This window comes from Symphalangus syndactylus, chromosome 8 (assembly GCF_028878055.3).
Source record: "Symphalangus syndactylus isolate Jambi chromosome 8, NHGRI_mSymSyn1-v2.1_pri, whole genome shotgun sequence".
NCBI classification, from domain to species: Eukaryota; Metazoa; Chordata; class Mammalia; order Primates; family Hylobatidae; genus Symphalangus; species Symphalangus syndactylus.
The window spans coordinates 33,770,413-33,842,501 of NC_072430.2; the positions used below are offsets into that span (position 1 = coordinate 33,770,413).

At 35.6% G+C, this 72,089-nt stretch overlaps 1 long non-coding RNA gene across 1 annotated transcript; it reads left to right on the top strand.

The window, feature by feature from the left end:
• Positions 1–1,946: 1,946 nt before the first annotated feature.
• On the top strand, positions 1,947–39,887 carry LOC134737441 (uncharacterized). The gene is made up of 3 exons (XR_010122341.1): positions 1,947–2,034; positions 9,159–9,230; positions 39,322–39,887. It is a non-coding gene; the product is annotated as an uncharacterized lncRNA (long non-coding RNA).
• Positions 39,888–72,089: the final 32,202 nt, after the last annotated feature.

Sequence of the window (72,089 nt, forward strand, 5' to 3'; positions counted from 1 at the left end):
TCTCTGCTAAACTTAATAAAACCTGATACTCAGGCAAGTCTTCCAGCCTCACAGGGTCATCTTACCTTCAGACTTTACATAAACATTTGATTTTGACTATTTCATCTACCTCATATAAGTGGATTTATGAATCTTTACCTCCGATTGGCTTATTTCACTCAGCCTAATATCCTTCGGTTTATCCATAGTGTTGTCTATGGCAAGATTTTCTTCTTTTAAAGGTTGAATGCTATGTCATTGTGTGTATACACCGTATTTTCTTTTATCTAATTATCTATCAAAGGTAGAATGATGGTTTTCAGGGCCTCGGGAAAGGAAGAAATGGGAGGTTGCTGATCAATAGGTATAAAGTTTCAGTTATATAAGAGGAATGAATTCTGGCTTTTGCTACACCATTGTGCACATATTCAACAATATTGTATTGTTCACTTAGAAATTTGTTAAAAGGGGGAAAAAAGGGTTTGAGCTCCCAATAAATGATTAATGGTATGGTTTGGGTGTTCACATTTTCCCTTATGGCATATCCACCTTCCACTGAACTCCTGATCCTGTCTCTGTCTTCAGAACATATCATGTGCTTTTCATACAACATCATTATCAATCTGTTTACTCTCTGGAGAACCACAGCACACTTTTATTTAACCATCTGGGTAAATGAGGCACGTGTTACATTAATAAATTACAATGCAAAACTTAGATATTAGTAATACAGATCTTTCAAGTCATTGATACCAAAGATTAAACCATACACAGCTCCATATTCTTACCATCTTGCTAAACTCTGCTTGCTCTCTGTCCACCCACAGACCTTCTGAAATTGCTCTCAGCACCATAGCATTGTACTTACTTTATTATTTAGAGTCGATCAGTTCTCTATGGCATCATACCTTTCTCATCGCATGGGCAGCCTTATGACACATGCACCAAATAAGGTCTGTTACCTATATTACTGCAGTCAGCAGAGCGCTCTGCTCCTTGCTGGGTGCACAAAATCCTCCCAACATCAAAAGTAGTGCTTTTCTGCACCACAGGTTAAATCAGATTCTTAGTCAGGGTCTTCCCAGTCTACCCTGTGTAAGCAGAAGGGAAGTAAGGATTTATGATTCTCCATTAAAAAGAATAACAGAGGAACAACTCTTCCAATTATATTTGTTAATTAATGGAAAGGTAAGCTTTGCCCCTAAGAAAAGGTGAGATTCTAAAAATAATGATGGAATAATAGTTCCTTCAGTGTGGGCTGAATTCTTCTCTGCTGAATTCTTCTCTCCTGAATTCTTCATTTAGTGGAGCTGCAACTCCCACTGTTGCAGAAAGGATTTGTTCGCCATACAAAAATAGGAATGTGGTCCTGGGAGTTTAATTATTCCTACAATAAAATTCCTGTTTTATTAAATATAAATAGGTATGCCTAGTTATGTTAGGGATTTTATAGTACTTAAATACCAATAATTATTCAAACAGATTTATTGAAAGTTAATGGCAATATTATAATAATGTCAGTATGTTTTATATGCAATAGTTGTTACACCTCATTAAACAGGTTGGTAAATGATCCATTGCTGTTTAATTAACATGCAATGACTGTGTTACTAAATCTTAAACTGTAAATTAAATCCTGATTTGAGACACTTAATTTTAAACTGTGATTGAAAACTTCTTTGGGCATGAGCCTCCAGAGCCCCTTTTATTTCTCACCGTTTCTTCCTGCCTTCCTTATATCTTACAATATATGTTTGGAACTGAAAAGTAGGCTGCTCTTAATTTGTGTGGTTGAACTTTTTCTTAATGGAGAAACGCATGCCTTTATGGGAGATGAACAAGTTTTGAAAGGAGAATAATTTTATTTCATATCTAGCTTTTTACGGATGGAAGATTACATTTTTTTTTTAATTTTTAGAAAAGGAAGTAACCTAAAGCCTTACAACATTGACTCATACTTGCATAGCAGAACACTGTGCAAGCTTGTCAAGCTTCATTCAGCTAATTCAGAATGAAACACCCATCTATTTACCCAAAGAAAAATCCATCATGCAGGTAGGTCTCTTCAAGCCTTATTGAACCAGCTCTATACAAAGAGCAACTTGATATTAAGTAGGCAGGGGTGGTTTCTCTGTATTTAATAAGGAGAATAAAATTCTGTCAAGGTTTATAAGTATTTCAAAAACATACAGAGTTGAGCTTCTCTGTGGCATACGTCGGAGTTTGTGTGATAGTGGACCAAAGAATAGCAATAAAATTTTGTTCTCCAGAAGCTATAAATTTTTACATCTTCTTTTGTGTTTTTTGGGTGCATTTTAGTGTACAAAAAACGCTTGTGTTAGGATTTGTATTTTGTGAAACTTGTCTCCATAGCTAGACTATGATCATTTTCAGTAATATCTTGGCTTCATATAATTTTTAAAATCTGAAGATTGGAAAACACTATTTTAATAATTTGAAATATTTTATATTACCTTGGCTCAGTGTGGTTATTTTCTCACAATTCTTTCAATATAAATAATGCAAGAAGATGCATACATTTTTACTTTAGAGTTTTTAAAATATTTTTGAAATATTGTCAGTGGAGCTTTTTGGATATACTTATATATAAGAATGCAGTCCTCTTCTGAATATTTGGATTAAGAAAAATAGAAGAAAATTATTACAGAATGATAGTTAGAACATTTTGTAGAGAAGCAGAGTAAAAACATTTATTTATTTATTTAGAGACAGAGTCTTGCTCTGTCGCCCAGGCTGGAGCACAATGGCATGATCTCGGCTCACTGCAACTTTTGCCTCCCGGATTCAAGCAATTCTCCTGCCTCAGCCTCCCAGGTAGCTGGAATTACAGGCACCCACCACCACGCTCACCTAATTTTTGTATTTTTGGTAGAGACAGGGTTTCACTATGTTGGACAGGCTGGTCTCGAACTCCTCACCTCAGGTTATCCACGCGCCCCTCGGTCTCCCAAAGTGTTGGGATTATAAGCGTGAGCCACCGCGCCTGGCCAAAAACCTTTTCTCATACAAAGTTTTAAACCTGAAAGCTAAAGATTTTCCAAGATTCCTTTTTCTTGAAAGTATTTGTGCATATTTGTTCATGCTGCTTAACAATTTTATATTGAAATCTTTGTGCATCCCCTCCGGCTGCCATCACTAGCCCACATTCCATCATGTCTCTCGGGTGGACATAGCTGTCTTCAAAAATGAGCTGAAGGATTGCTTACGTTTTATAGCTTTTCCTGTTCATCTATAAGAAATTAGCATCTTCCTCTTTGGGACTTCTTGCTGTCAAGATACTATACTGCTTGTGGCAACTTATGTATTTCTTTGGTTACCTTTCCCTAATTGACTCTAGTCAATTTGCAGACACAGCCTATTTTCTGTTCAGCTTGAATCATTAGCCCAAGTAGAGTGATGAACCCACAGTAAAGACTCTGGATTTTTATTGAATATTTACCACTCTGACACTACATGTAAACATTCAGAGGATTACCATGACTGCACTCTGCCTCTTAACTACTGCAGAGAATGAGGGGGTGGGCACCATATCCATGCCTCCCTCCATCTTCTTAATTAAAACCTTCTCCCAGGAGAAGGCTGCCATTGGTCTTTTTACGTTGCCATGATTCTGTAGGAGTCTCTGATACAAGGGATGTTTGACATCTCATCCATCATTATAGGGCAGGACTTTCTGCAGGTGGGCTCTGAAATCATCCCACTTGTGCCAAGAAAGGTCATAACATTGTTGAAATTAATAAATATTTATGAATCACAAATAGACTGCAATTTTGTATAAACTGAAATACATTACTTTATCAGAACATAAATAAAAGTGGTGTCAGGAAACTATGAACCCCCAAGGGTGTAATATTCAGGTAAGTATTTCTAAGGAAACTCCTTTCTGTGTATGCATTTCTCCAGCATGGAGAAATTATTACTACAGAAATGTGTTAATTTGAGTTTTCAATCATTTCAGTTTAAAATAAAACTGGGAATGGAATTTAAAAGCATAATTTTTATGTTAAAGTATAATCAAATTGCATTTATAAATGTATTTGTTTATTTTCTGTATCCACCAATAGAAGATAAGTTGAATGAGAATTAGATTTCTCATTGCTGAAACCTGTCTGCCTAGAATAACGTTTGCTCAGTAGATATATTTGGAATCCATGAAGATTTGTTTCTTTTTTTTTTATGGATTCTACTTAAAGATAAGATGTGTGTGATACTTTGCCTTTAAATAATAGGTTCACTTTATAACTTTTAATCCTACCGTGGCTCTGTATGATATGTAATTCAGATTTAATTAATCCAATTTTGCACATAGGGAAACATAAATATTAAGAAACTTGCCTAAATTAACATAAGCTATTGCTCACAGACCTAGCAATAAAGCAATGTGCTCTTACCTTCAATTCAAGGTCATCTCTATCTTACCAAGATACATAATTATAAAATTACTTATATTTGTAAAAATATGATTTGCTTATTTCTAATATCCAAATTATACAGCTTGGTGAAATTTTAGAGTTTAAACTTTAGCATAAAATTAGCTTGAGTTTAAATTTGGAGACAACAACAACAAAAAAAGATAAATTTGAGAGACACAATGAGTGTTTTCTAGACTTTCTCCTTTCCGATCCCTTAATTTATATATAAACACACACATACATATATGCACATATACATGAGTATCTATGAAGTATATATATATATATATATATATGTACACTTACCCTATTTTGTTAAATTCATTGGTTCATTAGCACTTTATTTTCTTTAAGCCATTTTTAAAGGGATGTACTGTACTTAAGGAAAGATGATATTAATTATCTACTTTCAAAGAGACTTCTTTTTTTTTTTGAGATGGAGTCTCACTCTGTCCCCCAGGCTGGAGTGCAGTGGCGCAATCTCAGCTCACTGCAAGCTCTGCCCCCCAGGTTCACACCATTCTCCCGCCTCAGCCTCTCAAGTAGCTGGGACTACAGGTGCCCGCCACCACACCCAGTTAATTTTTTTCTATTTTTAGTAGAGATGGTGTTTCACCGTGAGAGCCGGGATGGTCTCGATCTCCTGACGTCGTGATCTGCCTGCCTCGGCCTCCCAAAGTGCTGGGATTACAGGCGTGAGCCACCATGCCTCCACTCCATTAGCTCTGGATCTAGAGCACAATAAGGCATTGCAGAATCACAGTGTCTAAACTCTGTGTGGAAGAAGCAGTCACTTTAAACAAGCAGGATTTCTTTCCATCTTAGTTGTGTTGGAAATAGTCCCAAAGCTATGGAGCAGTCTAAATAATTTGCCAATATATTTACTGTGTGGATTTAATTGCATAAAATTTCACTTTAGCCAAATGGATTTTCTGAATCATAATTTAGTTTGGACTTCCTATCTTAAAAACATAGCTAGCAATTTCTGAAATTCTTAATGACTTGTCTGGTAGTCAAATTGTAAATAAAAGACATGTCTCCAGATGCTCACTCAGGTATTTGGGTAAATTGCTCCTTTCATGGAGCAACTCAAGTTGTTGAAAAGTAAAAGGCAATATTATATTTATATTGGCATAATTTCAGTACTCAGTACAACTCTCAGCCATCCAGTATATAATGCTTAGGAATTAGAGAAGAGCATAATCAATCTTACCCCAGTTCACTGGGGGATACAGAAATAGAATGTAAATATGAGGGAATAAAAACAAGAATAAATTGCTATTTGTACTTCCCTCTGTGTAACCATTAAATATCAAACTATATACAATATACTCTTTCACTCCTGACTTTTAGATTTCCGAGTCTAATAATGCTTAAGTATTTTTAAATAAGTATAACCTTAATAGCATTTTGGTAGGCTGCATAAATTATGCTTTCCTGACTCTGCCTGGCCTGCCTTGGTGGTGACTATGTTCCTGAAGCAAAAAATTAACCAAATAATATGGGTCATGTAGAACAGCATGGAGTACCAAATGGTCCCATCGCCAATCAACAGAAATAAATGCAATTTTAATTTAAAATTATTTATTTATTGCATATGAAAACAATTGATCTGATTCAATCCATTTTGTTTTTCTCATGATTGCTATCCTGTATAAATAGATTTATCGTTTCTGTTTGTTGATGAAAAGACAAGCTTATGCTGTCCATGTAACCTATATCTTACCAGTAGTAATTTCTGGACTGCCATATGTACAGGACACTTGGCTTATTTAAATTAGTTTCTCAAATAAATGCATAATATAAAATCCCAAATATTCTTATCTTTAGAAATCAATGTTTCTTTGAAAATATGAGTTTTTTCTGCATCCAGTCATTCATTATGAAAATATGATTTTATAGACTTTGGCTTCCCTAATTCTCACAATTGTTCTAGAAACATGGTTCCTTTCTTTTAGCTACACTGCTTCCAGAAGGTTTTTAAGAATAACTCAATAAACACGCAGTTTTCTTTACTTTTCCACTTTTTATACCCATCTCTAAGTCTTTCCATAATTGTAAGCACACATAAACTGTCCACACTTTAATACTAAACTGATTCATTTTCATAAAAATAGTGTCCCTTTAAGTTCATGGTTTTTCAACAAAAATAACAATAATCTTTGTTATAACACAAGGTATTTCTTTTAAAAAATCAATGTGGTTGCAAATAAAATATTAAATGCTGCAATACTGTCCCATTCTCTTTTCCCTTGTCCAAAATCACTCTTCTGGCTGCAAAGCTGTCAGCCACAGCATGACATCTGATAAAAATGAGTTCAACTCAGAATCTTGTCAGGTATAGCCCATGTTTTGTGTTCTCTAATTTCTAAAAAGAACAAACAAACCCAGAGCGTAGGAAAGTACTTAGATGGCTTCTAGGGAAGCTGTCATTTCCACTGCAGCTTTGTTCTTTACTGCGGATAGAGGCTGATACTATAAATTGCTGGAAGAACAGAGAAAAATAAAATAGCATCAGCAGCATGTTGATAAATGTCAAATGAAGGAAGAAGATACTAGACCATAAAGCAAATATGGGGGCTGATACAGAATGAGAAGATATTTGAAAATGTTAGTGAATATTCAGAGCTAAGATAAGTGTACAAATAGGGTAATGTATAGAAATGTTTCATTAAGTGAGAATTACACTTCATCATGTTTAGCACTCTGGTTATAACATTTCTAAATATTTGCCTAAAATATCTTATTTAGTCTACTGAGATAATGAAGACACAGCCAAAATATGTGTGTGAGTGTATGTGTGAGTCTCTCATTCCCTATATGGACTATGAATGGGAAAAATATATATAAAGTGTTGAATAATTTATAAGTATATATTTCCTACAAAATACTTGAGCACATATATACAAATATATGCACAAGGAATTTCATGACAATATTGCCAGTGGTATGAAAAAAATGTGTGTGTGTGTGTGTGTGTCTATGTATGTGAGTATGTATGTGTACGAGAGAGAAAGGATAACAATATCATAAATGGAAAACTGTGCAGCAATTAAAATAAATAAATTAGGTTATGATTTAGAAATATATTAATTGCATATTGTTAAATAAAATAGCAAGCTACAGAACAGTATGAAGAGTCCAGTCCCAATTTGTTAAAACATCAAAACAAAATTGTAGTTGAACATATAAGATTTATATTTCTACGCACAGAAAAGTAATTTTAAAGGATAATAAATGTAGAACTATTAAGCACGAAGAAAAGACGCAGAAGGGCTTACCCAGCTTACTATATACATATATATATATATAATTTAAATTTGTTAAACAAGCATGTTTTCTTGTTTAATTTAGACAAAAAAATTAAAAGTGCACACAGCATTCTCAGAGTAAGTGCATTGTTGGACAGTTTGGAAGTGAGAAGAATGTCAGACTTCCTAGTAGTCTATTTCATTTATATATCAGTACCTCTGGCCATTTTTAAAAGGTAATAAGTACATGGAGTTGATGGCTATAGTGACTTATTTACTCTTTTCTCTTTGCTTTGAAGTCAAGAAATATTTGTGCTCCCTTTTTCATGTGACTCCCCTCGGCCCACCCTGTTTCCACATAGTCTGTTATTAAAACAAGTTGGAATCACATAATAAAACCCTCAACAGTTGTCTCTTGACTTTCAACTCCATGATTAAAAGGAGACTGAAATTATAGTTTAGAGGAGTATCCAAAGTATGTACATGTGACATAGTTGCACAGAGTGCAGCAAAGTGTAGCTCCAAAGAAGACAGAATAAGTAAATGTTAAGTAAATTAGTTTAATCCAAGCAGATAAGAAAAAGGAATGTATTTAATTTATATTGAAGAAACAGTCAGTTGGTAGAAGGGGAAAAGGGGGTTTAGAGTATAACTGTAGAAGATTGGTTTCTACGGTGGCTCACGCTTGTAATCCCAGCACTTTGGGAGGCTGAGGTGCATGGATCACCTTAGGTCAGGAGTTCGAGACCAGCCTGGTCAACATGGTGAAACCTCATCTCTACTAAAAATACAAAAATTAGCTGGGCGTGGTGGCAGGTGCCTGTAATCCCAGCTGCTTGGGAGGCTGAGACAGGAGAATCACTTGAAGCCGGGAGGTGGAGGTTGCCATGAGCCGAGATTGCACCGCTGCACTCCAGCTGGGGCAATAGAGTGAGACTAAGTCTCAAATAAAAAAAAAAAAAGAAAGAAAAAAAAGAAAATTGGTTTCTGGATGTCTTCAGAAACTCATAAATATTGTGTCCCTTTTTCCCCCGAAATTTCCTAAATAACAAAAAGTGCAGCCATCAACAGTGCACAGGGATGTGGAACAATAATGAATGCTAGTTACTATTGTTAAGTTAAATTAAATTTGGCCTGTAACTGCCTCTGTACTTAATAAACTTTAACCTAACTTAATATGTAAACAAATAGCTACTTAACTTGGGAATATTTTCTTATAACAAGTAATTGAATTTTGGCCAATTACAGCAGCTAAGCTTTCAGCCAATCATAGGCTGCAAACTGATTGTACATGTCCAAATAATGTGAATGCAAAACATTAGCCAATTAGGCTATTTCTGTATGTCACATCCTTTTCTGTCTATAAAAGCCCGCTCGTGTTTCTGGGTGAAGCTCTCTGAAGCTTTACTGCTTCAGGGTACTGCCTAATTCATGAATTGTTTCTTTGTTCAAATAAACTCTGCTAAATTCAATTTATTGAAAATTTTTCTTTTAGATACTTGCATCAAAAATGAGTTTCAACATAGATCCTCAAGGACCCCCAGGAGCTGTGAGTGACCAAACAAAGGTACTCAAGAGGGTCCCTTGTGCCTATCGATCTCTTGCAGCAAATTCTCACTGTGGACAAGTTTTCTCTTTTATTTCAGCTCCATGGATTTGTGTTTTGAGCTGCTTGATTTTATTTAAGCATTGTTTTACTGGACTGGCTCAGGATTGAATTGGATTCGATAATTCACTGGATTAGATCCTGTTAGTGGCCTCAGGTAGCTACTTTTTGAAAATGGTTCATCCAAATCTAAGGAATCTGTGATTTTACTTAATGGGACACTTGGTAACTTAAAAAAATATATTCAAAGAGATTTATTCTGAGCTAAATGTGAAGACCATGACCCATAACACAGCCTCAGGAGGACCTCAAAAGTGCATCCAAGGTGGTTCAGTTACAGCTTGATTTTATACATTTTAGGGGGACAGAAGTTACAGGCAGACATCAATCAATACATGTGAGGTATACACTGGTTCAGTCTGGAAAGGTAGGACAATGAAGCAGGAGCTTACAGGTCATAGATGGATTCAAAGATCTGATTGGCAATTGGCTGAAAGAGTTAAGAATTTAACTCTGAAGACCTGGAAACAGTAGAAAGCAGTATAAGGGGTTGTGGAGACCAAGGTTCTTATTATGTTGACAAAGTCTCGTAGGTGGCTGCCCTTACAGGCAATAGATGGGAAATGTTTCCTATTCAGTCCTTTAAAAGGTACTAGACTCAGCTAGTCTCTTCAGGATCAGAAAAGCTCCTGGATAAAGAAGGAGATTCTCATCCAAATGTAAATTTCCCCCACAAGAGGCAGCTTTGCGGGATCATTTCAAAATAGGTCAAAGAAATATATTTTGGAGTAAAATATTTTTATTTATTTGAGAGCCTGCTGTCATTTTGTGACGTTTCTTTTTTTTTTTTTTGAACTTTTATTTTAATTTCAGGGGTACAAGTGCAGGTTCGTTACACAGGTAAACTTGTGTCATGAGGGTTTGTTGTACAGATTCTTTCATCACCCAGGTATTAAGCCTAGTACCCATTAGTTATTTTTCCTGATGCAGGTATTAAGCCTAGTACCCATTAATTATTTTTCCTGATCGTCTCCCTCATCCTGCCCTTCACTCTCTGTAAGTCTCCAATGTGTATTGTTCCAGGTGATGTATCCATGTGTTCTTATCATTTAGTTCCTAATTATGAGAACATGCAGTATTTAGTTTTCTGTCCCTGTGTTAGTTTGCTAAGGATAATGGCCTCCATCTCCATCACATGTACTTGCAAAAAACATGATCTTGTTCTTTTTTATGGCTACATAGTATTCCATGGTGTATATGTACCACGTTTTCTTTATCCAGTCTATGAGTGATGGGCATTTAGGTTGATTATGTATCTTTGCTATTAAGATACCAGTTAACCTTATGTGTTAACACAAAAATTATGGTCCTAGAATCTGTATATTTTTTGAGAAATGATTTAATCTTACTAAGAACAACTTAAATTTACAGTGGCCACAGTGGGGAAGTTTTAACCTAGATAAACCTGTTCATCTGTGAAGTGCATTAAGAAAGAAAATATCAAAAATGCCACAACATCAGTGGAATTAATTCTTTAGTTGGTACACATAGACATCTAAAAGATTAAATAAAACCGAGATTTCCTCTTTAAATAGTTTCTTAGAGAAGGCAAATTAAAAATCTTAAAAGTATTTTTTCATAAATATCAGTCAAAATCTTTAGCCATCTCGGCAGAAAATTTTGTTCCATTGGCCAGAAAAACAAGTAGAATCCAAATAGTCTTTAATAAATAATCGACCATGTGTTAATTATACCTGGTGCAGGAATACAATTTTAGAATGAGATCTGTAAGATCTTTTTCTGTCTATGTGTTTGTATATGTTTGTATGCATGATATATATGTGTAACATTTATCTCCTTAAGATATCACAAATTAGATTGTAAAATATCTGCATTTACATGGCTTTGATAAAAATAAGTACTTATAAAAATGAAGCATTCTCTTAGAACAAAAGACGACCTAATTCGAATGCTTTTCAAGTTCACATAAATTCAGTAATCTTTCGAAAGTAAGAATATTGTTGATTTGATTAAAACAGACATATCTCCAGAGTTTTTAGTATTAAATATTATACACTTGCATGGCATTTTCTACTTAGGTTCAATAGTAAAATAAGCTTAAGTTATCTCTATATTACAAAATTGGAAACCAGAAAAGTAACTTAAGATTATAGCTAGCTGTTTAATGTCTCATCTTTACATGCAATCCAAGCATAACTGTTAAAATAAGTCAGTTAAATAGATGTAAACAAGATAAAATTCCTATGTAAAAGATGTCCTTCCTACAGCAGAAGGTTTTAACATTCTTTTCATTAGAATGGAAAGATAAGGCTCAGGGAAATCTGTACAAACAAAAATCTAATTCTCAGGCCTATCCACAAAAAACAAAAAGCCTGAGTATAAAGATAAAGTTTTGATTCCTTTACAGTTTCTTATTAAAGAGATACTAAATATATTTGGTAATATTAGTAAACATGTCCTGTCCTACATTGACAAATTGTACAATGAGGAAGCACAGACTTCTGTAAAATACGATTCATAGATTTACCAATTGACAGATTGATGGTGTCACAGACAGTTCGCAATTGCTGTCTTCTTAGTGTTCACTGAAAATGAAGGTTGCTAAGAGTTAAACATTCTAATTAATATATGTAACTAAAATTGTTAGAAATAATGAGAAGCAATTCTGTGTGCAAGTATACAAAGAACGTAAGATGTGCTTTTGTTAAGAAAAAGCTATGAAGATATGAGGATGTTGTATTTTTCTTAAGAAAAAAAAAGTATTTTTTGCCCTAAAGAAAGATGAGTGGTTGCTCCGAAATAAGAAGAGAAAAAGTATAGGACAAAAACTGAATGAAAGACAAAGTTGTAGAAGATGTTTTGTAGATAAATCTTGTGAAATATGTTCCATTTGATCAAGCTGGCTAAAGATTAGAAGGGAATTGTTTATAAGATTTGTTTTCTAAAAGTTGAGAATTAATATCAAAAGTATACTACTGCAAAACTAGAATTTGGTCCTCTCTGTTAAAACAACAAAGTTTTCTTGTAGTATATTCTTAATATGAAATCATGAAAGATTTTTCTTTACCTTTTGGATAATTGGCCTGGGAAACCAAAATTTTTTGTGTTACTCAGATAATTTTCTGTGCTTCATGTTGTCTTTATTAAGTTTTGATCACATAAGAAAATGGAGTCATCTCTACTAAAAGAGCTAAAGTTTTTCTACAATGATAGAACTTTCTACTATTGCTCACAGCTGCCTGTGATGTATTTGATCAAGTGTTTTCAACATTTCGTATTTTTAACAAACTTTCCAAAATTAAGTTCTAAGTTAAATCTTTAACTTGACCCTGAATTAACTTGGGAATTTTCCAGATGGGCCCTTGGAATATCTCAAAAATATACCTCTATTTATAAAAAGAGAAATATTGAACTAATTCAGTTTACTTGATACATTAAATTAAATGTACACTATTTGAGTGTTGGATACACTAAAATCTCAGACTTCACCACTATGTAATTCATCTATGTAACCAAAAAACACTTGTACCACAAAAGCTATTGAAATTTTGTTTTAAGTAAGAAAAAGTTATATGGAAAACATTGTTAAATAAGTACTGCTAAAACCTTCTTTGAGTTGTATTTCTAAGAATGTGGGACGTGTCATTACTGCCTGTTTTATAAATTATATAAAATACATATAAATCTATTAGTCCTGGTATAACACTATCAGTGATAATTCTAGTTATATCTGAAAATAATATTCTAAGATTATTAACAGATACAAGCCATATGTCTTTGTCAATTGCATCATTATTTTAATGAACTCTCATCAGATCTTTAACCATGGCCATTTTAAGTCTTGTAATTCATGGACAGTTAATTGTTTACTCTGGTACTTTCCCAAACAACTATAAGCTGAAAGTGTTTTACCTTTAAGGATATTCATGGAAAAGACTCTCACAAGTACAGGTTTGTGATAAATTTAAGATCATACGATCTGACTAGGTAAGAATCCCCGGAACTCTAAAGAAGAAACTTACTGGTTCATAGAGCTTCTAACCTAATATTCAGCAGAACAAGAATTAATTAAATACCAAGGAAATTATTTGGCAGATTTTCATGCTGTGTCACCCAGTATTAAAATTTTTAAGAATTGCAGTTAGAATGAATTCCATTAAGATTGATCCCAGTCAAGTTACCTATAATAGCCTATTTTAACAACAGTGCAATGCACCTGATTTGTAAAAACAAATGTTGTATCTGAAATCATGTAAATTCAGTGTTAAGCATGGACTCATAGAGAGGCTGGACTGCTGCTTTTTCCTTCCTGAGTCCTTAAAGCTTCTATTATTAAAACCTATCACTCCAGGAGTCACCATGGAAGAGATAAAATAATTCACATTGTGAAAAAATATTGGTGAAGTTACTATTCCAAAACCACTAAAATGGTTTATGACCAATGTTTGGTTTGTCAAATCCATAATTCTTGTAAGAAAATAAAAACCTCAGATGATACATTTCCCGCGTCTGCTCAGTCATTTGAACAATTGCAGGTGGATTCCATTCAACTGTCACCTTTAATGTATATTTTCTGGGCGTATAAAAGCTTTCTCATGCATGAAGGTCAATACTATAACAGTAGCTATAATAAAAAGTTGTAAGAAAATGTGTTTAACTTATGGGACATTCCTGAAGAAATCTCCAGTGATAGAGGTACTTCTTCCACTGGACAAGTTGTAAACCAGTTAAATGAGGTATTACAAATGCAGTGGCACTTTACAAAGCTGACTGAACCAATTGGATTGCCTCGGTCAAAAGTATTAGCAATTGTTGGCAACCAAACTTACTCCCACTGGAAAGCACAGATTGACCCTTTATGAAATAGTTACTTCGAAGCCTATCCCTTTAGTAATAGAACCTCATGTAATTCTCACTCATAAATTTTGACATGACTCAATAGTGCGAGGCTTTGTTGCATTATACCAAAGCATAGTTTCGCCAGGTGAAATAAATCCTCTGTAACTCACCAATTGATGACAACCAGATCTTTCATGATCTAGAACCTGGAGACTGGATCTTTTGGAAAAAGCACACCAGGGAAAGACAGCCCTTGAATTCCACTGGAAGGGACCATAACAAATTCTTCTCGCAACAAAACTTCAGGGCGTCAAGTCTTGGATCCATATCTTTCAACTCTAAAGGGCCACTCCAGACTCCTGAAACTCTACATCTGTTAGAGATCTTAAGATAAAGCTGACCAAGGAAATTTTCCCCAGAAGCAGACGGCATTCAAGATGTGAACAGCTTTCCCAAGATTGCATATGAAAGCTGCTTTGCTGTCATGAAAGCCTTACCTTTTTTTAAATTTACTTTTCCTTTATTTTTTGTTGTTTGAGTCTGATATAATTTGGCGCTTTGTCCCCACCCAAATCTCATCTTGAGAGACGGTGGACTTTTAAGTTAAAGTTGAAATGAGTTAAGATTTCGGGTGACTGTTTGGAAGGCGTGATTGGTTTTGAAATGTGAGGACATGAGATTTGGCAGGGGCTAGGGGTGGAATAATATGGTTTGGTTCTGTGTCCCCACCCTAATCTCATCTTGAATTGTGCTCTCATGATTCCCATGTGTTATGGGAGAGACCCAGCAGGAGATAATTGAATCCTGGGGCTGACTTCCCTCATACTGCTCTCATGGCAGTGAGTAAATCTCATGAGCTCTGACGGTTTTATCAGGAGTTTCTGCTTTTGCATCTTCCTCATTCTCTCTGTGCCTGCTGCCATCAATGTAAGATGGGACTTGCTCCTCCTTGCCTTCTGCCATGATTGTGAGCCTTCCCCAGCCACATGGAACTGTAAGTCCAATTAGACCTTTCTTTGTAAATTGCCCAGTCTCGGGTATGTCGTTTCTGCAACATGAAAATGAATTAATACAGAGTCCTTTCCTTTTTCTTACAAAAAAATCCATGGGAAAATAATCTGCGGATTGCTATAGCAAAGGCTTATGCTCTAGCAAGAACCCAAAGAAATTATTGGGCTTATGGACTATTGCTCAGAAATCAGAAAACAACTCCGCTAATGCCAATGTGTCTCTGTGTTTCTAATATGAGTCATCCTGAAACCAAAAAGAAGAATGGAAAGTGATTCTTGATATTCTAGACATCACTACTATTTGCTTTCCTACAGGTAATGGAAATAATACCCTGACTTTTCCAATCAATAACTTAATTGCTACCAAATATAGAAAATCTATCTAAGTGATGCCTGTAAGAGGTATATTGTACTTCCAGGCATTGTTCACTCAAGGCCTTGGTACTACTTAAGTGGCTAGAATACATGTTTGTATGACGTTACTCTATTAAATACAGTAAGCTCCCTTTCCACTAAATGTGGTTATGAACCTTCACAGCATGCTTTATAAAAGAACCACACAAAAAAAGTAAATATTTCCCTGGACCTTTCTCAAGAGCTATGCAGACTTATAGGCAAACAAATTTAACTGGCTCCTGCTCAAACACAATTTGATAGCCTTATTTTCCATATCTGAGGGCCAATATGGAGTCCGTAGAGAAATTTCTACTCTATTCTGCCTCCTTCTTCATACGATTTTACTATTTGGCCTGGCTCAGTCCTGGCTTCTGAATAGCTTTCACTGAAAATTCCCAATAAGACCTCTCATAATCAGACCCCAAAGTGGTCATTGACTAAAATTAGTACCAACCTCAAAACAGATGAAGATATATTAGGTTCCACTGAAGAAAAGTTCTAGTGGCGTTCTTGGGGACCCAGTTGAGTGGTAGTGAGGTGCTTGTTGTAGCAAATTTAAAGCTAATTGGTAAAATGGGAAAAGTATTGGATTTTGTAGTTAATCAGACCCTCCAGGGGCTCAGATGGATAGAAGCCACTCTCCAAAATGTGATTGAGAATATTCATGTTCAACAAAAACACGTAATGCTTTAGAGCGCCACTGTTCCCATGTTGGGGGCTCGTGTGGTGTGGTGCTGAAGAAAATGAAATGTTGCACTTGCCTTTCCCCTAATTTCATTACCACAGAAAGCTTAATTAGAAAGGTGGCTGTTACTCCTAGTTCTCTAGGCACTGCTGTTAAATACATTAAAAAAATTTCTCAGAAAGAAGAAACATGTAATGTATTTATGAGAGCAGCTAATAGTTGGTTTGAAGGCATCCTAAATGGTGGATGGCAAGCTTGACTATTCCAAGGTTTTCTCTCCCCTACAACCCACTTAAGGTTTTCTAATCTTTATTTGTTTATTTACTTATTTATTTATCTATTTGTAGTGAGTCTCTGGGTTACTATGACTTGTATTACTAGGCTAAATACAAAAATGAATACGTAAGGCCATTTTACTACAAACTATGATCCTTAATTGCCATCATACCCTGAACAAAGACTATGACTCATTGGACTGCTGAACTATTTTTGTTGCCTGAATTTTGAACTGTTTGATTTTGGTCAGTTTGGTTTGCAGATAGTTCTGTTAAGGAATACACTTCCTTTTTGTGATATTGTCCACCTGATAGCCATCATGATAGTTTCTCTGATGTGTCATATCCCCTTAAGAGTCTTAAGTGCTTGTATACAGCCTTCCTTTGTACACCAAGTGGTCTCATTATAGTAAACATAAAACATGAAGAAAGCACTAAAATGTCATCCAACTAATTTGACATTTTTAATTAAGACATCCCTACTGAGACCAAATGAGTCTATTATGATGGTGACAGAAAGGGTGTCAGTCCTCAAAATTGAAAGGCTGACTGAAAGGGGGAAATTGTTAAGTTAAATTAAATTAGATTTGATCTAAGGAATTTCTTTTAACATTATATGGAAGAAAAATATTTAGACAAAGTTTGGCTTTGTTAAAAAGCACTTTATGTGAAAGGGTATCTGAGGCAGGTTTACCAAACTTTTAAACACACATTGGTTTTGACGTATGTGTCACAGCAGCTATTGTTTTTTTTTTTAATAAGTGTACATAGAGTTTTCCAAAAGCACCCACCTGACACTTTCAAATGTGTTTTGCAACTTTATTCATGTGCTTGGCAGATTCTGTGCAGGAATAACTTAACTTGTCACGCATTTGGCGTTCCATTACATATTGTTATATGATTACAGGAAACAAACAAGTATCCTCTATACTATTTTCAGTGTTTGTATTCAGTTCATTGGGTACAAAAAACATTAAGATGCACACAGTGATAGCATAGATTTACCTATACTGTGGTTGAAATCATGAATAGCAAATATTTGTTCACTACCTCTACTTCAATTTGAAACATTATTATCATTACTAGAAATATTGGAATAACCACATGATTCATCACTCTACATCCAGTCACTCCTGGATCCAGTATATCCTACATCTTTCACTGTCATATTAACTTTACCGTTGCCCAGTTTCGACAGATTCCAAAAGTACTTCATTTTTTCCTTCTTCCCTGCTGAATCTGCCATTTGAAGCTTTTCACTACAAAGACTTAATTTATTGTTCCTGTCTTATCTCTATTCTCCCCTTTGCAACTTCCTATTCTGTGTTTTCTTCTCAACATGCCCTGCACTTTCCTTTCTATTGTCTTTATTTTTCATTTGTTTATTTATTTTTTTGAGAAACAGTTTCACTCTTGTTGCCCTGGCTGGAGTGCAATGGCACGATCTCAGCTCACTGCAACCTCTGCCTCCCAGGTTCAAGAGATTCTCCTGTCTCAGCCTCCCAAATAGTTGGGACTACAGGCACCGTGCCCAGATAATTTTGTGTTTTTAGTAGAGATGGGGTTTCACCATGTTACTCAGGCTGGTCTCGAACTCCTGACCTCAGGTTATCCACCCACCTCGGCCTCCCAGTGTCCTGGGATTACAGGCATGAGCCACTGCACCCAGCCTCTATTGTCTTGCCACCACACCTGGCCTCTATTGTCTGGATTTTGTATCTTTCACCTGAAACCCAGACTGTCTTTCCCCACACGTGACTTTTGAAGTTTAACCAACTCTTCATTTGTGCTTGATTGACACCAGATCTGAGAGTTTCAGAATGGAGTAAGACACTGAACTGAGTCTAAATCTTCCATTTTTACAAGTCTGAGATGGGAATAAAATATCTGCATTTCAGAGCAGTTGGAGAAGGGTGCCTAAAACATAGTCAATGCTGGTTGCCTAGCTTTTCTACCAGGAGCCATTACATGATGCATTTAAACATTTTATTTTTTCACTGTTATGCTTTTTTCCCATTGCTCTCCAATATAGGTTTCTAATGGATAGGGAAATAAGAGCAGATTCTGTTTGTTTACTGTGCCTGTTCTTTGTTTGTTGTTTGTTTGCTTGTTGTTGTTGTTTGTTTTTGAGACGGAGTCTCGCTCTGTTGCCTAGGCTGGAGTGCAGTGGCACCGTGTCGGCTCACTGCAACCTCCACCTCCCGGGTTCCAGCGATTCTCCTGCCTCAACCTCCTGAGTAGCTGGGTTTACAGGTGCCCACCACCATGCTTGGCTAATTTTTTAAATATTTTTAGTAGAGACAGGGTTTCACCATGTTGGCCAGGCTGGTCTCGAACTCCTGACCTCGGGTGATCCGCCTACCTCAGCCTCCCAAAGTGCTGGGATTACAGGCATTAGCCATTGTGCCTGGCCTTGTATACATATTTCAAAACATCATGTTGTACAAAAAGGCCCTGCCTAGGTAATAAGGTTGGTGTGGAGCGGACATTGCAAACAGAAGGAAAAGAAAAAGACAAAGGCATACAGGCATGAATTAGCTGGGTAAATGCAAAGGAACTTCAAAGAATTCACACTAAGGATAAGCTAACAACATGGTGCTTAGTAAAGCCATAGAGTTAGGCATTGGCCTGGAAATAAAGGTCTTTGGAGCTTGAGAAGGTAGCTTGAAGCTTATCTTGTATGTAAAACACTGAAGAGCCTTTGGTGTGGTCTGATTTGAATTTAAGAACAATTTACATAGAATTACAGAGGATGGAAAAAAATAAATAAAGTTGCACAGCTGGAAACTTGCAATTATTTATATAAAATCATCATCACTAATATTTCCATAACATTAAGTATATGCCAGACAATTTCTAGGTGATTTACATATTAACTAATATACAAGAGGAGGATATGAAACAGATATGTACATATGTAAATGAAACATGTTTCCCATATAATATGGTAATATTAGAGAAACTCTACCAGTAGATAATGTTGCCTCCCAAGAGAATAATAAATAGGGCACATTACCGTGATAAAATCAACCAAGCTGAGAGATAATTCTTGTCCTCACCTGGACCGACGTGAATGGATAGCTACTCATAGGACCAGGGATGTCCTGATCCTTTTCTGGAAGGGCCTCAATTTCTGATGGTATTCCAATTTCAGTTCCAGTTCACAGGTATATTTATAAAAAATAAATAAATAAAGATAAACAGATGTTTTCTTAAGGTAATCTAAGCAAAACTCCAGTTACAGTCAAAATATTATATTTTGCCTCTTCTGAGTAAATCTGCATATTATTTCCCTCGTGTTTTATGTGTTGATCTTCTGGTTGAATCTCTAAAGAGTGATTTTATTTTCCTCATTTCCCAGTTCTCAGGGACACTCTTAAGTTATCTCTTCCAAGAAATGAAAGGTCTAGAAATATATCACTTGGATCTTTATAGAAGATTTTATACATCAATATGTTACACAATATTTTCTTAGAAATACAAGGACTATCATGATATTTAAAATTGTATAAAATGCAGAAATACATTTTATATATCTGATTTAATGAAAAATAATCTTTCTTGGGTGATAGTAGTAATGATGAAAGGGGAAATTACAAGTTAATGAGGTCCAAGTGGATTTTTCTGGTAATTGTTTTTGATCAATGGGTAGAATTTAAACTCTCTAGAGAAGGGACAAATCGCACGTATCAACAATGTCAGATTTTTTTGCATTTCTATGAGTGCTGGCAACTTTAAATATCTTCCCAGCAAAAGAGTGATGCAGAAACACTGAGAGTCACTTCTAAAAGAAAGTATGAGAGGCTAGAAGTTTCTTCAGCAGCATTTTCTAAGTGTCTCAATTCTTAGGCCACATGCTACTTTATTTTTCTATAATATTTTATTATGTTAAATAAATATTCCTGAAAAAATTTATTCTTCTTGAGTCAAGTCACTTAATGCTTTATTTTTCTACTTACCCTCCAAAATTATTTTCGAAGTTTCAGTCTCCATCTTTTCCTTACCCATTACTCTGTCTCATTTCAGATACCATCTCACTCACAGGCTTCATGGTCACTTCTGTTTGTATCGGTCAAAATATGCTAAGTTATGCTGTGGAAATAAACAGCTCAAAGTTGTAGTGGTCTGTAACAGCATAGATGTGTATTTTTTTTTTTTTTTTTTGAGATGGAGTCTCGCTCTGTCACCAGGCTGGAGTGCAGTGGCGCAATCTCGGCTCACTGCAACCTCCACCTCCCGGGTTCAAGTGATTCTTCTGCCTCAGCCTCCCAAGTAGCTAGGATTACAGGTGCCCGCCAACACGCCCAGCTAATTTTTGTATTTTTAGTAGAGATAGGGTTCTGCCATGTTGGCCAGGATGGTCTCAATCTCCTGACCTCGTGATCCACTCACTCACCCTCCCAAAGTGCTGGGATTACAGGCATGAGCCACCGTGCCCAGCCAACAACATAGTTTTATTCCCCTCACAGACCTTGGCCAGGAAGAGTCCACAGCAGTGGCCATTGTTGTGACAGTGGGAGTGGAGTAAGGTGGGGCAGGAAGAGGTTAGGGGCTCTCTTCCATGTAATTGTTTACACTCTACAACTCAGACCTATGCCATGGGGAATATTGCTGGTTGATGTGGAGGAGCAAATGAGCTGTGACCAGGTAAAACATGGCTCTCAAAGCACATCCCCAAAATGACATCTTACTTTCAGCTTAAGTTGCATTGCCTGTAGGTGGCCAAGCCTATTCTCAACTAGGAGGAGAAGTATGATACTTCTCAGAAACTACATAACACAATTTATCCACATTTCAATGACCCTCAAACTTCTGTTTCTATTTTCAATCTTTTTTTTCCAGCCCCAGTCCTGCCTTTCCCATTCTCAACTGGATACTTCCATTTTAATATTATATGAGTGCCTCAAACATTTATCATGTCAGAACCAGAATTCATAATCTCCTTCCAAAGCCAACTGTTCTCCAACGTCCATATACATAATAATTTCAGAATAATGTTAAACTCCTTGACCATTTCCCATTAATCACTCTTGTAAATCCTGTTGATTATGCCTTTGAAATTTTTCTTGTACTTAAAACTTTATTTTTATTTCCCCCCGATTTCCTTAGTTCAGACTTCCTGTATGGTCTGCTGTTCTACACTTAATAGTATACAATGCAGGTGAGTTGAAGTAAGTTTTCATTCTGTCATTTTCTTTGCTCAGAAGCCTTTAGTGTCTCCCATTATTTAAAAAATATTATCTAAACTCTATTTAATTTGTAATTTAAAGCTGCCTAAGGGTTACCAGCCCCAATCTATCTTCCCTCACTTCCATATATTCATAGTTCGTTCCATTCCAGTTAGAAAAGTCCTCACCCTCTGAACACAAAACATAATTCATATTTTCATATTGTTGTCTCTTACTCATCCTTATGTAATTTATACATTTTTTATTCTTCAGAGAGAGTTCTGTACATAGATGTTTCTCAATACCTGGCTAAGAGGAAGAAAAAGAACACTATATTTTTTTTATGTGAGCATTATCAACTGCCTGACATTTTGCAAAATACTTTTAAAACATAATCTCATGTATTCCTTACTTGAGTTTTATGAGATGACTACAATTATCTTCATTTATGCACGAGGAAAATTGCAGCTTTAAATAAAAAATGATTAGAAATAAGGGCCAGAATCAAAATATGGTTTATTCAGAGCCAATATGTACTTTTATATTTAATATTTGAAACTGTGTTGGATGCACGTTCATCCAGTGAGTCTGTAACTTCGACCCAATATCTTCCTTGAGTTGAAAATTTTTCTAGGTATAGAGTAAACTGATTATATTACATTGTGCTGATTGCCTTAAATCAAATTAGCTTCAGAGACAAATAGGAAGGTGGTCCTCAAACTCCTTGACTTAAATGTATGTACCTCCTTAAGTCTATTGTAAGCCTCTAAACGTAGTGTTTTCCAATCTATGTCATAGTATTCACTTATCAAACATGATGACTACCTCATAAAATTAAGACATCCTGTAATTTGCTTCTAACATTCTCTTTGTAAACATTCCCAGTAACTAAAGATTATTTGAGCTAAATAATATTTTAAAAATCAGTAAAAATTCCTCATAGTGTCTAATAAAAACAATATATAGAAATATGTATGATACATTGAGATGTTTATATGAGACATATTACTAAATATCAATATAAAAAACCTAGAATTTATCTCTCTTTCAATAATTCCATACACCCCCCAAAATATATGTATTTTAGTTGCACTGAAAAATATTCAAATAATAATTGTAATTCAGCTGTGATTCACTATTTTTCATCTCTCGGCTGCTACACATGAATTTCCACTGGAAAAAGCCAGAGTTGCGTAAGGTACCAAGAAAAGTTTTTCCAGATTTTATTATTCTTGGAAGGAAGATTAGTGTGGAAGAGGCCTAAAGGCAAATCTGCTCATATTAACCCATAAATACACAAAATGCCAAATACAAAAGTTTAGAAAGTTCTATTTCCAGAATAGATATGGTTGGTTAATTCATAAGTTAAGTATTCCTTAAAGATTTGGTGATTTTATTGGGCTGTCTTCAGTGAGAAAGTTAAACATTTCTACTTTGCTTTAGGTATTAAACAATCAGAGCTCACTCAGGAGCATTCTTTTTTTAAATCAGTTATTTTATCATTGGTAATCAATAATCAATAATCCCAAATATCCAGTCTTCTATCCCAAGATAATGTAAAAACTGATTACGACTTCCTATTTGAGAATTCTTTTACCTATGGCTAAAATATTATTCGGTCATAAGTTACTTCTTGAATTGTGACTAAGCTTTAGTATCTGTCTTAGTCTAAATCAAGAAAACCAATTTATGAAAGAAAATCAATGCTGATTACATACCTGAAATATGCAAAGGTCAGTCCTTGTTAATGTAATTTGTAATAACAGTTAAACAGAATAAAAAACAAACATTTTAATTGGGATTCTCTATTAATAAAATAGCCTGTGCACTTCAGCCCCTAATTGGCATAGTCTTCTTTATGTGTTTAATGAGTAAACTGCCTAGAGCAGAAGGAACAGGTGGTAAAAGAAATTATTTTAACAGCAGTAGAAAGAAATGAAGGAAAAAAAAATAGACCCATCTAAAGAGTGAACTATTAGTAAAAAAATGGGCCTTACTCAGTTTTACGACTGTAATATCTCTTTTAAACGTTTCACTACCCCTCAGGAATGATTGGAGTGCTTTTAACTTATTTTTAAAGCCCACACGTAACTATGGCACTACCTATTTCCTTAACTTCCCATCTCTGTGGCATCATCTAATAAACACACCTCAGAAAAGATAGCTTCTTTGCCCTTGGATTTGGAGGAAATATCTTGGGAGAGACCAAAAGGAACTGTTCTTTCTGATTTTTGATTACTTGGAGTAAGTTCTATTTTATATATTAACAAAATGTATATATTATTAACAAAAATGCACATAAAATAGGTTGCCTACAACAAAATGCTCAGTGACATAATTTTCCACAGTGAATTCAAAGCAAATGCAAATAGTACAGTATTTTACTTATGAAGCAGTTGTCCAAGTATCCTACTGTTATTTCCTTAGGTATGTAATTAATATATTTAGTGCTAGATATCAGAAAGAGAGAGAGAAAGAATTCCACAGTTCAGAGCTGTGATTTAGATACCTAATACAACCGTCATTCCTAATTTGTGATTTTACTTTCTACGGTTTCAGTTACCCACAGTCAACCGCAGTTCAAAATATTAAATGGGAAATTCCAGAAACAAACAATTCATAAGTTTTAAATTATACAGCGTTCTGAGTCATGTGATGAAATCTCATGCTGTCCTGCTCCATCTTGCCTGTCTTGAATCACTCCTTCATCCAGTGGATTCAAGCTATCTATGCTTCCCAGTACTTACTCACTTAGTAACTACCTCAGATTGACTATGGCAGTACTGCAGTGCTTGTGTTCAAGTAACCCTTACTTTACTTAATAAAAAGTGCAACAGTAGTGATGTGGGCATATTGTTATAATTATTCTGTTTGATTATTAGTTATTGATGTTAATCTCTTACTGTGCCTAAACTATAAATTAAACTTTATCATAGTTATGTATATTTTTTTTTAAAAAAGAGTATATGTAGGGTTTGGCAATACCTGCTGTTTCAGGCTTTCACAAGAAATCTTGAAACCTATCTCCCACAGATAAAAGGGGGCTCCTCTATTCCTCTGGCTCTCTTCAAGAACCAAGACAAATTGCAAAGGTGGCATTGTAAAATACCATTTTAACCTTCCATGTATTAGCTACCCATGGGAAATTCTAGACTTGCCAGAAAAAGACTGGATGGACCAACCTGCCAATAGGCACAATGAAGCCATTTCAATGTCAGTCATCCTGGTGAGAGAAATCTGGAATCTGAAAATTGATCAACAATTGTAATGTAGTTTCCAGTGTGTGCTTCATTTACCATCAACATTAAAACCACTTTAAAAAGAGGGTGCTGGAGCATGAGAAAGGGATGGAGACAGAGGCTGACTGAAAGAGTAAAGAAGAGACAAAGAGAAATCAGAGAGGCAAAACAATGTATATTAAACATGTACAAGCTCTACACCTGTGTAAATTTGTGAGGGTTCCTAGAGGAAGCTATGAAGTCAAAATTCTCCTCAGTCTTGCCCCAAAGCAAAAGAAAATTGCTTTAGCAACTATCCCCCAAGTGCACAAGGAATCCTTTTATAAATAGGTCCTTTGTGATTTGTATTAATCACCATGTATGAAAGCTTTCAGTCTGAAAAGTAAATTTCAAGGTGTTGAAGCAACTTCAGTGTGGAGCATGTTGCTTTTGGAGGAAAGCTGTCATTCTTCCGTGGGTGCTGTCAAGTACAAGCTGTCAATATGAATAAAAGACTATGGGCCACTTATAAGAGGGAGTGTTGAGGGTAAATGATGAGAGAACTTGGGGTTAAATTGCTGGGAGCCCTATTTTTTTAATTAGAAATTCCATCTAGTAGTTTCTACCCCACAGGGATTCTGAGGTCAAATCTAGAGGAATGTATTTACAAAATGACTGAAATTTGTAGGGTCAGGCTCAAATCAACATCAATAATTAAAAAAACAAAAAAACAGTTTGACTTGTTTTATTAATTGTGTACTAAAAGTTGACATCTCATGAGAATTTCTCACTCTCAAAGTTTTCCTCTGCCCTCCTACTTTGCTATTTAAAGAGTGGTTAACACATAACTGAAAAAGGCAACTGTGTTAGAAACCCGCATGACTATACTTGTTAATGGGGAATAAGGTGTTTGGTCTGTGGGTGGAATGTGCCCCTCAGACAAGCTCACACTACCCAAATGAAGCTGGTGGAGCCATCTCAGTTCATAACTTTCACACCTCTCTGTGTTTTTCTTTGGGTTCTCTTAATTCAAAGTCTGTGATCTTTGGAAATGGTTTTGTTTTCCCATGGTCTTAGTTGGGCTTCCTAGAGAGCAGTGGCTGGCAACCGCTCTCTTTCCCAGCCTCACCTGAACTCTTGGCAACAATCCACTTGCAACGATGCCAGTTCAAGGGTAGGATTAGGATATTTGTCCAGGAGACCTGGAATTTCTCAGTTTCACTTTCTGAATTTAAGAAGGGCAAATTTGCTCCTGAATTTTAGAGAAGATATTTTAATTCTCTTGTAGACCTTATGTGGAGATCCTTGAAGATAGCAAGGTAATTTTTTAAGTGCTGAAATACAGTATTACGTGAAGATTCCTGTATGTATCTCTGGATTTACTTTTCAACTTTCATCAATTCAACTTGGCCAAGATAATAACATTACATATTCAAAGCTGTGTATCTGCTATGGGAACTCAGAAATTAAAGATTCACCAACCAAATGACCAAATGACTCTACCAATCCATCTTCAGAGCAAGCAATATTTTCTAAACAATGGCATATATACGATGGAATGAATGATTAGCATCTACAGTGATAATAGAGTTCTCTGAGCAGTTTAAAAGCATACTATGACAAGCCACACAAGAGAAAATGAAATACCACGTCAACCTGGAACCTCTCCATATGGGTTCACGAATACCATGACCACCTACACACAGAAAACACTGCCACAATTTCACAGTATTCATCATCCAGGAAATCTATGCACTTAATCTGCAGAACATGAATTGATGATTGGCACCAACAAATACTTATCTATCCTTGTAGATATAAAAGCAAATTTGGTTGGCCCTTTTTCATTTGAGCACTATTTTCTACCATTTCAGTTCTCATCAGTGGAATAACAAGTGGTAATGATAATTCCATCGCTCACAATTATTATAAATTCTGTATAGCTAGTAAAATATCAAGTTCGGTTCAATGCAATTTTAGAGAAAAATGTAAGTATTTCCTCTGTTCATTACTTGTTTTACATATGAAAAATAATGATTGAAAATAATAGCTGAGTATGATGTGAGCATGAGTATGTTGTGAGAATGTTTAAATCAACTATTTAAATAATGCATATAACATGTTCACTCCACCCTAACTGATAGAAAAAAGATAATCCAAACCAGTTGCGTGTATGTGTGCATGTATATATTCTCTTTTCATCAGTGTATTGACTCTATAAACTTAGCAATGCCATATAAATGAATAGATACTGTTTACTTGTTTTGGAAAATCACCCATGAGCATCAATTAACTTTGAAGTAATCTTTACATATATCAAAATATGCATGTGACATGCATTCCATGTACAAGAAAATTATTCTATATCACAATACTTTATGCTTACATCAACCTCTATTTCCGGACTTTATCTAAAAGAGAAATCACATACATTTCTCACATATTTTAGTCAGAAATGAATGTCCCTGTGTCACAGCATGACCATACCTAGTGGTTGTTTTCCTCTTGCTTTTACAATTCATAAAATAGATATATATGTTACTTATTTAACACATGTATATAACATAATTGAAAAAAGTATTTGAAAAAATATGTGTGCTTTCCAAATTTAAAAGTCTGTACTTTACTTTCAATGATCTACTTGATTAAAATTACATGTGTGTGCATACACGTGAGGGGAAGTCTGTGTGTGTAGGGGTGTATGTGGACCTATACATTTTTGGCATACAGTGTCATGAAAGTCTGCTAATGTATACTGTCACTTTTAATAGCCATTGGCATTTATAATAGATCTTAGGAAAAGCAGTGCTGCCAGATGCCTGGTTTGGGAAATGGACCTAAAAAAAAAAATGCTGATTTTTAAGAACACAAACAAATAATTAAAAACAAACAAGTAAACTTTTTTTTTTTTTTTTACAAACTATTTTGTTACTCGTGTTTGTAGCTTTCTTGCCTTAAAAGTATTGGCATTTTGTTAAAATATTAAACCACATATTTGACAAATATTAAATGCATATAAAATTAAGTAATGTGGAAGAATTATGTGTCATTAAATTAGACCTACATATTTATTGAAAATGAATGTTAATATTTATTTTAAACTTCCTTGCAGCCACGGTAAATATCATAACATGAGAAAAATGACAACAATAACATTTAAAACATATTAAAGACACATATATTTATGCTTTTACGTGGCAAAACACTGTCTGTAAACTTCATTTGATTTCTAGTTAAAATTAAACATATTTTTCTAATCATCAAACTTATTTCTGTATTAAATCAAGGAGGAATTTGTTTTTTTATCATGCTATAGGTTGTTGAATAGACTATTCTGCAAACAACTAACATTTGCAGAGTATATGGAAACCACTCTTCATCAGATGGTCTTTAAATTATTATGGCACAAAATGAAAACGTAAGCAAAATCTTTCCTTGCTAAACCTATATGAAATATTTGTAATGATGTGCACTTCTAGCACTTAAGCCTAACAAATACAATCTCAATACAAAACACACAATGACTAAGAAGAAGGGATTTTAGCTTCATAATGTAAACACTTATGTATCAGTTTTAGTTCTACAGTTTGATTTTTTCATAGTCATTTATATTCTACAAAACATTTTGCTACTAGAAGTGGCATAATAATGAATGGATATTTGAAGTAAATATGAGGATGTATGTAGGTTACATGGCACATTGGATACATTCAATTTATGTGAATGATACATTCCTCCTAAGTAGGAAGGATATTTTTTACTATAGTAATTATAACACTTTGATCTTTTAAAATGATTAGTGGCCTAAGCACTTTTATATACATTATTTAATTTGTAGACTTATAATGCCCATATTATTTTCATTTATACCTACTTATTGAGATATAATTCACATACAACAACATTCACCCATTTTAAGTGAGGAATTGGGTGAATTTTGGTGAATTTATGCAGTTGTGTAACACCACTTTAATAAAACTTCAGGATAATACTCATCATCCTGAAAACTTCCCTTGAGTCCAGTTGAAGTCAATCTCCTCCTCCAACTTCTAGTCCCAGGCAACCACTGATATGCTTTAATAAGTATACTGTTGCAGTTTCTAATTATACATGGTGCTAAGTAAAGATAGAGCTTCTGTGTCTTATTTTTTCCCCTGCAGATTTTCAATTGCTATAGCACTATTTGTTGAAAACACTATATCTTATTGAATTACTTTAGCATTTAATTGAAAATCAATTGTCATTATATAAGTAGGTCTACATTCTATTGTGATCCAATGAGCTATGTTTCTAAGTTCATGCTAATATCACACTATTTTAATAAACGTACCTTCATTGTAAACCTTGAAAACAAGTAGTGTAAGTTTTATCAACTTCTTTTCATTTTTCAAAATTGTTTTTGTTTTTCAGATCATATGCCTTTTAACAGAAATTTTTGAATCAGCTTGTGAATTTCTTACCAAAAAATGGCTATCATAATTTTGATTTAGATTGCCCTGAATCTATAGATTAATTTGGGGAGACCTGCATAAGCATTGTATATCTTTTCATTTATTTAGAATTTTTTTCATTTTCCTTTCCAGTGGTTTGCATTTTCCATATCTTGCATATAATTTATTGGAACATTTACAAGTTTTTGCTATTTTAAGTGGATTTGCAGTTTGATTTAATGTTCTAATTGTTCACTGTTTATACCTCCCCCACTCCCCCTACCCCCAACACAATTGGCTTTTGTTATTTGTCCTTACGCCCTGAAGTCTTGGTAAATCCACAGATTAATTCTAGGAGAATTTTTTTCTTACAATTCTTTAAGACATTATATGAATGTAAACATGACGTATTAACAATGTTTTCTAGGTTCCGTATTTGATGCTTTGACATCTAGGGCTTTGATGACCTGGGAGAGACTGCCTCCAGCAGGGTTAGCTGATTCCTAGTCACTTGCCTATGAACATGCTTTTTCTCTGCAAACTAACCAATTGAAGGCCCTTACTCTCAGTGCCTCCTTTATCAGGCTCTTATACTTTGAGCCACTATGTCACTGCCCTGATCACCCCAGGAATAGGTTTAGACAAATAGGGACAGCCCCTATACAGAGGCAAGAGCCCTCTAAAATTGTGCAAACTAGCCAATCCTAAATCTATGTAGCCTACTTATCTTGTCCTGTTCATTCCCTCCAAAAAAAAAAAAAAAAAAGCATAATAAAAACTCTTGACTGCTGTTCCCTTTTGTAGCTGCCTGTGATCAGTGTTGGTGTTATTTCCCATGGCCCTCTGTATCCTGTTCTTGGGAACTGTGAGCAATAAACGATATTTCAATGGAAACTGTCACCTAATCTGACAGCCTCATCATAACCTAAATACAAATAAAATCTACGTTTTAAAACACATGGTCATGTTTTCTACAAATGAAACAGTTGCACTCCTTCCTTTCCAATGCCTTTTATTTTTTCTCTGCCTCATTTCAATATAATTTTAAATGTTAACTCGTGAGAATACACAATCATGCCTTTTTCTTAATACAAAGTAGAAGGCATTGAGTAGGATGCAAGTTCTAATTTTTTGTTGGTTTATAAATGTTGTTAATGAGATTTATAAAGTTTCTTTTCATGTAAAGTTTGCTGAGAATTTTTATCATGAATAGGAATTGAATTTTGTCAAATTCTTCTGTATTTATTAAAATGATCATATATTTTTCTTTATTTTCTTAGTTATATTGGTTGGATTTTTAGATAATTACAGCAACCTTGCATTTTCCTGATAAAATTCATTTTACAATGTGATATATTTATTGCTTTTATAGATTGCTGTGTCCCACTTGGCAAATTTTGTTAACTTCTTGGTATGTATGTTTATGAATATTATTGGTGTTTTCTATCCTTCCAATGTATTTTTAAAACATTAATAATAATAATACTAGTTTTGTAAAATAAGTGAGGGGATACTCCCATCACTCCTATTATCTGAATTACTTTGTGTGTGTGTGTGTGTGTGTGTGTGTGTGTGTGTGTGTGATTTTTCTTATTTTTTTTTCTGTTGTTCCCCAAATACATGACAGAATCACCAGCATTGACATATAATTCTGGGTTTATATTTACAGGAAAGGTTTTAATTGTAAACTTAATTTTTAAAATTTATATAGAGTTCTTTAAGTTTAAATTTATTCTTGGATTTATTTTTATACAATCCACTTTTTATGGATTTTCTTTATTCCATCTAGGTTGTCAAATATGAAATCATAAATTTGTTTATAACATTTTCTTATTATTTTTAATATTTGTATAATCTGTTCTGATGCCTCATTTTTTCTGATATTGGTAATGTTTATTTATTTCTTATTTGATTATTTTTTGAACTTCATTTCATTTTTAAAATTTATTTTTATATATTTTTTTCTTCCAATTTTATGTTAGTTTCAGAGGCTACATGTAGAGTTTTGTTACATGGATAAATTCTGTGTTGTAGGGGTCTGGCACAGAAATTATTTTGTCACCTGTGTAGTGAATGTAGTACCCAACAGTTTTTCAATCCTCACCCTCCTCCCACTCTTCATCCTTAAGTAGGCCCCAGTGTCTATTGTTCCTTTCTCTGTGTCCATGTGTACTCAAGGTTTAGCTTCCACGTATAAGTGAGAACGTGCAGTATTTGGTTTTCTGTTTCTGAGTTAATTCACTTAGGATAATGGCCCCAATGCATCTACGTTGCTGCAAAGGAAATAATGCCATTCTTTTTTTATGGCTGTGTAGTATTCTATGGTATATATATATACCGCATTTTCTTTATCCAGTCTACTATTGATGGGCAACCTAGGTGCTTATCTAGGTTGATTCCATGTCTTTGCTATTGTGAACTGTGCTGCCATGAACATCCAAAGTGCTTGTGTCTTTATGGTAGAATGATTGAATATTCCTTTGGGTATATAATCAGTAATAGAATTCTGTTTTAAGTTTTTTGAGAAATCTCCGAATTACTTTCCTCAGTGGTTGAACTAATTTACATTCCCATCAGCAGTGTACAAGCATTCCCTTTTCTCTGCAATTTCTCCCGCATCTGTTTTTGACTTTTTAATAATAGCCAGTCTGACTGGTCTGAGATGGTATCTCATTTTGATTTTGATTTGCATTTCTCTAATGATTGGTGATGTTGAGCTTTTTTTCATATGCTTATTGGCTGTGTTTTTGTCTTCTTTGGGGAAGTATCTATTCATGTTCATTGTCAGTTCTTTAATGGGGTTGTATTTTGTTTGTTGAATTGTTTAAGTTCCTAATAGATTCTAGACATTAGACCTTTGTTGGACGCATAGTTTGTGACTATCTTCTCTCATTATGTAGGTTGTCTGTTTACTCCCTTGGTAGTTTATTTTGCTGTGCAGAAGCCCTTTAATTTAATTACATCCCACCTGTCAATTTCTGTTTTAGTTACAACTGCTTTTGGAGACTTTGTCATAATATCTTTGCCAGGGCCTATGTCCAGAATGGTATTTCCTAGGTTTCCTTCTAAAGTTTTTATAGTTTTAGGTTTTACATTTCAGTCCTTAATCCACCTTGAGTTAATTTTTATGTATGGTTAAAGAAAGGGGTCTAATTTCAATCTGCAGCATATGACTAAACAGTTATCCCAGCACTATTTATTGAATAGAGAGTCCCTTCTACATTGCCTGTTATTGTTGACTTTGTCAAAGATCAGATGATTATAGGTTTGCAGCTTTATTTCTGGGTGCTTTAGCCTGCTCCATTCATCTGTATGTCTGTTTTAGAAGTCCAGTGTGCTACCCATTGTGCCACAGAGCCACATCTTTAATTTCTCATCAGTCTTTTTCAAGATTTACCAATTCATTTAGTTATTGGTTATTGATTTTATATTATTATTTTTCTGATTTATATTTAGTTAACTTCTTGCCCTTTTCTATTTTATCTTTTACCCTATGCTTGCTTTGGGTTTAATTTGTTCTTTCCCTAATTCTTAAGGTTTAATCTCAGATTATTCAATTTTTTAGACCTTTCTTTTTATTAACATATTAATTTAAACTACACATTTTCTTTTCAACATTACTTTAGCTGCACCCTCACAATATTTATTTGTTGAATGTTTTTTCTTATCGTGTAACTCAAAGCTACCTTGCGATTTCCTCTTTTCCCTGGAATATGTAGAAGTGTGTCATTTTCCCCGCAATACTTGGAGCTTTCCTAGCATTTTCTGTTACCAATTTCTTATTAATTTTGGTTAGAAAATAGTTTCCCCATAATTCTAATCATTTAATATTTATTGAGAAATTGTTATGAAACACCAGAAGGTCATTTTTAGAAAGCTCATCTTGGCCGAGCATGGTAGCTCATGCCTGTAATCCCAGTGCTTTGAGAGGCCAAGGCAGGTGGATTACCTGACGTGAGGAGTTCAAGATCAGCCTGGCCAGCATGGCAAAACCCCGTCTCTATTAAAAATACAAAAATTACCCAGGCATGGTGGCATGCACCTGTGATCCCAGCTACTCAGGAGGCTGAGGGAAGAGAATCGTTTGAACCTGGGAGGCGGAAGTTGCAGGGAGCTGAAATCATGACATTGCATTCCGGCCTGGATGACAGAGCAAGACTCTGAAAAAAAAAAAAAAAAAAAAAAAAAGGCCTATCTCTGCAAAAAAATACAAATAAAACAAATTAGTCAAGCATGGGGTTACATTCCTGTAGTCCTAGATACTTAAGTGCTGAGGTCTGAGGTGTGAGGATTGCATGAGCCCAGGAGTTTGAGGCTGAAGTGAGCTATGATTGTGCCACTGGAATCCAGCCTGAGTGACAGAAAAAGACTCCGTCTCAGAAAAATCAAAAGAAAGAAAAATATGTAGGTTATCATTTTTAGATGTTGGTATCATTGAAACCAAGTAGAAAGGGACATTAAATCAAGATAGGTGGTAGCATTATTCAAATATAAGTCTCCTTATTTTTGGTTTAGTTCTGTCAATTGCTGAAAGATGTTAAAATATGCACCTACGGCTGTGGAATTAACCAATATCTCCCATTTATTCTTTTAATTTGTAATTCCTGTATTTGAAGCTCTGTGATTAGTAACATATGTTTATGATTATTATGTCTTCCTTGCCAATTTAACCTTTTTATCAACATAAAATGATCCCCTATCTCCAAAAATATATTCTACTTTAAAATCTATTTGGTCTCATATTAATAGAGTGACTTCAGCCTTCTTATAACTACTGTTTGCATAGTATAACTTTTTATATTCATGAATTTAAGTCTAGTTTATGTCTAAATATTTAAAGTATCATTCCTACAAACAGCATATATTTACTTCTTCCCTTTTGTGTGTGTGTGTTACTTTCTAATCCTTTCTGACAATCCCACATTCGAATTAAAGTGTTTTGCCAACAACCATGTAATATGGTTGATTGAGTTCAGCTCCACTCTTTTGTTATTTGTTTTCTATCCCGCCTCCCATTTCTGTTCTGGTGCTGTTCTCTTTCTCTTCTCTTATTTGACATTTCCTTTAGAATATAATTTTAATTTTTCTATGAAATTTTAAGACTCAGCTTATTTTATAATATTTTGTTGTTTAAGCTAGGGATTAAAATATGCATTGCATCTTTTCATGTAAAATATACAAAACTTGTAAATGTGTGGGTTCACAGCCCACATTATGCTTTAGTGGATATATGTACTGCTAATAATTAAATTATTAATCAAATCAATTATCTCATTTATGTAGTTTATATAATATGTCACTTTTTGTTTGCTGATGTCAAGATCAGCTCTTTTTTAATTTATGGTTTTCAACAATTTAATAGTGATGTGCTGAGGCACAGCTTTTTTGTATTTTTTTCATCTGCTTATTGTTTGTTAAGAATATTCTATGTGGAAACTTCTGACTTAAATCAAATTTAGAGAATTCTCAGACATTAATTATTTGTTTTCCTTATGGTCTATTTCCTCATTTATTTTCCTTCTAAAGCTCTAATAACATGTATGTTAGACCATTTGATATTTTCTCAAAGGTCCCTGAGGCTCTCTTAATCATTTATAGTCTTTATTCTTCTGTGTTCTTCACATTGGATAATTTCTTTCCATTTATCTCCTAGTTCACTGATTCATCTATTATTTACATTGCACTAAGTCCATCTAGTAATACATTTTGTATATTTATTTTACAAGAATTTCCACTTAGTTTTTAATATTACATTATCTGTATTTCTCTACTGAGATTTCCTACATTTTCATTCATGTAAGCACATTTTGCTTCACTTCACTGAGGGGAGCTATAACAGCCACTTTAAAACTCTTGTCTGCTAATTCCAACAACTGGGTCATTTCAAAGTCAGTTTACACAAATTAGAAATGTAAACTCTTGTTTCTTGGGTAGAAGCCCATCTCAAATCCAGTCTTTTGTAATTAGTTTAGCTGATTTGAGTCTACACCATGTATGAAGAGTTCAGGGGTCAATAATCGAATATGTGATCACCTCTCTGGTTTCTTCCTTCCAGGAACTCCAGTCCCTTTAGTAGCCATAGTTTCCCTGGATTCATTTTTCTGATTTCCTACGTCACAACACCGCAGTTAGTCTACCAACAGCAGCAGACCCTCTGCTTGTGCCATAATCACAAGACTGGGAGTTTTGTTTGTACAAATCCCCTTCTCCAGTGTCTATACTCCCCGCCAGTCTGCCTTCTGCTGATCGTTGTCCAGTGTGGCTGTTTTTACTATTATGTCTAGATTTTATGATTGGTTTATTTGGGCAGAGGAGTATTCTGATAGCAAGTGATTACTCAATTGCCAAAACATGATTCCCATATTTTATCTGAGGAAAGTTATTTTAAATGAATCAGATACATTTGTGTAGTTAACAAGACATATCGCTGGAGCTGATTCCAGCTCCTTAATGTCATGATAATTTTATAACACTGTTCATTTTCATCTAAGAATATACATTTTAAACTAAATGTATGCTTATTGATTTCCTAAAAATTACCAGTAACAGTAACAGCCTGTAATAAATTCTATGGTTACTGATTAAATCAACACACCATTTGTTTAAAAACGTAAGTGTTACAAGAGCAGTCAGAACTTAACGCTTCCAGATTATCAATATGTTCACTGCAACAAACACATATAACTATCAAGAGAAAACATAATGCAGTTGTTGTGCTCAGCAACAATCATTATATTTATTTAATAGATATGGTAATAACAGTGAAGCATATAAATATATCCTAATCAATAAATACTAATTTTAAAAAACAAAGAGAACACTTGCTATATTGTAGATGGACCTTGCAATTATTAACACTGATCCATATTTTCACAGCTAGCTGAATCAGCACAACTTAGTAACCTTTATGTTTGTAAGAGATTAATTTGATGTAGGTATAGCTTAGGTATCCTGAAATTTCCTTTTGAAGATTAAACCCTAGCCTCACAGTGAGAATTCCTCTTGGGGCTAGTACTAATCTATTAAATTATTGCCTATTTTAAGCCTTTTTTCACTTATTTTTATAATGCTTATGTTTTAAGAATTGTGATAGCTGGCTTTAATCAGGGAGCATTAATCGAGGTACCAAATGAGACTACTTTATATTCAGATACAATGAATGTTCCTGAATGAACAAGATGGGGGTAGCCTTTCCTGTACCTCCCCTTCATTATTTTTCTGGAAGAACTTAAAGCTGTTCAGTAAATTTAACTGCAGTCACTGACTGTGATAGAAAGTAATTTGAATTAAATGTATATTCAAAACTATTTAACCCAGAAGGTAGCAGACAAGGGTATTTAAAATAAAGCTTCTGGCAGAACATGTGATGACTTTAATGATCATTGTGCTGGAAAACAGGTGTCAGCCTGCCTCCCTTTCATTTCCTTCCACCCCCTCCTCTTCCCTTCCCATCTGTTTTCCCTTTTCTCCAGCTTTTCTTGTGTATGTTTTGGTCTGTGAAGAGTAATTTGCTATTTTAGGTTTGGGGTAGGGGATGCCCACCAACATTGGGAAGCAAAGATGTGGAAAAACCTACTGTTTCCACTAGTACCTTTTTCTATTTTGTTGAGTAAGTTTCCCTGTGGTTTTATGCACAGATGGAATAAATGTGTCTGCCATTTCCACACACATTAAGGTGGTATGCCCCACAGGTTGTATCCCTTGATGGTTAAAATGATGGTAGCAAATGAATTTTTTAAAAATAATCAACCATTTATTCCTAGAAGAAAACTTCCTGAAGGCTTGTTAACAACCCAACCAATGCTAGATTTGGATTCTTTCAGTAACATTAGAAACTTTTGGTAATTCAATTTCAATTTGGGAATCTCCTGCACAAGTCCAAGTATTTGGATAACTACAGAAAAGACAATAAAAATAAAACAAGAAAAATCATTCATAAAATTTTCAGGATCAATGTGCCAAGAACCTACATCTATTTCTGTTACCTGGTGCAGATCTACATTACTACTAAATAATTGGCCTCTAATCTTCTCCCCAGACAGGCCATCTCCCCAAACAGTGCTATATACTTAGGATCCAGGCACTTTTCTGTACTTCAATAAATTTCCAAAACCATCTTCCGTAAACATCTCATGATGTTACTTGACCAGTCACAAATCTTCAAAGGCTTTGGGCCAGGCATTTTTTAGATATTGGAAGAGAGAACAGAAAGTGACCAAATCAGGCAAAATCCCTTGCCTTTCTAGAGAGCAATAAGAAGAAAAATGCAATGAACAAATAAGAAAGCTGACCTTATAGTATTTTAGAAGATAATAATGGTATTCAGAATCATCCAGTGGAGAGGAGAAGATGTCCTTGTGGGTACTGAGAAATCAATTCTAAATAAAATGACCAGAGAATTCTTACTGAGATACTGCTGTTTATAATTCCCTACGGAAGTCAGGGAAAAGACTGTGTGAATATCTTAGGGAGTAATTTTACAGAAAAAGGGACTCAAGTATAAAGTTATTAACCTAGGAGGCTAATTGTTACATTGTCAGAACAGCAAAGAGACCAAACTTGACTGAAGATGAGTGAATGGTGAGCAAGAGGAGAGAGAGCGAGAGAGGTAAGGTCAGAGAGTTAAGTAGGGCAAGATTTTGGCCATTGATAAGGACTGTGATCTTGACTTTGAATAAGACAAGAAGTGACTGACAGGTTTCAAACATAAGAGGGACATGGCCTAGATTACAGTATAAAATGATTCCTCTGACTGTCCTTTTGTCAGTTGAGTAGAGAAAGATGGGGGCAAATCAGGAAGGTTAGAGTTAATCCATGTGAGAGATAAATGGACACCTGGAATAAAGAGAAAGCAATGCATAGGGGCAGATGTAAGTTTTGCAGGGACCTCTTTAAAAAATACAAAATTATTGCTACCAAGTCAGGTACAGGGGTAAATATTTATTTAGAATAAGTAAAGACTGCAAATGTTAAAAAACTGACAACATGATGTCAACAGGCATCATGAAAGGCCTAGAATTTATAAGCTATTAGTCGTATTATTATTACCTGCCTGATGTATCTCTATGTTGCTTTTTCCCTATACCTCCAGATGCATTTTCCTTGGCCAATCCTTCATATAACAATTTTATTGCAGAGAGACTAGAAAGATAATTATCTTGTTGAAAAAAGTCAAAACTCCTTCTTTTGTTCAAGCATGGTTGAACAAAATTGTTCCTTAATTTTTGACAGTTTAGAAAAAAATAACTGTTTTACAACTTTCTCTGCAGTTCTTTGCCAGGCTGTCCTTGTTCCTGGCGTGAAGCCCTCTGAAGCTGCAGCCCTTTAATCTCCCATCCTTGAACCCTGGGGAAATACACAGCCCCAAATACTGGTCCAGCTTGACCTAATCCTTATCTTCTGGGATTCCTCACTCTCACTCACCATTGCTACCACTCTGCTAGTCCTCAGGGGCTGGATAAGCCTGGGTCACATTCGTCATCACCCAGAGAGAAGAACCAGGTTGCCTTTAGATAATTTGCCCTTGGAGTGACTGGTTGAGTCCAGGTACTGTTCAACGTCAACTAGGGGCAAGTGTTGCTCTGGACTTGATGGTTGTAGAGGTGGTGTTGTCAGCATGCTGCTCCCTACTCCCAGCTTCAGATCTCTCTCCAGAATGCATTAGAGTACAGACTGTGCCTACGGCACATAGATAGATGACTGTCCTGCATTCCTGGAGGGATAGAAAGGACCTATACTAGGGAGGGGTCATGAAGCTTAAAGTTTATTACTTTCAAGTTAAATTCACTTTTGGAGATACAGATGAGGAGAAGTAAATAGTATGTTTCTTTGTAAGTGTTATATCAACATATTTTATAAATGTTGGTGATAAAGCCAAAAGAACATGATGATAGACCGGCTGTGAGTGCAAGAGAAGGAAGGAAAGCAAGAAAAGCACCATGGTTTTAGCCTAAGTTACTAGAAAAAAATAGTTGCTTGTTTTTCTTTTTTTCTTTTCTTTTTTTTTCCAGATGGGAAAGTCTATGGAAGGAGAATGTTTGAGAACAAGAACAGAAATTCAATTTGGACATGTGAAGTTTCTGATGGACATTGGCATACAAACAGAGATGTCAAGAAAGGCAGCTAGGTGTATAAGGAAATCAGAGAAAGGATAGGGAAGAAGATACATGTTTTAGAGTCTTCAACATATAAATGGGTTTGAAATTGTTAGATTGTGTGAGATTACAAAGGAATAGGAGAAATAAATTCAAAAGACTACTCCTTATGAGAGGTGAAGCCCGCTGGACTTCCTGGGTCAAGTGGGGACTTGGAGAACTTTTCTGTCTAGCTAAAGGTTTGTAAACACACCAATCAGCACTCTGTAAAAACGGACCAATCAGCACTCTGTAAAAATGGACCAATCAGCGCTCTGTAAAATGGACAAATCGGCAGGACATTGGTGTGGGGGGCGGGGGGGCTCCAAGTAAGAGAATAAAAGCTGGCCCCCCGAGCCAGCAGTGGCAATCTGCTCGGGTCCCCTTCCTCAATGTGGAAGATTTGTTCTTTCACTCTTCACAATAAATTTTGCTGCTGCTCACTCTTTGGGTCCGCACTACCTTTATGAGCTGTAACACTGACGGAGAAAGTCTGCAGCTTCACACCTGAAGCCAGCGAGACCACGAACCCACCGGGAGGAACAAACAACTCCGGAAGCACCACCTTTAAGAGCTGTAACACTCACTGCGGAGGTCTGCAGCTTCACTCCTGAAGTCAGCGAGACCATGAACCCACTGGAAGGAAGAAACTCCGGACACATCTGAACATCTGAAGGAACAAACTCTGGACACAGCATCTTTAAGAACTGTAATGCTCACTGTGAGGGTCCATGGCTTCATTCTTGAAGTCAGTGAGGCCAAGAACCCACTGGAAGGAACAAAATCCGGACACACTTATGTTGTATTCTCATCTTAAGATACCTAGATGTTTAAAACAAAATAAAAATAATATCAATAAATAAAGGAGAGAAAAATCAGCAGCCAGTGAGGTAAGAAACAAGGAGAGGCTGGGCGCAGTGGCTCATGCTTGTAATCCCAGCACTTTGGGAGGCCGAGGAGGGTGGATCACCAGGTCAGGAGATCGAGACCACGGTGAAACCCTGTCTCTACTAAAAACACAAAAAATTAGCTGGGCGTGGTGGCGGGCGCCTGTAGTCCCAGCTACTCAGAGAGGCTGAGGCAGGAGAATGGTGTGAACCCGGGAGGCGGAGCTTGCAGTGAGCCGAGATCGCGCCACTGCACTCCAGCCTGGGTGACAGAGCGAGACTCTGTCTAAAAAAAAAAAAAAAAAAAAGGAAACAAAGGAGAGACAGAGGAGAGAGAGACAGCGAGAGAGAGAGAAAGGCTGTGCTCTGGAAGCCAAGAAATAAAAAGAAGTACATTAAAAGAATAGATGAACAAACAGATCAAGTAGGAGAAAGACTGAGAACATATCGCTGAAATTTAAAAAACATAAAAATTAAAAAATATGTTTTTTAATAATTGTATTGATGGTCTTGATAAGTAGGTATAAACAAATGTGTTGTTAGAGGACGGGAAGAGAAGAATTAAGCAGTTGAACTTTGGTTCATTTGTCTACCCCTACCTGGGTGATGTTTCTAGGGAAGAATAAACTCAGATAAGTTTAGGTTACTCCTCTTGTAAAACGTTAACAATAACCTACTGGACAACAAACTAATGATATTGGAGGAGAGTTCTTATCCATTAGATTATTTTAGTTGTTATTGGTTTAGTTACTATGGTAAACAAACCTAGAATCTGTAAGCTTATGAGGCCTGGGTTTTTGGAAAATATCACATAAACTATGTAACTACCTGAGTATAGAATGGAGCTGTTTCATTATCTGAATCTTCCTTGCTGTGGGAGGTACTGTTTATCTCATTTAGAGATCACTCTTCTTGACCAGAGCTAGAAAGTACATCTCATGCTGGAATAAAGGACAGGGAGTCACCGTGCTATGCCTGTGCCCCTTATTTGCTTATATCCTTGAAATTATTTATAAAGCTTGACACAGTGAAAGATCTCTGTGAGTCCCTTATTTTTCATTGGATCCTTTTAAGCTGAGAGAGGGTTCAAGAAAAAAAAGAAAGAAAATGGACATATTTTTCTAAGATCTTTCTTGTAAATGCAAGTAGAGGAAGGGAGCACAGCTGTAGGGACAACGTGAGGTCAAAATGGGTTTCATATTTAGATTTTGTTTGGAAATTCTTTCGAGTTGAACAGTTACACGCTGACAAACTGGAAAACCTAGAGGAAATGGATAAATTTCTAGACACGTACAACTTGCCAAGATTGAATGAGAAAGTAATAGAAAACCTGAACACACCAAAAGTGAGTAATAAGATCTAGACAGCAATACAATCTCCAATCAAAGAAAAGCCCAGGACTCAATGGCTTCACTGCTAAATTCTACCAAGCACTTAAAGAAAAACTAGTACCAATCTTAGTCACACTATTCCAAAAAATTGAAAAGCAGAGAATGCTTCTAAGACTCATTCTACCAGAGCAACATTACCCTGATACTAAAACCAGACAAAACACACCCAGACACACAAATAAAATGACAGGCCATTTTCTCTAATAGACATTGACACAAAAATCCTCAACAAAATGCTAGCAAACAGAATTCAACAGCATATGAAAAAGATCATTCACCGGCTGAGCACAGTGGCTCATGCCTATAATCGCAACACTTTGGGAGGCCAAGGCATGTGAATCACTCTAGCCTAGGAGTTTGAGACTAGCCTGGGCAACAAGGCAAACTCTGTCTCTACAAAAAAAATACAGAAAACTAGCCCAGTGTGGTGGTGAATGCCTGTAGTCCCAGCTACCTGGGAGGCTGAGGTGGGAGGATTACCTGAGCCTGGGAGGTCGAGGTTGCAGTGAGCTGTGATCACACCATTGCACTCCAGCCTGAGTGACAGATTGAGACCCTGTATCAAAAAAAAAAAAAAAAAAGATCTTTTATCATGATCAAGTGAAATTCATCCCAGGGATGAAAGGATGTCTCTATATGTGCAAATCATTAAGCATACATCACATTAAGAGAATCAAGGACAAAAATCATATGATTATTTCAGTGGATGCTGAAAAAGCATTCAATAAAATCCAACATCTCTTCATGATAAAAACTGGATATAAAAGGAACATACTTCAACACAAAGAAGGCCACATATGACAAATCTACAGCATATTGAAGAGGAAAAATTGAAAGCTTTTCTTCAACTTTTCTTCAACTTGACCTGGAACAAGACAAGAATGCCTACTTTCACTACTTTTACTAAATATACTACTGGAAGTTTTAGGCAAAACAATTAAGCAAAAGAAATAAGTAAAGGGTATCCAAATTTAAAAAGATAAAGTCAAATGGTCCCTGTTTGCAGACTATATAATCATATATGTAGAACCCCACATACTACACACACACACACGCGCGCACACACACACACACACACACAAAACCTGTTGGAAATAACAAATAAATTTAGTAAAGTTGCAGGATACAAAATCAACATACAAAAGTCAGTAGCATTTCTACACATCAGTGCAAACTATTTGAAAAAAAACTCAAGAAATAATTCCAGTTATACTAGCTACAAAAAACCACCCCAAAAATCTAGAAATAAGTTTAACAAAAGAAGTCAAATATCTCTGCAATAAAAATTATAAAACATTGATGAAATACATTATAGAGGCCACGAATAAATGGAAACATCTCATTTTCATGGATTGGAAGAGTTAATATAGTTAAAATATTTATATTATCTATAAGAATTAAAATCAGGAAAAAAAAACCCTGCTCTCAGAAATGTTTACATGTATTACCCAAAATAATGAACTACAATTATTATAGCAGAATCATTATTTGTAATAATTTCGAACTGGAAACCACCCAAATACACATCAACTGTAGAATGGATAAATCAATTAGGATATAGTCACATAGGAGATTATCATATAGCAAATGGGAATGAACAATCTACAGAAACATGCAACAGTATGAATGGGTTTTAGAAACTTCATGGTAGAGAAAAGAATTAAGGTACAAAAGGTTTGTGAAGTATTAATGTAAAGTAAAATATATTTATATAAGATACTATATATATAGTGTATTTGTATAAAGTACAAAAATATATTTAAAAATCTATTTTGTCAAGTCAGGATACCAGTTACCCTTGAAGGGCTAGTTACTGGAAGTGGGGAAGAAAGGGAACTCTAGAGTACTTGCAATGTTTTATTTCTTGACATAGGTTCATTATTGAGTCCAGCTTTTGAAAATTGTTGAGGTATAGTATGAATTTAGTAAAGTGGGTTTTAGAATGGGTTTTAGAAACTTCATGGTAGGATCCAGGCATTTTTCTGTACTTCAATAATTAAAAAAAAACAATAGGCATACAAGTGGACATACAGTTACTCCACTTTTTTTTTTTATTTTTTTATTTTTTAGATGGTGTATAGCTCTGTCGCCCAGGCTGGAGTGCAGTGGTGTGATCTCGGCTCACTGCAAGCTCTGCCTCCCGGGTTCACACCACTCTCCTGCCTCAGCCTCCCAAGTAGCTGGAACAACAGTCACCCACGACCATGCCTGGCTAATTTTTTTGTATTTTTAGTAGAGACGGGGTTTCACCATGTTAGCCAGGATGGTCTTGGTCTCCTGACCTCGTGATCTGCCCTCCTAGGCCTCCCAAAGTGCTGGGATTACAGGCATGAGCCACCACGCCTGGCCGACTCAACATTTTTATCCCATTTAAATGACCTAATTAAATTGGGCCCTCATAACAGCAAACTTCATAACTAAAGGAGTGCAGCAGAAAAGCAAGATGTCATTTTTTGTTGTTGTTGTTGTTTTTGTTATTTTCTTGAGATGGAGTCTCGCTCTGTCTCCCAGGCTGAAGTGCAGTGGTGCAATCTCAGCTCACTGTAACCTGCACCTCTTGGGTTCAACCTCCTGCCTCAGCCTCCCGAGCAGCTGGGACTACAGGTGCGTGCCACCATGCCCAGCTAATTTTTGTATTTTTAGTGGAGACAGGGTTTCACTATGTTAGCCAGGTTGGTCTCGAACTCCTGACCTTGTGATCCACCCGCCTCAGCCTCCCAAAGTGCTGGGATTACAAATGTGAGCCACTGCACCTGGCTGGATGTAGTTATTTTAAGGCTTTATCTCATCTTCCATCTTTAGTCCTCCAGATAGGAAATTCTCTCAGCTGAGCGTTCTTGCTTCAAAAGAATAGTACTGTTAATGATGCAGTAGTAGTCATACTGTTTAGATTATGCCTTGGCTGAAGTAGGTCCCTATCAAAGGAAATTATTCTATTAATAGCCATGCTATATGTATAATTCTTAATTCATAATTGGTAAAGTTGGGAGTATGATATAGCAGCTCCTCCCTTTGTAAAAAGCCATACTTTTTCCCTCCAACCACTTAAAATAAAAAGTAGGCCCTTCTCTTTGCTATATAGCTATCAAATTATAACATTTTACATTAAGTAAAAATAACCTGAATTATTTTTTGACTTACTTATTTAAAATGTTGACTAATTACCAAGACTGTTTTTAAGAGCCTGTAAAAGTTTAAGCTGGCTTAGAGACTCAATGAACCAGCATGTAAAATCTCAGCATTCTTAAAGTTAGAACAATGAGAAACAGCCTAGTGTTGATACTTTTTCTGTTGAAAATTATACTCACTATTCACAAATTAGTTTAATGATTGTGTTCAGTGTTCTCATTTTTAAAGGTGAAATAAACATAACCCTGAATTTTGAGAAGGATTATGTGGCCATGGGTAGATGTATGTGGAAAGAAAGGTGAGATCACGTAAAGTGGTGGTAAAAATGGTTAGCCCAGTAATTTTACAGTCAAGCGAAGACATGGAAATGTCAGGTTAAGTAACACAAAGATACATGGATACTAAACGATACAAGAATGGGGTAGAATATAAAGGTAAGGAATTAAATGGAGAAATCTATGGTGTTATATTGGATAAGGAAGGGAAGACTATGGAAATATGTGAAGTATTGTTTTTGTTTGCTTTTAGCAAGATGAGCTGGATGGAGCAGATGGTCAGATTGGCCCTGTATCTATCAATTATATTATTTGCATGATGGTAAGGTAGGGAGAAGTTGCAGGTGCTCACTGAGAAAATTTTGATGAATGCTTTATAATGGCTTACTTATGAATGAATATAATTGTCTTTTTTTTTTTTTTTTGCCCAGCAGGTAGTTGGAGGAAAGCATTAACAATATTTAGAAGCAGAAAGCTGTTGATATGGTTTGGCTTTGTGTCCCACTTGAATCTCATGTTGAATTATAATCCCATAATCCCCACATGTCATGGTAGGAACCTGATGGGAGGTAATCGAATCATGGGGGCAGTTTTCCCCCATGCTGTTATAGTGATAGTGAGTGAGTTCTCACAAAATCTGATAGTTTTATAAGTTCCTGGCATTTACCCTGCTGGCACTCATTCTCTCTCCGGCTGGCTTGTGAAGAGGTGCCTCCCACCATGATTGTAAGTTTCCTGAGGCCTCCCCAGCCATGAAGAACTGTAAGTCAATTAAACCTTTTTTCTTTATAAATTACCCAGTCTCAAGTATTTCTTCGTAGCAGCATGAGAACAGGCTAATACAGTTGTTATAAGATATTCCTGACACTCATTCAATGAAACATTGACTCTTCTGTAGATCGCCATGTAATATGTATAATTCTCAATTATTATCCTAATCCTCAGGAGGAGACAGACATTTAGCAAATTTCGGAACAAGGGATTTGACAGTAGGGAAAAAAGTTAGAGCTGGAATCCACTGCCAGTTACAACAAAGAGAGGGCCTTTTAGTCACAGAAATGAAAATAGAGTTTAAGTATAGGGATTAGGGTGTGTCCTCCAGGCTAGGACAGCAAAAATGGTAGAGTTCTTCTAAATGAGTATAAGCTGCTCTGGCCTCAGGTCCTGGGATAATAAGAATTAAATGTTGTTAAAGTCCTGATGTTGAGAGGACAATTTCTAGCAGTAAGAGAAAGGGATGGAGAAGTTGAGAACCAGGCTGGCCCTATGGTTTCAAGTAGAAAGTCCCATGGCACTTTGTGATGGTTAATTTTATGTGTATTTCTGGATGAGATTAATATTTAAATTAGTGAACTGTGAGTAAGCAGACTGCCCTTGATAATGTGAGTGGGCTTTATCCAATCACTTAAAAGCCTAAATAGAGCAAAAGGACTAGCCTCCCCAGGAACAAAGGAATTCCCCAGCAGACTGCCTTTGGACCTCATCTGCTCAATCAGCTCTCTTGGGTCTCAAGCCTACCAGCCCATAATGCATATTTGCATTTGCCAGTTTCCATAATTGTAAAACCCAATTCCTTATAATATCTATCATCTATCTATGTATCTATGTATTTATGTATCTATGTATCTATTTATCTATCTATATACACACATAATTAATATTATATATTACTTGGGGGTCTGCACAGCTGCTCAGGACTATATATTTTTTAACATGTACTCAAAAATAGAATTGGGTTTGATTTATTGAATAAATAAAAAGTATGAAGTAAGCATGTTTCAGAGGTATTCATTTTTATATTACAAAATAAAAATGAATCAATCTGAAAAATACATCATTTCAGCTAATGTGAAAGATGCTAAGTCTAGAAAAGAAATCTTAATTTACCATGCCTAGCCCAACTTCCTAAGCTCTAGTTTTGACTACTTCAGTTTACATCATATGTGTTTCCTTTCATAGTTGCTGAGGAAGTAGGAAGTACAGTAGCCACCGAGAGATAGCCACCATTCTCATCGATAATGAGCATAGTTGTAGTCTACCAATATCTTAGTACATTAAATCACTTAACTATCACAGGAAGACTATGGGGGGGGGGGGGATTAGATTTAAGAAAAGCCGAGAAATTCCTGAAAAAACCTGCATGTCAGAACTCACATAAAAGCAAATGAAGCATTAACATTGTAGACAGACTAATACCTGCTTTAAAACTAAGATTTAAAAATAATGTAGTTTACCAATATCTTTCCCAGTGTTAATACCATGGACACAAATTTTAAAAAGTGCCAAAATACCTCAAACCACCAAAAACAACCCCTTAAAAAATGTGTTAACTTTGAAACTTTGTTTAAATACTTCCTCTTTAATGCTCTGTTCCTAGTTCCACAGAGAAAAAATTTTTAGGAATTAATATTTCCCTCAGGGGAAATGTGCACCTGATTTTTTTTTCCTAGAAAGTCTGTGATATGCAATGTCTTGCAGACCTCTTAAGGATATCAAGTTTTCACACATTGAAAGGGCAAAGGGAATAGGGACCTCTACCACAGTAGTATAATGGAGGTTGTTATCTGAAGTACAGGGGTCAGTGAAACCAATATTTTACTTTTAGCCTCTTCCCCTCAAGACATCAGAGGGTTTGTGTTGAACTAAGATGCTATGCCTCTGCCGACGGGGCCTTAACACAAAGCTCAATCTTTCACCGGTGGTGGCAATGGCAGAAGCGGAAGTGTTCTGTCAGCAATTATTGTTTCCCAGTTGCCTTGAGAGATTTTATATTATTCTTTAATTTCTAAAAAAAAATTTTAAATAGTTAATATGTATTAGTTTGATAGGGCTGCTGTAACAAAGTACCACAAACTAACTGGCTGGTATAAACAATGGAAATTTACTGTCTTACAGTTCTGGAGCCTGGAAGTTTGAAATTAAGGTGTTAGCAAGGTTGATTCCTTCTGAGATTCGTGAGGAAGGATCTGTTCCAGGCTTGTAGATGGCCCTTTTCGTGTTCACATGGCACTCTACCTAAATGTGTATCTGTCTCATTTCCCCTTTAAGTAAGAATGCATTCTAATGATCTCACTGTAACTTGACTCAGTCTAACTTGATTGCCTCTGTAAAGATCCTATCTACAAAAAAGATCACAAGCTAAAATACTGGGTCTTGGGACGACAACATCTCAACTTGGTAGGGGACACAATTTGACCATAACAGTGAGTCTGTCAAAGAGAATGCATGGACTGACTTCCAGTTCACCATGAGTGTCCAGACAATATTTTTATGCTAAGCTATCTTAACATCTATAACTTTAAACTCTGATCATTTGTTAGGTGTTTCCATGTGACAGGCATTGTTAGTCATTTTTCCATAAATGTACATATAAAGATAAACATATATGCATGCATATATTTATGTATTTATAAATATATTTTTTAATGCAAATCTTTATAGGTCAAAATTGTTATGTTTAACAAATAAGGGAATTAGTCTATGAGAGATGAAGTAAATTTCAAAAAGTTATAGGACAAAGAAGTAATCGAGTCAAGGTTTAAACTGAGCTTTGTCTTACACCGAAGCTGATATTCTACAGCCTCTACAGGGCTATTTTATGTACTTTCACCTTATTCTTTCTTTTTTCTTTTAACTTTGTTGTAAAGATAGAATCTCATTTTGTCACCCAGGGTGGAGTGCTGTGGTGCGACCTGCGCTTACTGCAACCACAACCTCCCAGGTTCAAGTGATTCTCCTGCCTCAGCCTCCCAAGTAGATGGGATTACAGGCATGCACCAACTTGCCCGACTAATTTTTGTATTTTTAGTAGAGACAGGGTTCCACCGTGTTGGGCAGGCTAGTCTTGAGCTCCTGACCTCAGGCGATCTGCCCACCTCAGCCTCCCAAAGTCCTGGGATTTCAGAGGTGAGCCACCATGCCTAGAACTTTCACTTTATTCTTGTGTGTGTGTGTGTGTGTGTGTACTTTCTGTGAGTCAGATGCTATTTATACATGATATGATCTAGAAATTTTAAAGCTGGTATTAGTCTCTCTTCAATGTGAATGCTTCATTTGCTTTTATGTGAGTTCTGACATAGAGGTTCTTTCAGGAATTCCTCAGCTTTTCTTAAATCTAATCCTACCCCATAGTCTTCCTGTGACAGTTAAGTGATTTAATGTGTTAACACTCTGTGTTTTGAATTGGTCATCAATTGAAACATCTAAGTGTTTTAACACAGTAACAGTTTATTTCTCATTCACATTACATTAGGTTGGTGCAAAAGTAATCGCGGTTTCTGCCTTTACTTTTAATCTGAAAAACCGCGATTACTTTTGCACCAACCTAATAGCTCCATGCAGGTTGAAGAATGGAGTGGATCTCAGTGATTTCAGTCATTCATTTACATAGTCATTCAGAAACCCCAGTTCCTTCCATGTAGTGGTTCTGCCATCCCTCAAGTTTTTAAGGCTGACATGTTTTCAGCATCTTGTTGATAAAAAAGAGAAGAGTGAGAATATAGAGAGAATTGCACTGGATGTTTTTAGGGGCAGAGTTTGGAGTTGCATATATCATTTCCATCAATATTCCACTTGCTATAATTTAGTTCCATGGCAAGGTTAGGTGAAAAATTTAAAAGCAAAAGGGAATGAGAGAATAGGAAACAACTAGTCAATTTTCTACAAATGCTTAGAGAAGAAAAGCTTAAGTGAGAGCTCAATACTGGAATTAAGATCCATTGTTTATTAAGATTGATAAGCCTGTAAAGTCTTCATGACACAGCTAAACAAAGAAAATGAATTCCACTATCCAGGATGTGTTAAAAAAAAGAATTGTCTGATGATCTAATTTATATTATTGAGTATATAAGGAAAAAAATACATGGTCTTTGCCCTTAAAGAATATATATTTTCAAAATTTGAAATTTCAACAGTAAAAATATATATCCGATTTATATTCATTAAGGTATTTTTATACAAATATTATCTAGGACTAGTTGGGTGTTAACATCTTAAAAAAAAGAAAGTTAGTTCCTTTTTACTAATTTGCACATTAGATAGTTCCTTTTTCTTTATAATACAATTTCATAAACTTCATCAATAAGAATATATTTAAACTCAGAACAAAAACAGGCAGAACTGACTTAACTCAGGTTGGATTCCAGCAGGAAATAGTTGAGAAATTGCAACACGGATCAGTAGAAAGAGATGAGAAAATTGGATAAAAAGTGATCGGAACAAATGCACATAATCATGTAAATAAAGCAAGATTGTAATGGAATGGTTTTTAGAAGAAATGGTAATTCAGCATATGATTTATACTGGGGAAGAAAAAGGAAATTTGCCTAAGAGAAAGATGTGTACCTAGCAGAAACTAGAGAATAGTAATACACTAAAGATTTAGTTGTAGACATGAGGAATAGTATAGGTAGGCGGTATTAAGAAGGTTATTTTGTGCAGAAAACTAGAAAAAGTCTAGTCTACGGATTTCTATGCACCACGACAAGGAGTTCCCAACTAATCTGAAATTCTGATGACTGTGAAGTTTAGTGTTTACTCTGGATAAAGGGCTGAATGTTGGCTTAGAGAAGACTAGGTGCTTGAGGCTATCAAAAAGTCTTAGATATGGGAGCACAGTGCAAACAGAGATAAACTACCCATGATCATGTCTCCAAAGCTATGATATCTGTAGAAAAAAAAATGAAACCTGTACAAAAAACACACTGAAGTGTCATTTTTAAGTAGAACCGTCTCTTGACTCTTTCTTCATTTATCTTCACATTGAATTTGTATTGTCAGATTCTAAGGGTTTTTCTTTCCTAGATTTTTTAATTGGGAAGGGTTTCCTAGAATATACCTATAGGATAAAGATGGATAAAAGGGGACAGAGGCTAGGAAGAGGATGGCTTCCAAAATAGCCTCAAAATAACATGTATCTCTAAAGACCTGTGGATGGTACTCATAACAAATATAGGTATGTCCTTATTTTTAACAAAAAAAGTGAAGCTTAGAGAAATAACAATACTGCCTAAAAGTCTCAAATCTTGCCATTGGCAATTGTAAATATGAACACTGGTTTATAACCCAAAGTTCACTTTGTAATCATATTGCTGACATTAAAAGTCAAATTAATATCCTCATTACAGTGCAGATAGCATTGCCCAGCAGTAAAAATAAGCTTTGCCAAGTCAAAAGATGTCCAGTCAGGAAAACCACGCATTCTCCTGCACATGTGTGAGCACACACACACACACACATATGCATGTTCAAGTGTGCAAATACACCACTTTTATTTATAACTTAAAGCAGGTAGCATTAGACAAGGTAGGACTATGACTGAAAATATTTAGTATGTAAATGTAGTCAAATGAGATTTTAAATCTTCCTTTTGATCTGTATAAGCCCAGTAATTCACTGACAAACTTAATTTGTTTAGAGAAAATTAACAATTTAAGTTGCACTAGGTTGATACTAATATTGTACAGACATTTGTGTTGAGAATCAACATACTGAAATGACCAGTTTTATTCTTTTAGTCATGGATTCAAAAAATATTCATTGAGTTCCTCTTAATTTTCAAGAATTATAGTAGATTTCAGGTTGTAGTAAAATATAAATAATATATATATATTTACACATACACACATACATACCTACCCCCACACACATATATTTATATGTTTATATATATATAATCTATACCTATATATACCAAATTTGAACATGTATTTTCATTAAAGTTGTAAATGTTATCACAGCTCCACTTCCAATGAATGGTTATTATTACTCTTTATGAGCTAACTTTGTTTACTTCTAACTGTTCTCTGCTACTTTTATTTAAGCATATCTATGAATTACCAAAACAATTGAAATAACATTGAGGAAAAGGTGGCATATATCATGAATCCAGCGTCTTCTCTGTGTTAATTTATTTGTTCCTGTTTTCCCATGGTAAATCCTAAGGCTTCCTTATCTCCTCATCTGTCAAGCTTCACTTTATTACAAGGGACATTCCTATAACAATTAATACAGTGAATTTGTGTCTCCTTCAAAATAAAAGGCGGTCATTTTATTCTGATTTAAGAACATTTAATTAACTCTACTGTCTTGTTCATTTGCATATTTTACCCACAATGCACTATAACACATTTTCCTTTAAAGTTATCACGACCTACAGATGTGTCATTTTTATCCTTGTGGCTACCATTGAGCAAAGTGATGGACAGATTGAGAAAGTACTGCAATTACTGTTTCAGTCATATCCAACTGAATATATAAATGTTAGGAGAGAATGGAGGGCAGGAGATTTCAACTTGCCTGATCTGATTCTCTTTTTTTTCATTCTCCAAATCTGTCAGTGACTGTAATAGCATTGATACAATCTCTGAGCTGCTTGTCTACCATGACTTACACATTTTAAATTTAAACTAACTTCCCTTTTGTATGTATCTCATATTTCCTAAAGCAGTGAACTAGTAAGCATAAAAGTGCACACCATAAAATGAGTAGGTAATTCCTCCCTCATAAACATCTTGAAAGACATAGCAAATAAATAAACAAAACCAAAACCAACCCAATGAAAAGAAACAAACAAAAATCTACTGCTATGACGTTATTATAGACATAATGGGAATTTATAAACACGGTGTACTTTACATCACATTATGCTCAGAATAAAAAAATCACTTTAAGTAGGTTTTGATTAATGAGACACTCAAGAGGTTAATTGAACAAAAATTTGACCTGGCTTTTCTTCTAAAGGCTAATTATAAAGTTTGTATAACTCAATTTACAACCTTAGAAAATATCCATGTTTCAGAGCTCTTATTCTTTCATTACTTTTTACTCCTGATGATGATGATGATGATGGAGATGATGATGATTAATTTTTAGGATGAGGGGAATTTAGCTCAGGGTCAATATCCTAGACTTGAATTATGATGGGAAACATATAAAAAGACTCAATCATTATAAGCACAATTCTAACAGCACTACATTTTATTATTAACAACTGACTATGCAATTTGTTCGCATGTGAGAGGATATTTGACACTTTTACAAATGAAATACCTAATTTTTTTCCCAAATACATCAAAGAATTCCACCTAATTCTGACATTCTCCACTTAAACCTATTTGAGTTACAGAAGGGTGGACTCTTTAATATCTTCAATATATAAAATTTACTTACAATATTTTTTTCTGATAATGAAAAAATGGTTTATGTTCTCTTCAAAGTGAGTTGAAATTGATTTAATGTTAGTAGGCACGATGCTATTATGGCACATTTGCATAATTCCTTTATGATTATTTTATAGTGGAAGTAGAGCTCCAATGAAGGAGCTCTTTAATGAAGTCACTATCGTCTTTTTAGAGGTCAGGCAGCTCCACTCAAGATAATATTTATCCATGTCCTCAATTAACAATGCACTGCAGATGAGACCTGTTTCTTAATACTGAAATGAATCTAGAACTGGAGGGAGAAAGTGCATGCCAAAATAGAATGGGTTTCTTTCCAGCATTTTTGGCCAGGACTCAATCAATGATCTGCTCCCGGAAAGCAAGAAGAATGATAAAAATGACACTTGGAGAATAGGAACCCTTCTCAAATAACAAGATGAGGGTTTTGCTGAAATCCTGGCATTTCTCAGATGATTTGAAAGGAACCCAGTAAAAGATAATTGGGCTGGTGTCTAAATAGAAGTAAGAGAAAGCAAGCATGGTGGGAGTGATAGAAATTAAACCCAGAGAACTCTTCTGGAAAGGTGAACTTCATAGGAACACTCCCTTTCTAGCCTCTTGTTAGATAATACCTTATCTAATTTTGTGTTTTGTTTGAACAGGAACACATTTTCTCTTAAAAACACAAAGGAAATATATACATTTTATTTATTTTAACATTAAAAGCTTTTTCTCTTAGGTACTTTAGTGTTCCCAATATTTTTAGCCCAATATTCTAGGTTAAACTAGAGAAATACACTTGAGTTTTACCATTATTCTTCCTTCCTTTAATATCATGGAAGGAGAAAAGACTTCAGTAAAAGTTTAGGAAGATGTGTATCAGCAAATTAACACAATAAACATGGGTTTTTCTTGTGCATGTTTTACCACATAATAATATATGTTATGCAATATGCATGTGCTCCGTGGCTTAAAAGCTCTCTATTCCTATAAGCCTATCAGATTTTCAAGTACTCAGCTAGACAGAATTTCAACCTACACCCCTGGGATCTTTCTCCCATTACCACCTAACAGTGGGATTAATTAGTAGCTGGAAGAGTCATGCTGGGGTTTCAGTAATTGCTCAACTACGCCCTGAGTCTGCAGTCATTTCAGGAAGGGAAAAGGGTACTCTGCTGACAACGCTACCAGCGGATTTTGTTTCTACATTTCAATATTAACCTTAAGACAAATGAGAAATAACTTTTATAAGGAACTGTGCAATTAAAAGAGCTAAACTGCAATGTCACTTCTTTCCTAGAACCCTGCTATTGCCAAGCATAGTTTACATTGAGGCCTGCCTGTCTCTTTCACAGTGACACCAGAATTTGACACATTCAGGGGCGGCGAGGCTATAATCTGAGCCAAGATACTAATTATAAAGAACATGAAAGGATGCTAAATTTGGCTAGAGAACAAAAGCAAATGACTGTGCTTTTAAAAATCAGTTCTAACATTTGATCTTCTTAATCATTTATGGTGGTTGTAATAATGCTGGAAAATAACTCTGCATAAAGGATTAGTAAACATTTCTAAGAAGAAATTGGCCCAAAGATAATAAGATTACATTTGGTTGAAAAACCCAGTTCCATCCTCATCTATTCAATCTTTTTGTGAATTCTGCAGTAGAAGCCATCTCTGGTTTGTCAAATCTTTGCTTGATTTAGTTACACATAACAATTATCTTTTAGAATATGAATATAATTGTTTTATAATTGTATTTTTGCTTGATGGGGTCAGGGTTCTTTTGCTTCTAGTAAAACCCACATGGTTAAATGCAGTGTAGAGAGATTATCACATGCCATATACTTGTTCTTAACCACGTGTTTCCCTCTGAATGGCTACTTTCTCCTTAATTATGTCTTCATGGGGAAGGTGTACATTATTGACTTTATCCCTTCAGCCCTCACAACTTCACAAACCAAATCCCATATGAACTAATTTGCACCCTTTTCCTAACTAAGGACAAACTGGTTTAGTTTCAGCATTCCATTTTTGTTCATTGAAATATTAACCAACCGAAATTCACATTCAAGTCTGAGAAACCTTTCTCAGCAGTGGAAGACAGTCGTGTATTAGTTGTCTCATTTGTCAAACACAATCCAAACACTGTCAAATTGTCTCAATGCCTACAACATTTATAGTACAACTACAAGAATCAGAGAAAATACTTGGAGTACAAATTTTCCCTAAAAGCTTAGGTAAAGTTTAACTCTTATAACAAACATGAAACCTTGATCCTCCAGGGTGTAGAGGTAGAGATTTTGCAAAGAAAATACCTACCCAGGAGGGACATGGATTTTGAACCTTGACAGACGAATCCAGGGCATAACATACACTAAAAGGCCCCAGGGAAAGAAACTCCCCCTTTTTTTCATTCTTTAAACTTTCTTCCTGGGTAAATTCAGGCAGTTTCTCAATTTATGAACGTTTCCTTCCAGCAAGGTTTGATCGTTGTAAATGCATTGCTGGAATGGCAGACTCTTTTTGGCAGAAAATCCAGAGTCAACAGATATGTGCCCAGGAAACCAAGTTCCCAATCTGGGAAGGTCAAATTCAGGTGAATTGCAAGAAAGTCACTTTTCAGTCATGCTGATTTCTTCTAAATTAAGCAGTGCTGGAAAACACAGACACTAGTGACACTGCTATTAAGATAAGTTTGACGCATTTAGCAGCAGTAGTAAACCTGGGAAGCTGACTCAAATGAGCGAATGCCAATAATGCCTGTAAACAAGTGTTCACACCTGTTAACAGCTGTGTGGGTTTGCTGCACCAGGTGTGCTATGTAAACTTAACTAATGCCACATTTATCACTTATTAAGAGTTATCAAAATGCATCATGCAGACTATCCTGCTGGCAAATGTCACATACAAAGCTGGATGCCATTTATCAGTAGCCACAATTAAGTAGATTCACAAGCATAATGTATATGAGAGATCATATCAAATGAGCTCTATAAAAATTCTGTACTATGAAAAATAGAAAAGGAAGACGCCTCCAAAACCACATCCCTGGATGAGTTCCACAAACCATTCAGTTCTAATATTTTCAAGAAGCCAATGGAAAACCAGCATGTTAATTTTTTTGGTGGGGGAAGCACAATAGAAAATTATGATGAAGAGGTGCAGACTGCTGATTAAACTGCTGCAAAGCCAATCAAACACAAAATTTGAGAATTTGCATATTATATTATATATTCTATTGTAATAATGGGAGATAACTGTGTGCAGATCTTCCAGGTGCTAGTTATGCAATTGACTTGATTGTAAATTTCTCCTACTTCTGTATAACATTCTTAATAAACTGAATAATCCTTTCATGGGTATTGAGCCCCTTGAATACTGAATCATAGAACTAATACCTTGGAAAGTACCTTAGGGGTCAGTGGTCTAACATGTTCTTCCTCAGCTTTCCTAGAGAACCGCTTTAAAGTCACTGATGAGCTTCAACTTAAATATGTCATAGTGGTGAGGACCTCGGTCCTTCACAAGAAATATATTTCTTTTCTGAAGATTGCATTTCTCCGTTATGTTACATTATTCTTCCCCACAATTTTATACACTAATCCAAATTCGGTGCATTTGAGCCTATTGCTTCCCACAACAATGTAGTTCCCAGAAGCACAGAGACTGTTTGTCTTGCCCATGTTGTTACCCACATCATTTGTATACTGGTGTACTATTACACAATCATTTACAGTTCCAGGTAGTGGACAAAATAAATACGTATGTTTATTAAGTTAGTAACACAACAGAAATTAAACATCTTTCCTATTATATCCTGATAATCATGAAAATGTTTAAAAGCAGTTATAAACCCTTTAATTCATTTGACATTCTTCAGTTTTTACTTATATATTTCACCATCCTGATTGCATATCCATGGGTTTAAGTGTGTGTATGTGTGTCTGCATAAGTGTGTGTATGTTTTCACTGGCAAGAGAGAGAAGAGATGCCCATGCCTTATTACCTTATGCCAGTATTCTTTAGCCACTGACAATTTTTTTTTTTTTGAGACGGAGTCTCCCTCTGTCACCAGACTGGAGTGCAGTGGCATGACCTTGGCTCACTGCAACCTCCACCTCCTGGGTTCTAGCGATTCGCCTGCCTCAGCCTCTCGAGCAGCTGGGACTACAGGCACACGCCACCATGCCCAGCTAATTTTTGTATTTTCAGCAGAGACGGGGTTTCACCATGTTGGCCAAGATGGTCTCGATCTCTTGACCTTGGGATCCGCCCGCCTTGGCCTCCCAAAGTGCTGGGATTACAGGCGTGACCCACTGCACCTGGCCGACAATTTTTAAATTATGTAATTATTTTACCTGGCCAGGTTCTCCTTGTCCTGGTATATCAAAATCATGGTCATGGTATAGCAGCCTGTTTACATTATTATCATAAATTCTTCAGCAGTGTTGTCCCCCCTAGTGTTCCAGGTATCAGCCATGCTTTTCCTCCTCTCCTTCTGGTCTTTCCCCTCCCTTAGCACTGCAGCTGAGTGGAGCACAGAATGCTGAGACCATGCAGAAGAAGGAATCTATTTTTCTGAGGTACAGTTATAGGAAGGGAGGGCCTGTGTTTTATGAGTCCATTAGAGAAACACAATCCTTACAGCTACATTGGTCTGTTCTCTCCTGACTTGATGTCTGGAGCACAGAGGGGATGAAAGGGAGGAAGAGTTCCCACTGCCAGAGTAAGTTAACATGAATACTACAGATGAAATTCATAATGAGGACAATATCTATACTATTCATTCCCATATCTTCCTGTCTCTTTCAAAGTGATAAATTCAAATAAAAATGATGTTGAAAACAATATCTATTCCTTCATTTATATCAGTGTCTTATGAGTTCTTTGAAATATATCTGTATAATCTGTATTGATGATATAGATGTCTGTACCCTTCCCTACATTTTGCACTATAGCAAAATATGCACTTTACCTTGTTCTTTTTTAACTTTCTTTAAAATTGAAGACTTCAGAAAGTAAGAAAATTCAAATTTTTGTCCCTCCCTTCTATCTTATATTGTTGTGCTTGTCTAAATCCAGATTTGTTAGCAACTAGAGCTGACATTTTCTGGCAATCATTAACAAAGATTTTGAAAACTTCCCAGGGTGAATTCTTTCTAAGAAAAATAGTCCATGCAACAATTATTTATTTTGTATCTACTATGTGAAACCATTTTCAATATCGTTCCCTATGGAGATTTTAGTTGAGATGAGAGGAATCCGAAAACAAATAAATGTTATGAGTGAAAAAATATATATATATATATATAAATGGATAAAAATAGTGGAAAAATAAAGCAGGCTACAGTGTTTTGGCCAAGGGCATGAGAGTGACAATTTGTTGGTCAAACACTGCAAAAGTAAAACCTTTGAGTAAAGAGATGAGGAGAAAGAAGTAAGAATTATGAAGGTAATTGGTACAAGCACACAAAACAAACTATTGTAATGTAACTCAGACTTCACTGCACATATACATAAATCAAGTAGCACAGGAGGTCTACAGATAATTCCATCAGGAGAACGGAATTTGTCAGTATAGTTTAATAAAAGATCAAAAGGAAGAAAAAAGGAAAATGATTTTAGTTACTTTTTAAATGGTTCCATTTTTATATAAAATAGAAAAATACTTCCTTCAGCCCTTAATCTTAACATAATGTTCAACATTTGTGATTTTTATTCGTGCTGCCATTATTTGAACCTATTTTATCATACTTTCCCATTTTCATGTGCTGTCTCACTTTTGGAATCCATTAGGTGCTAAATGTGTGAGTGCCAAGAATATCACTTGAGATCCTGCTTTGCTGAGGATTCTAGAGCCAATTTTGCATGCAGAGATGGATGGGAAAGGTTTCAGGAAAGCTATTGAATTTTCATACGGGAGCTCAAATGAAACCTTGAAGCCATGTAAATTTACTTCATTGAGACACACGTATCGTATAAATTTGCATTATATTTTATAATACATACTTCTCATCTCTATAGTAAGTTGGGAGGGCAACTAGACTTTATCAAAACTCTAATCATCTAAATTAAAAGTCTTAAATAATTTCAGGGTGTGTTATGCATGCAGCATATGTGCGTGAGCTCTGTCTCTCTCACACACATCCTTCTCAAGCTGATTTCTGGAAAACAGCTAAACCAAATGTGTCGGAAAGGAAAAAGCCTATTAGAGATAGAATTGAATCTTTCACACGTTATCTTCTCTTCTCCTTCTCTTGCGTAGGTAACATAATTCAATTCTGCCTTGGCCACTCACCTTTGACAGAAAACTTTAAGGCGGTGATTCTGTGGAGAAATTAACTTTGATAAAATAATTCCATCCTGTGGATATCTTGGCTTCAGGTATTTATCATCATTTAGAAAAGTGGCTGAAATGTTACCTTTAGGATGAGGACTTGCAGAGGCTGAATAAATGCTGAATGTCTTTAGTTGGCTTTGCTTATGGGTTGAGCATAAAATGGATCACAGGAAATAAATTAGTTTCTTTCTGCACAGAGCTATTCAACATGTATCCATTATCATAGGAACAATTCAATTAGCAGTTCTTGGGGACCAGAATATAGCCCTATAATCTCCATCTTAATAGCATCTATATATCATTGCAATCTAATCTCCAGGTTGAACTGAGTGGAAATGGTGGTTACCCATAAATTTTAAAAAAAAGTTTAAATAGTACTAGTCTAGTTCCATTCTCATTATACTCTCTTGGTATACATTTTAAATGTTTTCCTTTAATGCCACTCTGAGTTCTGCAAATTTAATACTGCTATTTTGATTTGACTTAGTCTTTTTAATTTTTAGATAATTCAGTAGCATGAAAGAGAATCGTTTGCTAGTTGGAGGCTGTTTACATTATCATCATAAATTCTTCAGCAGTATTTGTCCTCCCTAGTGTTCAGAATATCAGCCACGCTTTTCCCCCTCTCCTTCTGGTCTTTCCCCTTCCTTAGTGCTGCAGTTGAGTGAAGACTATGAAGAAGGAGTCTATTAGAGTTATAGGTAGAGTTACAGGAAGGGAGGGGCTGTGTTTTATAAGTCCATTAGAAAAACACGGTCCTTACAACTACATTGGTCTGTTCTCTCCTGACTTGATGTTTAGAGCACAGAGGGAATGAAAGGGAGGAAGGGAGGAAGAGTTCCCACTGCCAGGGTAAGTTAACATGAAATGACCTTTCCCATTATCTCCTTCCTTACCATTGCAACATTGGGCACACTGCTCCTCCTAGTCTGATTTAATTCATTCACCAAAAATACAAAGTCTGGTGTATGTCTGAGCTGGAAAAAGAAACTGCCAATAGAATGGTGCTCATATGTGAAATAATTGCCAGCCATGTGAGATCCATCCTGGCTTGGCACTCACAAAGCTGGAGGGAACAACTCAGTTTAATGGAGGAGCTGAAGAACAAGAAGTTACACTATGTATATGAGGGCATTCCTTATGGCCATTGTGTGATCTTACTTCCCCTGACATCACCCTTACTGTAGCTCTCACCATTTTAGATTTGAATAAATGACTTGTTCCCAGCCACTGACCTACTCCCACGTATTCCTCCAAGACATCACACTCTGCCAGATTAATCTTTCTGCAAGAGAGCTTTGCAGATGTCTTCCCTCTACTTTATGCTTGCAATGGACCCCTCTGTTGCTCCCTGGATGATAAAGTTCACACTCCTTAATCACAGTATTGTAGACATCGTGATCTTTTCTTTCCTTACTATGCTAAGTAAGGCCTCCGTTCAAATCTTGCCTGCTTGGCCAATTTTTCCCCCCAGAAATCTTATTCTTATACTGTGTGGAAAATCTGGATGCCTTTTTTTGATTTTATACCTCCTTTGAAACTCAGCTTATGCCATTCCTGACCCTTCAAAGAATGTCTCGTTGGAAAAGTGACCTTTTCCATCTTATTTTTCACCACTTTTTCTTATACAGTCTGATATGACGACCACACAGCTTCTTCAAGACTTTACTATGCTATCTATGCTTACCTGTGTTTTAGGTGATTTTGTGACAACTACCTGGCATGTTGCAGATAACAACATGGCCTTCCCTTTTCCAATTATTCTCTTTGTCCCTTGTCAGTCTATTGAACTCCTACATATTGGCTCAACCTACTTATTTACTTTTTTTAAATCAGATTTTCCCAGCAAAAGCCCCGGGAAGAATTTGATCCTCTCTCATCTGCACTCCCATTCATTTTTATCTATACACTTTTTTATCACATGCATATTTTTTGAGTTAGTGTTTACGTGCTTGTCTCTGCTACTTCTTAACCCAACCTGTAATTCTTTGAGGGTAATACAAGAAGAGATCTATTTATTTACATGCCCTCAAACCTTAGTAAAGTAATTTTGAAACATAGTTGGTCCTCTGTAATGGTTTATCATTAATAATCATTTACTATGGCTTCCTTTGTTATATAACTGAAGTAAAAGAAAATTTCTCTCTTCAAGTAGTCATGATTTTTTAATTGATTTCACCAAAGGCAGTAGTCTTAATATGTGCTGCTCTTAAGCCGATGAGTGTCTTTTTTTTCTTAGGATCTCTACAACACACTGGGTAGCTGGGAATTAATGAGGTAACCCCACCAGGAAGAGCTGAAAACATGTGCAGAGCTCTTTTAAAGCAATTCAATAGGCAAGAAAGAAAAATCTCTTTCTGATTTTTAATAAAGAATAAGTTGAGGTTACAGCACAGTGACAGAGTGTGATACTGACCTCTCAAAAATCATCCCAGGAAATCAACACGTTATCTTAAAAAAAAACTGGCATTTTAAAAATTTTAAAATAAGTTTGATAACAATAGCTGTAACTATGGGAACCCTCCACTCCCCTAGGTTTGAATTAAAAAAAAAAATCTCACAGGGATTTGGTTTATCATTCCTAACAAAAGGTGCTACTTAGAAAGAAGAAATGACAGCTTGTGAGTTATGAGACGTGCATATGATGTGTGCTTGACAGTTAGTCGTCCCCTCCATCAAGAAGATAAATGAGTAATAAAATTCTGGGATCAGTGAGTAGATTCAGGAAACGGAAACTCAAACATCTCTTTCTGTGGCTCTGCAGTTTTGACCTGGTCTGCTTAAAGTCCACTTCATCCCAAACACTGGAAAAAGTTAACAAATATTAGTGACACATATTCCTATTTTCTGCAGTTCAGAAGTGGAAAAGTTACCATATCGTGCAAGATGCTGTTCTGCAGTAATTTGCATTCTAAATGGGAGCAGAAAGTTATGGGGAAAAATTATATCCCTTTTGGCATGTTTTCAAGCTAAATTTGGGAGACCAGAAAAATCTGAATAAATTATCAAGCCTACGCCAAACATCTTAGAAAGTGATTTAAACTAAACCCAACTTATAAGCATGTTTCTGAATGATTATTTGACACTTTGACTTTTGCATGTTAAAAACAATCAGTACTGTTCTTTCTAATTATTGAATTTATGTACTTGAAAGTTAGAAAATAAATACTTTTTCAATAAAAAAGAAATAAGCCAAAAGATTGAGTTAAAACAGGGAAATTCAAAATGCATCAATTACAGAGCAATTACAATCTTTTGAACAATTTGACTTCAGGACATCTCATTATTCTCTTGTTCTCTGTCTGTCTCTCCTTCTCTCCTTTTCCTGAAAATAGGGACCTGAAAGTATTTATATTCTTAATATTCCAGAAATATAGACTGAAATCTTTACTCTTTATTCTCAATTTTCTGAACATCTTATTATACAAACCACTTTGAGTGAAAAAGAAAAGAAGGAGAAAAAGAAAAACGAAGAGACAGAGAAAGAAGCGGAGGAAGGGGAGGGGAAGGAAAAATAGTGAGAGCTGGACATTCTGGTGATTCTGGAATAATGACAGAGAGCAAGATGATTATATACTGTGCTGCTGGGGAGCATAGCAAGTATTTAAAATATGCTCAAAACGACTTGCTTGTTCAGTAAAACTACTCCTCCAGGGCAATGAGCCTTATTTATCTTGGGGTTTCAAACTCCTCATGGCAATCTGAGCCCCCTTCCAGTGGATATGAGCATTCAGTTTGAAAAGCAATTTCACATAGGAGTTTCGTAGCCTGGGCCATGCATCTGGGCCACTGCTCTGTCACCTGTCCCTCCTCCCCTTCTCTCTATGTTGATCAATGCTTTGCATCTTAATTTTAAAGCAAGCATGGTAGGTGTGAACTGTGAACTCCCACACAGCAAAAAGGACTTGCCTGAGCATTGTGTTAAGAGACATAGCTACTTCAGCCTGTCTTCTGCCTGCACTAGACCCAACCACTCTCCACATCCCCAAGTGTTAAAATATCTGTTTAAAATATTGCAATACTGCCAAACCACAAAATGTGCCTTGTCTCAACCCACATGGTCCACCCAACCACTGTCAGTAATTTTCTACTTATCTCCCTCTATGATTTTCTACTTCCCCTTAGATTCCTTTTTGTTTCTTCATCGCGCTGCTTGTTTCTTTTTGTGCTTTTTCACTTCCCCATGGCCCGTTTTTGTTTCCTCTCTATTGTTCCTTTAAAACCTCAGTCACCTTTGTCTTGGTTAGAGTTGAGCTCAGTTTACAGTGGAATCTTTTTCTCTTACTGCAGTAGTCAGAATAAAGTCTGTCTTGCCAAATTTAACAAGTGTCTAGTGCTATTTCTCTTTGACATAGGTCATATCGGCTATGTAGGGAGCAGTCAATTAGTAAAGCTTATAAAGAAGGTGAATGTTATTCCCTACAGAGTGTAATTGGCAAATGGGAGAGAAGGTAGTCCCCTGAAGAGGCAGCAGCAACTCAACTTCTGCTTGTTATCTTTATATTCAATCTGCTCTTCTCATATATTTTATTTTTTCAAGCAAAATCAGAGAGTAGTATATTTAAGTAAAATTTTCATACTGTTAAAATGATGACTTAAATTACCAAACACTGTAATTACCCAATGAATAAACACTGTATATACACACACACACACACACACACACCAATAATTTCCTTATTATGGCAGGTTGTGAATGAGAATGTGTGTGTATGTGTGTATTTCAAAGTCCTTTTGGATTATAAAAGCAAGAGTAAGAAAAGTATTTTCTGTGATTTAATGTAAATTGCTAAACTCACTGTTGTATCCTCTATTCGAGACAATATTATAGTCAGAATAACACATATGAGAGACCCGTCTTGTTAACTAATGGAGGGATTCTATCTATGGGCTGTCAATTACCTTCAGTCCTGCTAAATTTATGTGAAAACCAGTCTATTTCCCAGGCATAAATTATTTCTCTAAATAAAGGAAAACATTATGCTCAACAGACATGGTTCTGATTGCGGATGTCACCTTAGTTATAGTGTCACTGCTATACAATAGATCCTCAGATTTTTAGTTAGTTTTGTTACATTCGACAATAACTAGTTTCCTTTGTGTTAAATATTTCACATTGTGTTTCATCACCAAATAAAGGAAAAAGCATTTAAGTAGGCATCACAAGAAAATGGTAACCAAAATAAGACTTGTCATGAGTATTTTTTCATCTTCTGCAGAGAATTGCTTCTCCTTTCTTGTTGTCCCACTCACCACCAAAAAAGCTAAGTATTTCTCATTCCTGTCTTCTTCCTCTTCCTGTTATTTTCTTTATTTTAAAAAAGTCCCTGCTTGTCTCCTTCCTTCCATTTGCATTGGCTATTATTAGAGAATAAAAATAATTATTAACACAGTAATGTTTATGGAACAAGTCTCATCCATTTTATATTCTGTCGTCATTACACACATGGCTTCCAGGAAATACATTTAAATAGCACATACCAAATTTGGGGAACAAACTATACTCTATGTTAAAAATTGTGGCTGGCTGTAGACTATGAATCCCACATGTCCTCACTGGGTTGTGTAGATGATGATTCCATCACCAGGTATTAGTCTGTTCTTACACCACTAATAAAGACACACCCAAGACTGGGTAATTTATAAGGAAAGAGGTTAAATTGACTCACAGTTTCACATGGCTGGCAAGGCCTCAGGAAGCTTACAATCATGGTGGAAGAGGGAGCAAATATGTCTTTCTTCACATGATGGCAGGAAAGAAGTGCAGAGCAAAAGGGGGGAAAGCCGCTTATAAAACCATCAGATCTCATAAGAACTCAGTCGCTATCATGAGAACAATGAGAACTCACTCACTATCATGAGAACAGCACGGAGGTAACCGCTTCCATGATTAAATTACCTCTCACCAGGTCCCCTCCCACGACAGGTGGGGATTATGGGAGCTACAATTCAAGATGGGATTTGGGTGGGGACACAGCCAAACTGTATCAACCAGTTTGATAGGAAAGTCTTGAGTACTTTTAATCAATTTGAACATGGGTTCTTAAGCCTTGCCTTAAGATAAAGCTGAGAATGTAGAGGTGTCCACATTTTGACATAAGAAAAGCCAGCTGGATAAAAAGCAAACATACAAAGTCAGAGTTAAAGGAATCACAGAGAAATATAGCTATATACCTGAAGATATCATAAACTCTTACCAGGAACGTGCCCTACCCCATACGGTATTTTTTAGTTATATAAGACAATAAATAGCTTTTATTACATCAGCCAATGGAACTTAGTTCTCTAAAATTTGCAGAGGAAAGTATTTACTTGATACACACTCAATGCAAAGTCATTTAAAAATGTATCCCAGGCCTGCAAAGCCTGGCTATTGCCTGACTGAATATATTAATTCTGGCATTTGATAGCCAGGATTAACTAAACTAATTATAGGCTTTAAAATTCAGGCTTTAACTAAGTTACTTAAAATCTCTCAGTCTGAGTTTCTTTTTTTCCTTCTGTAAAAATGGGTTTTATAATAGCTATTTTACAGATGTTCAGGGACTACATGAAAAAATATGTAAATACATAGGACTATACGAAATACTTGGTAAGAGATGGCAGCAATAAAGAATGAATGTGGCTTTGCTAGTTATGAAAGACAAATAGTGCAAACATTGCCAAAGCTCCTCCAAATCCTGGCCAACAGACAGGAATCTTTGCCAATTGACCATGAGCAATTCTATTCCCTTAGCAAGGGCATCTGAAAGTCATTCATTCAACAAAAGTTTATTGCACATTTACTATGTGCTGCCCATCATTCTTGATGATGCAGTGAATGCAATAGACAATATATTCTGATTTCATGACTCTTGTCTTCTAATGGTAATAGAAATTAAACAAAATGCACGTAAAGTGTACAATCTGCTACATGGTAGTGAGTACTATGGAGGAAAAACAAAGCAGGAAAAAGGAATGAATGGGTAGTTTCAAAGAAGAGAAAGTTTTGACCTAAGCAGAGAAAAGTTTGCTGAAAATGGGCACTATATGCAAGGTCTCAATTGGGTGAGTGAGCCTGCTAATAACTGAGTGAAGAGCATTCAGGCTAAGGGTGCAATGTGCAGAAAGCACCTGGGGCTGGAGCATGCACTATAAGCTCAAAAAATTAAAAGAGGTGGCTGAGCAGGCATGAGATGAAGTTCGAAAGGTAATAATGATGGTAGGCAAAACAGACATTAACACAATGCTAACGGTGTTAAATGTATGACATAGCTAACTCTCTTAATTTTGGTTCCATTATCTACCTTTTTTTGTTGTTGTTAAAAAATGTTCATTTTTTTCCATTATTTTGAAAATTGTCAAATAAAAGAAAAAAAAAAGAATTGCTTTCCCTACTGTCATCATCTCTAATCTCCATTCCCAGAAGACTCTTCTCAACTCTTAACTGTTTATTCAGGCAATTATCACCATATTACTAAGTGCTATTCTTAAACTATTATTGTATAATTTAGAGACTTTAGGTATTAAGCCTCAACTTATTGCTAGGTTAGATGAGGTTTAGTGTAATTTCTCTTCTTTCACTTCCTTTGCCCTTCAATATAGTTCGATTACTTTCCTTTAGGGCTTTTATGATTATATTTTTAAATAAAAATTAAAAATTAACATGCTTATTTTATTCTCTGAAGACCAAAGATGTTATTTCTTGATTCTCCATTTTGAAAATTGAGGCTTCAGCAGCACTCACCCTTCTCTCCAAGTTACCCCTACCTTCCAGAATCTTCTACCTACAAAATTGTGTCATTTATGTTTTTACTTTTATATTTTCTAGCCTGAAAACGTTTATATGTTATTCTATAACTATAAGTATATATACTATATATAAATAATACATAGCATATACATAAATACATATACTATATATAACTGTATAACTACATAACTATATATTATGTAACTACAATTTCAAAATTTAAAAACATAACTCACTATGTAAATATTCATTACAGGTGAATATTTTCTTTCATTTATGGATCCCTTCCATAATTCTGCTTCTCAGATCCTAAGTGTCCCTTTTTTCTTCAGGTCTTTATCTCATTATTTTTTATTACTTCCAGTTTCCTCAAGTGTATCACATCCAGACAACTCTACCCCTGTAATCTTCCCTTTTACCTCTATATTTAAGCCCTTTCTTCCTTCTCCAAAATGCAAATAGTGTCTTTTAGCCCTGTTCCAAAGCTTATTTTTGGGGCCTTCTCTTCATGTCTTTTCTAGGTTGGATCCACTATTTTCCTAACACTCTCCCTCCCACCTTTCTCTGTCTCAACTAAGCCTTCTTTTCCCTAGAGTGTATCATCAAGTAACTTCTTTTAAAAATTTATGTAAGTCAACTTACTGAAGACTTCTGACTTTGAAGATGTCTTTATTGTGCCTTCACACTGAGGTTCATAATTTTGCTTGATGCAGAATTCCAAGTGAAAAATATGTTGTCCTCAAACTTTGGCTGCTGGAATCAATAGAGCAACTCTCAGTAACTACGTCCGACACTGGTCTAATTCCTGTGGCTTTGAACATCGCTCTCTCCTCAAAAACTTTTTTCTTTTATACTTTGGGATCAGAAATAGTTCAGTGGTATGTTTAAGTATAGAAATATTATTTTTCTTATTTTTTTGAGACAGAGTCTCGCTCTGTCGTCCAGGCTGGAGTGCAGTGGTGCCATCTCAGCTCACTGCAGCCTCCGCCTCCTGGGTTCAAACAATTCTCCTGCCTCAGCCTCCCGAGTAGCTGGGACTACAGCCGCGTGCTGCCACGCCCAGCTAATTTTTGTATTTTTAGCAGAGACAGGGTTTCACCATGTTGGCCAGGATGGTCTCAATCTCCTGACTTCGTGATCCGCCCACCTCGGCCTCCCAAAGTGCTGGGATTACAGGCGTAAGCCACCGCGCCCGGCCATTTTTTTTTTTTTTATTTTGTTGGAAACTCAAAAAACATATAAGCACCTCTGCTCTTGAAAATTTTACTCCACAGTATTTTTCCTTATGGCCTTCTTTCTGACTTCTGGATGTTTTCTTTTAAGAAATGTTACTAACTGGCTAATGAAGCCTAGATTTATCTTTTTATATCATAATTTTTGCTCATATTTTATGTCCCTTACTTTTTATTCTACTTTATGGAATAACTTTTTAAAAGTTGTTTTTTCCATGACTTAAAAAAATCACTATTACAGCCATGCAATGTATAAAGATATTTTGGTCAACGGCAGAATGCATATATGCGCATATATGTAACAATGTATTTCCATAGTTAAGCAATGTATGACTGCTTTTTAAAAAATATGTTTGACAACTAAAGTTTTATTTAATTTAAAAATATTTCACAAGTTTGAGAATACAAACTCTGGAGTCAGATTTCTAGATCCAAATCCTGCTCTGCCACTTGACAGCTATTTGACAATTTACTTAACCTCTTCATATGTTGGTTTTCTAATTGGTAAATTGGCAAGAAAAATAGCTCCCACTTCAGAGTTACAGCAAGAACTGTGAAGTGAATCTATGAAATGTGCTTGAAACACTGATATGAAGCTGTTTCCATAACATATAGCCTATTATTAAGTTGTTAAACAAATGTGTATTAGGACTTACTATGTATCAGACATATTCTAAGTGCTTTAAATGCATTAGGGGAGAAAACATGCAAAAGTCTCTTATTTTGGGGAATTCACATTCAACTTGGGAACGTTAGATGAACCAAACATGATAAATAAATAAATTTTGTAGTATGTTAGAAGGAGTCACTGCTATTTAAAAAAGAAGGAGGAAGAGGAGAAGAAGGGGGAGGAGCAGGGGAAAATAAAAGCTATAAGAGAACAAGGGAGATGAGGAATTCCAGGTGTGTATGAGAGGCAATAGATGAGGTTTCAATTTTGCATAAGGCAGTCAAGGCCTTATATTTAAGATTCCATTTAAGCATTTACTTGAAGAAGGTTATACAATGGAAAATCAGAAGGCATGTTGGGAAAAATGGGGCAGATCTGTCCTATCCCAGGCAAGTGTTATCCTAGCGTCCCTTATGATTTGCCATTTGTCTCAAATTTTATTTATTGAATTTATTTTATGAAAATGATGAAATGTTATTATTCTTTATAAAACTAAAATGAGCTAGAATCATTTTGGAGGGTCTCTATTTTGTGCTTCTGGGACTTGGTTTGGCCTCAGTCTCAGTGTGAGACTCATAAGCAGTCAACAGAATCCTTAATTTGGCATGAGATTAAATTTTAACAAGAGAGGTAACAATAACCCATCTATTCTTTTTTCAGCCTTTTCCAGATGCAAAGTGACTAATGCTTCCTTTTCAAGGCCAGCATGCATACAAAAGGTTGATGATAAAACGGAAGGCTGTTGGACAAAGGTGTGGGGCAGCTCTCTCAGGTAGAAGGGAAGGGCTTGATGCTGTTGTCGCTACCAACCACGTGATGACTATGTAAGCAAGCTGTGAGATGTGTTATTTGAGATATGCATGGCTGACAAACTGATTTAACATCATGACCACACACTAAGAATATTTAGTCTGAGCGTATTATATTTTACTAACCAGATGATCAAAATAAAAATGATATTTGTATATTAGTTATTTGCTATTTACTTCTCTTTCTAGTCTTAGAAATGTTTCAAAAATATTCTTATTAGAAAATATTGTATGTAAGTTTTATTAGCTTAGATCTTCTTTTCACTCTAAAGTATCCAGATTTGAATGGTAAATTATATGGTCACTTGATTTGTATATGAATTCCTTGATCTTGGGTTAGAGCCAGGGTTGGCAAACTAAGGCCCACCTTTTGTTTCTTTTGGGGGGTATGGTCCATAAACTAAGAATCACTGTTACTTTTCGAAATGGTGGGAATAAAGAACCCCCACGATTACATTTTGTAACACAGGAAAATCATACAAAATTCAAATTTCTGTTCTTAAATAAAGTTCAATTGGAACATAGCCCTGACCATTGGTTTAGTATTGTGAATGGCTGTGTTTCTATTTACAAAAGCAGAGTTGGATAGTTGCAACAGATCATGCAGCCTGAAAAGCCTAAAATGTTTATTATCTATTTGACCTTTTATGCAAAAGTTTGCCAACCTCTGAACTAGAGTATTCTGATTCCAGTAACAATGATCTTTCACTATACATTAATTAAATCACCATATTGTTCCTCTGATATTGGTTAATATGATATTTCCCTGTCTGATGAACATGGATCCTAAAATTAATATGAGATAGCAAATATGAGGGCAGGTATCTAATTCTTGGCAGATTTACTAATGTAATGACTACCATATGGTAAGGCTTCTTGGAATATTGCAGGGTAGACTTTTCCTGCAACATCCAGTGACGCCTCATCATTTTTTGAATTTTTCATTTTTTCCATTACACTACTTATAAAGATATTTCAATGCTCATTATCTATTTGAAAACTCAGAGATCTGAAATTGCTTATGACAATAGGCATGTTATATTACTGAGTCTGTGAACAGGTGTTGTGTATTGCACTGCAAGCTTGCCTAAGCCCCATTGTTCATGCACTATTTAAAATGTGGGTAGATCAACAAGGACTGCTAGGCATTTCATGGAGAAATAGATATACTAATTTTCAGGAGTAGAGGGGAAAAAAGAACAGACTTCTTTGTTTGATGGGCTTCAACATTTGGGGCAGTATGGGTTTAATATTATAAATTTTCCTTCTGTCCAATTGCCAACCCAGTCACTTTATGTTTAGCTAATTAAAATTAAGTGTGAAGTTGTACTGCTATTGTGTAGATATGGTGCCATTCAAACAATTGATTTAGATAATTAAGGAAAGCAAATTTAGTTTAGGAACTCATTCTGAGGCTAAATGCATAGAGGAAAACTGAAATATACCCTCTTTAATCACCCATTCTAACACAGGTTCAGCTGTCAACATATTCTATTGTTAATAGCAGTTGCAGGGTAAACGGAAGCCTGTGGTAGAGTTTTCTAGCATATTTAACCATGATGCACAAGAATAAAAGAGGTTACACTGATTGCAATATTTCAGGCCATTAGATCACATTGAATAATCTGCCCATGATAATTTTGAACACGTATTAAACAGGTTTGGTACTTTCTTGCAATAATCATTGCTGCTATTTATTCAGTGTCTACATTACATACACAGTAATTATAAATATAAGATCTGACCCATATTGCTTGGATTTGTTCCTTTTTTTTTTTTTTTCTGTTTTTGAGACAGAGTATCACTCTGTCCCCCAGGCTGGAGTGCAGTGGCGTGATCTTGGCTCACTGCAACCTCTGCCTCCCAGTTTCAAGCAATTCTCCTGCCTTAGCCTCCCAAGTAGCTGGGGCTACAGGCATGCGCCACCAGGCCCAGCTAATTTTTGTATTTTTAGTAGAGATGAGGTTTGCCATGTTGGCCAGACTTGTCTTGAAATCCTAACTTCAAGTGATCTGCCC